General features: G+C 41.4%; 1 protein-coding gene across 1 annotated transcript; it reads left to right on the top strand.

Annotated features, from left to right (window-relative positions):
* The first annotated feature begins 17,617 nt into the window (after positions 1 to 17,617).
* On the top strand, positions 17,618 to 18,957 carry LOC140842087 (uncharacterized). Its single transcript, XM_073209904.1, has 2 exons — positions 17,618 to 18,434; positions 18,593 to 18,957. The coding sequence occupies exons 1-2, from the start codon at positions 17,618 to 17,620 to the stop codon at positions 18,955 to 18,957; spliced, it is 1,182 nt and encodes a 393-aa protein (XP_073066005.1).
* Positions 18,958 to 51,447: the final 32,490 nt, after the last annotated feature.

Here is a 51,447-nt window from a genome sequence, read left to right as displayed (position 1 = left end):
TGTTGGTTTTTCAACAAAAATACGAACGTTTTGACAACCCGGATAATAAATTCACAAATTTATTTAAACAAAAACCTTGTTAATATTTTATTAAATCCTAATTAAGATAATTGGGCCTAATTTGAGGGCTTAATAGGCCTAAGCCCTATTAGTAGAATAATTAACTATAAAATACATAAAACCATCCCCAAACCCCACTCAACCTCACGCCTCTTTTCTGAAAAATCCCTCCCCTAATTTCACACGACACACACTCAATAATTGGAAGAAGAAAATCGAGAAAGCCAAGGAAGAATTCAAAGCCAAAGTCTTGCTCCGTTCTTCGCCGTCGTCAACGAATAATCGTGCGCTAATTACGCAAAGGCACGCCTATTCTTTCCTTCTAAAACCATCATCACACCATATTATTCTTTTATGCATGAAAATTATGAAAAACAAGTGACAATTATGGTTATTTTCGTTTTAGCATCTAACATGAATTTTCAAGCATGTTTCTCAATCCAAATTGTTGTTTATTATGATGAGTAGGGGCTGCCATGACTAGGGATTGTAAGGGTATAGTTTTTACACGGTTTTAGAGTCATAAGACACCACAAAAACGCTGCACACGAAAAAAGAAACATGCTGGACCCAGCTTCACTTCTTGTGTCTAGGTGGTCGGCTTTTGGGAATTTAAGGCTGGGCTTGGCTTTGGCTAGGACCAAGGCTTAGCTAGGGTCCGTGAGGGGTCAAGGGAATAGTCCTAGCCATGCTAGGACTCGAAAACCAGGGGCTGGGAGGAGTCCTTACCAATAAGGACTCCACCCGAGAGAGTTATCAAAGGAGGCGCAGGTTCAGTTGCTGGTGCAGGAAGAAGGGGCTTGGCCAGGGGGTCTGGGTTGGGTTAGGTTAGGTCATTAGGGTCCTAGGAGGGTGCTCGAGGGGTGGTTCAAGGGTTGGCTCGGTTGTTAGGGGGGCCTAACAGCAAAACGTGGGAAACGTGAGTTTTGGCAGCAAGGTAGGCGAGGAAGTTGTGGTCTTGTTCAGGGGGTTTGCTGGTCACGTCTATGGTGTGGGCTAGTCTGGGTATGGCCTGAGCGTGGTCCAGGGAAGGTTAGGGTCAGGTGGGCTCGGTGGTGGCCTGGCTGGATGAGTCCTATGTTGGCTAGGAGTCCTAGAAGTACATATAGTCTCACGCACACACACATACAATTTTTGGGTGAATTTCCATATTGTTTCTGAGCGGGCCAGAGCCAGTTTTATTGGCTGGGCTTGGTCAAGAGGGTTCATAGAAGCGTTGGATAGGTTTTGGTTCAAGGTGGCTCAGGTAGAATAAATCATAAAAATGATATGTTTAAAATTTGGGATCAAAATAACGAGTTTTGGATTTATTTTGGATTTAATCGCCGCACGAAACGCTAATTAACGAGTTAATTGAAACACCTAGTTTTAAGCTTTATAAAATTATGAAAAATTATATTTAAGCTTAAATAATTTTTATAAGTCTAAGTTTATAATTTGGGAATTTTATATGAAAGTTTGGTTTAATTCTGGATTAAAACGCATTAATACGTCACATTTAAAGATTAATTTAAAAGTCCTCGATTTAAGCTAAATAAAAATATGAGAAAATTCATGTAGGCTTAAATAATTATTTGGGACATGTTAAAATCAATTAAATTAAGAAAATGTTGAAAACATGAAATTTTACGTCTAGGGATAAAACGGTCTTTTTACACCTAAAAATTAGTAAACGTCATGGCAGTGCCCTGAATACTGTATATGTGTTAATATGATTATTTTCGATGGTTATGATGTTTATGGGATTTTATATGTTAAAATGATTATATTAAATGTTGATGGAATTTTATATGCTTATTGATTTTTCTGACGAAAGATTTATTTTTAATGTTTATGACTTAAAATGCTAAAATGTTATGGTTATGATGTTAAAATGTTTATTTAAAATATTTATGAATTTTTATATGTTAAAATGTTATTTTTAAAACGTTTATGGATTTTATGGTTTAATTGTGGATTTTATGTTTAATTATTGAACATTTAAAAGATATGTTGCATGCTTGGTTTCAAAAATAAAACGATATGTATATGCACGATTTTATTAAGTGATGATAACATGTTGAAGGACGTGAAGGGATTGTGACTAAATATGTTGGAAATATCGTGAGGGTTATGGTCCCAGTGGGAGCCCGACGATCGTGTTTCCGTTGATACGAATACGAATACAAATATGTGATATGAATACGAATACGTGATACGAATACGAATATGTTGATACGTTGGCCAAGGCCCAGTTGACGGGTGAGAGTGTCGCTGGTGTTCCCGTCGCCCAGTACTGTGGTTACATGTAGATGGATCCATCGCCCCAATACGTTTAAGAATACGAGTCACAATCACGATCTGAATTCAACAAACACGAATATGAATATGAATATGAATATGATGGCATGAACATGTGGATATGAATATGGATACGAATACGAATATGTTTATTGTTTATATGAAAATGTTTATGATTAAAGTTGATGCATCATTATGAAAATATTTTTATTTAAAGTTTTATGCATCATGAAAATATTTAAGAAAATATTTATGTTTAAAGTTTATGCATCTTCATGAAAACGTTATTTTAAGTAAAAGTATTTTTCACTGTTGCGTGTGGTTTTATATGTATTACTCGTTATCAAGAATATTCGTGTTGAGTCTTTAGACACACTAGGTGTGTTGATGCAGGTGATTATGATAATGTTATGGGAGGTCTTGATGGTTGATCTGACTGGACTGAAGGTGCACATAACCCTAGGACCGACGCTAGTTTTCCGTACTAGCTATGATTTATGATTTTTAAGATTATGTTAAAGATATTTTACGACTTTTTATTTATGTTTGAGAGGTTTTTGAGAGATTATAGTATGGGATGTATTTATCAAATATGTAGTTGGTGGTTTTAATTTTTAAAATGGTTCTAAAATATTTTTATGCAATGTGTATGGTTCGGCCGATGCTTTGTAAGGTTTAAAAAAAATTAGTACTTTTTAAGAAAACGAATAAGCAGACGTTTCAATGATGATATGTTAATACGTAAGGCCAGGGCCCAGTTGACCGGTGAGAGTGTTGCTGGTGTCCCCCGCCGCCCAGTACTGTGGTTACATGTAGATGGATCCATCGCCTAACACGTATATGAAAGTCACAATCAACGATCTGAATTCAACAAACACGAACATTAATATGAATACGAATATGGATATGGATATGAATATGAATACGAATATGAATATGAAAATTTTTATGTTTATATGAAAACGTTTTTATGAAAAAATTTTATGCATCATGAAAATGTTTACAAAAATGTTATGTTTTAAGTTTATGCATCTTCACGAAAATGATATTTTAAGTACAAGTATTTTTCACTGTTATATGTTAACTGTATTACGTATTACTCATTATCAAGGATATGACGTGTTGAGTCTTTAGACTCACTAGGTGTGATTGATGCAGGTGATTATGATAATAATGTTTATGGAGGTCTTGATGGTTTATCTGACTGGACTGAAGGTGCACATAACCCGAGGACCGACACTAGTTTTCTGCACTAGTTATGATTTACGATTTTAAGTTATTTTAAAGATATTTTTACGACGTTTTATTTATGAGTGGTTTTTGAGAGGTTATAGTATGGGCTATATTTTTCAAATGTTAGTTGGTTGATTTATTTTAAAATGATATCAAAAATATTTTATGCATGTGTATGCAATTCGGCCGATGCTAAGTGAGGTTTAAAAAAAAATTCTAGTACTTTTTAAGAAAACGAATAAGCAGACGTTTCAGTTGGTATCAGAGCAAAGGTCATGTAATGGGTTGTGCCACCATCAGCGCCGGGAAGATCAGTCGTCAAGCCTCAATTTGTAAGTTTACATGCTTTATATGATTTTATGATGTTACCTGCATAAGTACATGAATTATATGTTTACGTCACATATTTAATAGCTTTATGATAATACATGATTTATGTGTTTTAGAATTTTTATACGTGATACGATATGAAATAAGAAATTATTTAATTTTAATGCATATTGGCTTCGTGGTGGAATTGGACTATGTTGATTTTGGGTTTTAGTATTGACGTTATACTTTTTGGGCTATAAGTTAATCGCGAGAATATTATGAATGCTTTTGGGACTCGTAGGTTTCCTAAGAAAATATTTATGATTCGTGGTTACTAGTTGAATTAAGTTTTGAGAATACTCATAAGTAATCATGATTCGAGGATTTGCAACGACTTTGTGAGTAAGAAAATGTATAAATTAGGTTTCCTAAAAAAATATTTATGATTCGTTGTTACTAGTTGAATTAAATTTTGAGAATTACTCATAAGTAATCATGATTCGAGGATTTGTTAGGACTTTGGGAGTAAGAAAATGTATAAATTGGGATTTTAAATTTTGATGAAAGGTAAGATTGGTTATAAGAATTGATTTTTGGGTGAATAAGTTTAAATTACCAAAATTATGTTATGGAAACCTATAGAAGGAAATTAAGAATGCCAAGAATTTATGGGTTAATCGTATGATTTTGAAATTAAGGATTAATAAGGATAATTTTAGAGGACATTAAGGATTTGTTTTGCAATTATTACGGAATTTGGGGACTAGTTTATCAATAAGTGAGGATTGAATGGGTTAATTGATAAGAGTTTTTGATGATTTAGACTTTTAAGAATATTCAGAACCTTGGGATATCTTGGTTTTAGTATTATAAGGAATTTGAATCAAAGGTTTTTAAGGATGAATCGATATTACGCTTGAAAAATCTAAGCGTTAGCAGATGCGTTTGGGATTTTAGGATTGAAATTAGATAAGTTGATGAATATTTTGGGTATAAAATAAGGAAAGTAATATACGATAAGTATGGTCATCCATCTTTATTGGGAATTGTAAGGAAAAAAATTGAAATTCGAGGTTATAATAGTAATAGCACTAAGTCATTATGGGTCTTATTAAGTTGCAAATCGCAAATAAGGAATTAGAAGGTAAGTTAATTGGGATCAAGGAGACGTAAGGACATTCTAGAGTTTAAGTTTTATCAGAGTAGTGCAGCGGAAGCGTGGATTTTTGGGATACTAGAACTAAGTCTAAACTTTGAGTTATTAAGGATAAGCAAATTTCGAGGACGAAATTCAATTTAAGGGGGCGGGGAGGGGAGGAGATTGTAACGCCCCGAAAATTTAAAGGTCCACGCGAACCACATGCATGCAATTATTAAATTCTCATGTATTTTAATTAAATGTTTTATTGCATAAATTAATTATGTTGTGTATATTTGCATGTTTAAATTATATTTTCTATATGGTTGCATTAAAACTGTATTTTTAAAAGATATTCAAGTTGCGATCGAGGAACGGAGACCGAGGACGAAAAAATAGAAAATGATTTTATTTAATAATTGTTGTTAATTATTTAAAATATGAGTGATGTTTTTATTATTTTTGAAAATAAATGGTTTTTAGGTGATTTTATACGCCGGGACGTAATTTTTTATCGGTGTTGGTTTTTCAACAAAAATACGAACTTTTTGGCAACCCGGCTATTAAATTCACAAATTTATTTTACTAAAACTATTTTAATATTTTAATTAAATTCTAATTAAGCATTTAATGGGCCTAAATTATTGTTAGTAGGCCTAAGCCTTAATTAGGGAATTAATTACTATATAATATGTTAAAAATCACCCCAAACCCTATTCAAAGTCACGTCACTTTCTGAAAACTCCTCCCAATACACACGACATCACACACAAATTATTTTGGAGAAAATTACGACGGAAGCTACAAAGGTTGTCAAGATTAGGCCATCTGTGTCATCGTTCTTCGTCGTCAACGATTTTTCGTGCGTATAAAACGCAAAGGCACGCCTATTTTTTCCTTCAAACCATCATCACATCATATTATATTTTTATGCATTAAAAGTTTTGAAATATGTAACACTTTGAATTATTTTCGTATGGATGGATTATGCCAATAATTTTGCATGAACTTTCCTTCAAAATCCATGTGTTTTTATTGCTTAAGGGCTGCCATGACTTAAGGTATCATCACACACGGTTTTACAAGAGAGTGGAAGCCTTAGAAACCAACAAAAACACCACACGCATTAGAACAAAAGCTGTGCAGCAACTTGCTGTCATGGAGCAAAGGGGTTCGGTTTTATTGTTGCAGTGGCTAGGGCTTGGTTGGCTGGTTCCAGGGGCTAGCCAAGGTCGTAGGTGAGTCAGGGAGAGAGTCATATCCATGCTAGGACTCGCGCTCAAGGGCTGGGAAGGAGTCCTACCGAGAATCAAGGGAAATCGCGTGCAGGGGCTGTGCTTGTTGCAGGCTCGTGCGCGCTGTCCAGGGGGCCTGGACTGGGTCAGGTCGAGTCCTAAGGGTCCTAGGCGAGTGTTGGAGAGGCTGGTTAGGGAGCCTAGTCATGGGCTAGATTCCTAGACACCAAAAACGTAAGGGTCATGCACATGCAATTCTCGGCCAGCTTAGGGTAGGTGTGTGAGGGCTTCGTTTTTCTTTTGGGGGTGTTTTCTGTGGGTTCTTATGGGTCAGTAAAGTACCTAAGTGTGTTGGTAAGGGTCTGGTTCGTTATGGTTCGAGGGTGGCTCGATAAAATCAAAAGATGGCTCGCGTTGAACCTTCAAGGGTCAATTAAGAGTTTTAATTACTAAATTAATTGAAACACGGCTCACGGGGGTCGAGTCATGGTTCATGGGGACTGAAATAATAAAAAAAGACTAAAATTATAATTTAGGAATTTTATATTGAAGTTTGGGATTTTTCGGATTTAAAACGCCTTCAAAACGACTAATTACGAATTAATTAAAAAGCCTAGATTTTAAGCTAAATAAAATTATGAGAATTTTAATTTAGACTTAAATAATTATTTGGGACATGTTAGAGTCAAGAAAATCAAGAAAACGTAAAACGTCACGTCCCAGGATAAAACGGTCTTTTTACACCAGAAAATTAGTAAATGTCATGGCAGTGCCCTATTTGCTGTTTTATATGCTAATATAATTATTTTTAATATTTATGAATGTTTACATGTTAAAATCATTATTTTATATGTTTATGGATTTTTATGACAAAATGTTTAAAATGTTAAAATGTTCATTTTAAATGTCTACGGATTTTTTAGGATGAAACGATAACGTTAAAAGACATGTTGCATGCTTATTTTAAAATGGAAAATTTTATATGCATGATTTTTATTAAGTGAAGATAACATGTTGAAGGAGGTGAGGGGATTGTGACTAACACGATGATATGTTGGAGATATCGTGAGGGTTATGGTCCCAGAGGGAGCCCGACGATCGTGTTTCCTTGGATACTGATATGTATATGTATATGATGACATGTTAATACGTAAGGCCAGGGCCCAGTTGACCGGTGAGAGTGTTGCTGGTGTCCCTCGCCGCCCAGTACTGTGGTTACATGTAGATGGATCCATCGCCTAACACGTATATGAAAGTCACAATCAACGATCTGAATTCAACAAACACGAACATGAATATGAATACGAATATGGATATGGATATGAATATGAATACGAATATGAAAATGAAAATGTTTATGTTTATATGAAAACGTTTTTATGAAAATGTTTTTATGCATCATAAAAATGTTTACGAAAATGTTATGTTTTAAGTTTATGCATCTTCACGAAAATGATATTTTAAGTACAAGTATTTTTCACTGTTATATGTTAATTGTATTACGTATTACTCGTTATCAAGGATATGACGTGTTGAGTCTTTAGACTCACTAGGTGTGATTGATGCAGGTGATTATGATAATAATGTTTATGGAGGTCTTGATGGTTTATCTGACTGGACTGAAGGTGCACATAACCCGAGGACCGACGCTAGTTTTCCGCAATAGTTGTGATTTACGATTTTAAGTTATGTTAAAGAAATTTTTACGACGTTTTATTTATGAGTGGTTTTTGAGAGGTTATAGTATGGGCTATACTTTTCAAATGTTAGTTGGTTGATTTATTTTAAAATGATATCAAAAATATTTTATGCTTGTATATGCAATTCGGCCGATGCTAAGTGAGGTTTAAAAAAAAATTCTACTACTTTTTAAGAAAACGAATAAGCAGACGTTTCAGTTGGTATCAGAGCAAAGGTCCTGTAAAGGGTTGTGCCACCATCAGCGCCAGGAAGATCAGTCGTCAAGCCTCAATTTGTAAGTTTACATGCTTTATATGATTTTATGATGTTACCTGCATAAGTACATGAATTATATGTTTAAGTCACATGTTTAATAGTTTTATGATAATACATGATTTATGTGTTTTAGAATTTTTATACGTGATACGATATGAAATAAGAAATTATTTAATTTTAATGCATGTTGGCTTCGTGGTGGAATTGGACTATGTTGATTTTGGGTTTTAGTATTGACGTTATACTTTTTGGGCTATAAGTTAATCGTGAATATTATGAATGCTCTTAGGACACGTAGGTTTCCTAAGAAAATATTTGTGATTCAAGGTTACTAGTTGAATTAAGTTTTGAGAATTACTCATAAGTAATCATTATTCGAGGATTTGCAACGACTTTGGGAGGAAGAAAATGTATAAATTGGCATTTTAAGTTTTGATGAAAGGTAAGATTGGTTATAGGAATTGATTTTTGGGTGAATAAGTTTAAATTACCAAAATTATGTTATAGAAACCTATAGAAGGAAATTAAGAAAGTCAAGAACTTATGGGTTAATCGTATGATTTTGAAATTAAGGACCAATTAGAATAATTTTTGAGGAAATTAAGGATTAGTTTTGCAATTATTACATAATTTGGGGACTAGTTTATCAATAAGTGAGGATTGAATGGGTTAATTGATAAGAGTTTTTGATGATTTAGAATTTTAAGAATATTTATACGCCGGGACGTAATTTTTTATCGGTGTTGGTTTTTCAACAAAAATACGAACTTTTTGGCAACCCGGCTATTAAATTCACAAATTTATTTTACCAAAACTATTTTAATATTTTAATTAAATTCTAATTAAGCATTTAATGGGCCTAAATTATTGTTAATAGGCCTAAGCCTTAATTAGGGAATTAATTACTATATAATATGATAAAAATCACCCCAAACCCTATTCAAAGTCACGAAACTTTCTGAAAACTCCTCCCAATACACACGACATCACACACAAATTATTTTGGAGAAAATTTCGACGGAAGCTACAAAGGTTGTCAAAATTAGGCCCTCTGTGTCATCGTTCTTCGTAGTCAACGGTTTTTCGTGCGTATAAAACGCAAAGGCACGCCTATTCTTTCCTTCAAACCATCATCACATCATATTATATTTTTATGCATTAAAAGTTTTGAAATATGTAACACTTTGAATTATTTTCGTATGGATGGCTTATGCCAATAATTTTGCATGAACTTTCCTTCAAAATCCATGTGTTTGTATTGCTTAAGGGCTGCCATGACTTAAGGTATCATCACACACGGTTTTACAAGAGAGTGAAAGCCTTAGAAACCAACAAAAACACCACACGCATTAGAACAAAAGTTGTGCAGCAACTTGCTGTCATGGAGCAAAGGGGTTCGGTTTTATTGTTGCAGGGGCTAGGGCTTGGTTAGCTGGTTCCAGGGGCTAGCCAAGGTCGTGGGTGAGTCAGGGAGAGAGTCCTATCCATGCTAGGACTCGCGCTCAAGGGTTGGGAAGGAGTCCTAGCAAGCTAGGACTCCCACCCGAGAATCAAGGGAAATCGTGTGCAGGGGCTGTGCTTGTTGCAGGCTCGTGGGCGCTGTTCAGGGGGCCTGGACTGGGTCAAGTCGAGTCCTTAGGGTCCTAGGCGAGTGTTGGAGAGGCTGGTTAGGGAGCCTAGTCATGGGCTAGAGTCTTAGACACCAAAAACGTAAGGGTCATGCACATGCAATTCTCGGCCAGCTTAGGGTAGGTGTGTGAGGGCTTCGTTTTTCTTTTGGGGGTAATTTCTGTGGGTTCTTATGGGTCAGTAAAGTACCTTAGGGTGTTGGTAAGGGTCTGGTTTGTTATGGTTCGAGGGTGGCTCGATAAAATCGAAAGATGGCTCGGGTTGAACCTTCAAGGGTCAATTAAGGGTTTTATTTACTAAATTAATTGAAGCACATCTCACGGGGGTCGAGTCATGGTTCATGGGGACTGAAACAATATAAAAAGACTAAAATTAGAATTTAGGAATTTTATATTGAAGTTTGGGATTTTTCGGAATTAAAACGCCTTCAAAACGACTAATTACGAATTAATTAAAAAGACTAGATTTTAAGCCAAATAAAATTATGGAATTTTAATTTAGGCTTAAATAATTATTTGGGACATGTTAGAGTCAAGAAAATAAAGAAAACGTCTAAAACGTAAAACGTCACGTCCCGGGGTAAACCGGTCTTTTTACACCAGAAAATTAGTAAATGTCATGACAGTGCCCTATTTGTTGTTTTATATGCTAATATGATTATTTTTAATGTTTATGAATGTTTACATGTTAAAATCATTATTTTATATGTTTATGGATTTTTATGACAAAATGTTTATGATTTAAAATGTTAAAATGTTCATTTTAAATGTTTGTGGATTTTTTAGTATGAAACGATAACGTTAAAAGACATGTTGCATGCTTGTTTTAAAATGGAAATTTTTATATGCATGATTTTTATTAAGTGATGATAACATGTTGAAGGAGGTGAGGGGATTGTGACTAACACGATGATATGTTGGAGATATCGTGAGGGTTATGGTCCCAGAGGGAGCGGGAGCTTGACGATCGTGATTCCTTGGATACGGATATGTATATGTATATGATGATATGTTAATACGTAAGGCTAGGGCCCAATTGACCGGTGAGAGTGTTGCTGGTGTCCCCCGCCGCCCAGTACTGTGGTTACATGTAGATGAATTCATCGCCTAACACGTATATGAAAGTCACAATCAACGATGTGAATTAAATAAACACGAACATGAATATGAATACGAATATGGATATGGATAATAATATGAATACGAATATGAATATGAAAATGTTTATGTTTATATGAAAACGTTTTTATGAAAATGTTTTTATGCATCATAAAAATGTTTACGAAAATGTTATGTTTTAAGTTTATGCATCTTCACGAAAATGATATTTTAAGTACAAGTATTTTTCACTGTTATATGTTAATTGTATTACGTATTACTCGTTATCAAGGATATGACATGTTGAGTCTTTAGACTCACTAGGTGTGATTGATGCAGATGATTATGATAATAATGTTTATGGAGGTCTTGATGATTGATCTGACTGGACTAAAGGTGCACATAACCCGAAGACCGACGCTAGTTTTCCGCAATTGTTATGATTTACGATTTTAAGTTATGTTAAATAAATTTTTACGACGTTTTATTTATGAGTGGTTTTTGAGAGGTTATAGTATGGGTTATACTTTTCAAATGTTAGTTGGTTGATTTATTTTAAAATGATATCAAAAATATTTTATGCTTGTGTATGCAATTCGGCCGATGCTAAGTGAGGTTTAAAAAAAAAATTCTACTACTTTTTAAGAAAACGAATAAGCAGACGTTTCAGTTGGTATCAGAGCAAAGGTCCTGTAAAGGGTTGTGCCACCATCAGCGCCAGGAAGATCAGTCGTCAAGCCTCAATTTGTAAGTTTACATGCTTTATATGATTTTATGATGTTACCTGCATAAGTACATGAATTATATGTTTAAGTCACATGTTTAATAGTTTTATGATAATACATGATTTATGTGTTTTAGAATTTTTATACGTGATACGATATGAAATAAGAAATTATTTAATTTTAATGCATGTTGGCTTCGTGGTGGAATTGGACTATGTTGATTTTGGGTTTTAGTATTGACGTTATACTTTTTGGGCTATAAGTTAATCGTGAATATTATGAATGCTCTTAGGACACGTAGGTTTCCTAAGAAAATATTTGTGATTCAAGGTTACTAGTTGAATTAAGTTTTGAGAATTACTCATAAGTAATCATTATTCGAGGATTTGCAACGACTTTGGGAGGAAGAAAATGTATAAATTGGCATTTTAAGTTTTGATGAAAGGTAAGATTGGTTATAGGAATTGATTTTTGGGTGAATAAGTTTAAATTACCAAAATTATGTTATGGAAACCTATAGAAGGAAATTAAGAAAGCCAAGAACTTATGGGTTAAATCGTATGATTTTGAAATTAAGGACCAATTAGGATAATTTTTGAGGAAATTAAGGATTAGTTTTGCAATTATTACGGAATTTGGGAACTAGTTTATCAATAAGTGAGGATTGAATGGGTTAATTGATAAGAGTTTTTGATGATTTAGACTTTTAAGAATATTCAGAACTTTGAGATATCTTGGTTTTAGTATTATAAGATATTTGAATAAAAGGTTTTAAAGGATGAATCGATCTTTGGGATTTTAGGATTGAAATTTGATAAGTTGATGAATATTGGGTATAAAATAAGGAAAGTAATATACGATAAGTATGGTCATCCATCTTTCGATATTGGAAATTGTAAGGAAAAAAATTGAAATTCGAGGTTATAATAGTAATAGCACTAAGTCATTATCGGTCTTATTAAATTGCAAATCGCAAATAAGGAATTTGAAGGTAAGTTAATTGGGATCAAGGAGACGTAAGGACATTCTAGAGTTTAAGTTTTATCAAAGTATTGCAGCGGAAGCGTGGATTTTTGGGATACTAGAACTAAGTCTAAACTTTGAGTTATTAAGAATAAGCAAATTTCGAGGACGAAATCAATTTAGGGGGGGAGGGGGAGATTGTAACGCCCCGAAAATTTAAAGGTCCACGCGAACCACATGCATGCAATTATTAAATTCTCATGTATTTTAATTAAATGATTTAATTGCATAAATTAATTATGTTGTGCATATTTGCATGTTTAAATCATATTTTCTATATGGTTGCATTAAAACTGTATTTTTAAAAGATATTCAAGTTGCGATCGAGGAACGGAGACCGAGGGCTGAAAAATAGAAAATGATTTTATTAAATAATTTTTGTTAATTATTTAAAATATGAGTGATGTTTTTATTATTTTTGAAAATAAATGGTTTTAGGTGATTTTATACGCCAGGACGTAATTTTTTTATCGGTGTTGGTTTTTCAACAAAAATACGAACTTTTTGGGAACCCGGCTATTAAATTCACAAATTTATTTTACCAAAACTATTTTAATATTTTAATTAAATTCTAATTAAGCATTTAATGGGCCTAAATTATTGTTAATAGGCCTAAGCCTTAATTAGGGAATTAATTACTATATAATATGTTAAAAATCACCCCAAACCCTATTCAAAGTCACGCTCACTTTCTGAAAACTCCTCCCAATACACACGACATCACACAAAAATTATTTTGGAGAAAATTTCGACGGAAGCTACAAAGGTTGTCAAGACTAGGCCCTCCGTGTCATCGTTCTTCGTTTTCAACGGTTTTTCGTGCGTATAAAACGCAAAGGCACGCCTATTCTTTCCTTCAAACCATCATCACATCATATTATATTTTTATGCATGAAAAGTTTTGAAATATGTAACACTTTGAATTATTTTCGTATGGATGGCTTATGCCAATATTTTTGCATGAACTTTCCTTCAAAATCCATGTGTTTGTATTGCTTAAGGGCTTCCATGACTTAAGGTATCATCACACACGGTTTTACATGAGACTGGAAGCCTTAGAAACCAACAAAACACCACACGCATTAGAACAAAAGTTGTGCAGCAACTTGCTGTCATGGAGCAAAATGGTTCGGTTTTATTGTTGCAGGGGCTAGGGCTTGGTTGGTTGGTTCCAGGGGCTAGCCAAGGTCGTGGGTGAGTCAGGGAGAGAGTACTATCCATGCTAGGACTCGCTCTCAAAGGCTGGGAAGGAGTCCTAGCAAGCTAGGACTCCCACCCGATCGAGAATCAAGGGAAATCGCGTGTAGGGGCTGTGCTTGTTGCAGGCTCGTGGGCGCTGTCCAGGGGGCCTGGGCTGGGTCAGGTCGAGTCCTAAGGATCCTAGGCGAGTGCTGGAGAGGCTGGTTAGGGAGCCCAGTCATGGGCTAGAGTCCTAGACACCAAAAACGTAAGGGTCATGCACATGCAATTCTCGGCCAGCTTAGGGTAGGTGTGTGAGGGCTTCGTTTTTCTTTTGGGGGTGTTTTCCATGGGTTCTTATCGGTCAGTAAAGTACCTAAGGGTGTTGGTAAGGGTCTGGTTCGTTATGGTTCGAGGGTGGCTCAATAAAATCGAAAGATGGCTCGGGTTGAACCTTCAAGGGTCAATTAAGGGTTTTAATTACTAAATTAATTGAAACACGGCTCACGGGGGTCGAGTCATGGTTCATGGGGACTGAAATAATATAAAAATACTAAATTTAGAATTTAGGAATTTTATATTGAAGTTTGGGATTTTTCGGAATTAAAACGCCTTCAAAACGACTAATTACGAATTAATTAAAAAACCTTGTTTTTAAGCTAAATAAAATTATGGAAATTTTAATTTAGGCTTAAATAATTATTTGGGACGTGTTAGAGTCAAGAAAGTCAAGAAAACGTCAAAAACGTAAAACGTCACGTCTAGGGGTAAAACAGTCTTTTTACACCGGAAAATTAGAAAAAGTCATGGCAGTTCCCTATTTGCTATTTTATATGCTAATATGATTATTTTTAATGTTTATGAATGTTTACATGTTAAAAGGATTATTTTATATGTTTATGGATTTTTATGACAAAATGTTTATTTTAAATGTTTATGATTTAAAATGTTAAAATGTTTATTTTAAATGTCTATGGATTTTTTAGGACGAAACGATAACGTTAAAAGATATGTTGCATGCTTGGTTTAAAATGGAAAATGTTATATGCATGATTTTTATTAAGTGATGATAACATGTTGAAGGAGGGAGGGGATTGTGACTAACACGATGATATGTTGCAGATATCGTGAGGGTTATGGTCCCAGTGGGAGTCCGACGATCGTGTTTCTTTGGATACAGATATGTATATGTATATGATGATATGTTAATATGTAAGGCCAGGGCCCAGTTGACCGGTGAGAGTATTGCTAGTGTCCCCCGTCGCCCAGTACTGTTGTTACATGTAGATGGATCTATCGCCTAACACGTATATGAAAGTCACAATCAACGATCTGAATTCAACAAACACGAACATGAATATGAATACGAATATGAATATGGATATGAATATGAATACGAATATGAATATGAAAATGTTTATGTTTATATGAAAACGTTTTTAGGAAAATGTTTTTATGCATCATGAAAATGTTTACGAAAATGTTATGTTTTAAGTTTATGCATCTTCACGAAATGATATTTTAAGTACAAGTATTTTTCACTGTTATATGTTAACTGTATTACGGATTACTCGTTATCAAGGATATGACATGTTGAGTCTTTAGACTCACTAGGTGTGATTGATGCAGGTGATTATGATAATAATGTTTATGGAGGTCTTGATGGTTGATCTGACTGGACTGAAGGTGCACATAACCCGAGGACTGACGCTAGTTTTCCGCACTAGTTATGATTTACGATTTTAAGTTATATTAAAGATATTTTTACGACGTTTTATTTATGAGTGGTTTTTGAGAGGTTATAGTATGTGCTATACTTTTCAAATGTTAGTTGGTTGATTTATTTTAAAATGATATCAAAAATATTTTATGCTTGTGTATACAATTCGGCCGATGCTAAGTGAGGTTTAAAAAAAAAATTCTAGTACTTTTTAAGAAAACGAATAAGCAGACGTTTCAAGTTTATTGCAGGTTCAAGTTTAAGTATGTACGCACTATTTTGAAGTTGCATGTGGTTTTATTACGTATTATTCGTTATTTTCATTTTATACGTGTTGAGTCTTTAGACTCACTAGAGTTGATCGATGCAGGTGAGGATGATTGTGAGGAGACTAGGGGTGGTGACCAAGGGGCAGGCTTGGACTGAGCAGGAGGCTAGACCCGAGGACCGCCCAAGTTTTTAGTTTTATGAAAATGTTCAAATATTTTTGTCAAACTTAAATTTTTAGATTTTTTTTTTGCAACAGATTTTGAGACGTACATTTTACTTTATCAAATATTGGATGTTCATGATTTATTTAAGAAAATTTTTAATTCCTCCGCAAAATTTTAAGTAGCAAAAGTACGGTACGTTACAGTTGGTATCGGAGCGGTGTTCTTGTAAAGGGTTATGCCTACCGCCAGTTGCAAGAAGCTCACGAAGTCACACCACAAGTCTGTAAGTTTTAAGGTTTTAAATTTATATCACGTAGTAAGCATGAAGTTCCGATTTTAGCATGTGCATATTTTTAAGTTCAAGTACGTGCATCTTATGTCATTGATATCATGTTCATGCATGTGGGGAACAGTATGCCTCCTAGACGCATTATTAACCGTGAAGCAAGGGAAGAGGGCCAAGAGCCTCTAGATGAGGAGAGGGCCAATCCCCCACCTCCACCGCAAGATATGCAGGCACAGATGCTTGCAGGAATGACTCAGTTCTTCGTACAGTTTGCGGGGAACCAGGCTGCAGTGGACGCTTGAGCGAGGCCCAGGCCAGAGGCAGTATATGACAGGTTCAGGAGGATGAACCCAAAAGAGTTTTCGGGGACTACTGACATTCATGTCAAAACGGGCTGACGGTGCGGGCCAGCCCGCCACCCGCCACCCGCCGCAACCCGCCATTAGGCGGGGCGGGGCGCCATTAGGCGGGGCGGGGTGGGCCTCTAAATGGCCAACCCAACCCAATCCACCTTGGGCCGCGGGTTAGGCGGGCCAACCCGTTTATTATTTTTTTTAAAAAAAATACTAAACTATATTAAAATAAACATAGAAGAAAAATATATTTCAGTCAAATAGTTTCATAAAAAACTTAAAAACATTGAAATAAGACATTGAAAGCATACAACAATCAACATAATCCATAAAAAAATAAAGTGCTTATTTTAATTCACACAAGATTTCATCGTACACATGTACTAAAAATTAATTCATGTAATATCATCAACCGTAAATACAATGAAACCTTTAAATGTGAATTCCAAATCTTTTTTAGTATAAACTTTCTCCAGTTTCTTAAGGGTTTGTCCTCACAAGAAAACAAAAATTAACGATCTTAAGATTTTTTCCGCACAAGGCACCTAGCTCTTACCATCCACATTTTCTTAAAAAGTGAGAAACATTGGAAGATAACAGAAAGTCGAGGAAACAGACGGTTGTAAATAGAAAATATTATGTGTTCAACAATACACATAATTACTTTATTTACTATATTATTTTGATAATTTTGGATTAGTTCGAGTTAAACATTAAAAAAGGGGAAGAGACTGGAGAGTATAACATCTTCAAAAAAAATAGAAGCATAGAGATTTTACCAGAGTGATTGAAGTTAGGCACATGAGAAAAAATAAGGAAGAAATATGAATTTTTATATAAAACTTAAAAATATAAAATTCTACCCTAATTTTATCAACCCAACCCGCTCAATTTTTATGGCGGGGCGGGCCGACCCGACGGGCTTGACCCAATTTGACAAGCCTAACTACTGACCCGATGGTGGCTGAAGGATGGATTAAGTCCATTGAAGTAATCTTCGAATTTATGGAGCTGCAAGACGCAAATAGGGTCAGATGTGCCACGTTCCTTCTGACAGGGGACGCCAGACTTTGGTGGGATAGTGCGTTGGTGTCAGTGAACTTGCAAACACTGACGTGGAACGACTTTAAGGAGGTTTTCTACTCCAAGTACTTCACTGAGGAAGTATGCTCCAGATTGACTAGGGAGTTCATGACGCTGCGACAGGGAGACAGCAGCGTGGCAGACTTTGTCCGGAAGTTCGAAAGGAGGTGTCACTTTGTACCCCTGGTAGCTAATGATGCCCAGGGGAAGCTGAGGCATTGCATGGATGGGCTGCGGCCGGTCTTGCTCCGTGATGTTCGAGTTGCTGGTCCTACTACCTACGCCATTGCCGTATCTAGAGCTTTGGCGGCAGAACAGGATCAGAGGGATATTGAGGCAGACAGGCAGGGCAAGATGCCCTATCAGGCTCCACCGCAGCCACAGGAACAACGACCTCAGTTTAAGAGGCCGTTCCAGGGGCAACCAGGGAAGAATCCATATCAGGGACCGCCAAAGGGAAAGGGTCCAATTCAGCAGCAGGGGGAGCCTCAAAAGCCAATTGTTTTCCCAGTGTGCCCAAAGTGCAACCGCCAGCACCCGGGACCATGCTTATACGGATCAGGCAAATGCTTTAAATGTGGAGCCAGTGACCACATGCTGAAGGAGTGCCCACAGTGGAGGCAGCCGACTCGGGGCAGAGTATTCGCCATGCATGCACAAGAGGCGAACCCAGACACGACACTGTTGACTGGTAACTTATTTAATTCAGTACAGTATTAAATTTTCGCCTTGCATGTTTATTTGAATTGAGATTATTAGGATGTTAGATAGAATTTTTGGTGCATGTTGTTGCGTAAGACTACTATTAGAACTTTGGGATATAAGTTGCGTGGTGCTAACGTCTCTCAGGAAATATTTTCATCAAGAGATTAGCCACGAAGGCTCTGATAGACTCGAGAGCCACCCACTCGTTTATATCAGAGACATTTGCTAGTCACCTAGACGTCAAGTCTATTGGAGTCGACGTGAGCTATTCATTAACAGTTCCATCAGGGGAAGAGTTGTCAGCTACTAGTGTTGTCCGAGATATTGATCTCGAGCTGCAGGGCCACCTAGTGTATGCAGATTTGATTGTGTTACCAATGCCGGAATTCGATATTATCTTGGGTATGAACTGGCTGACAAAGAATAGGGTCTTGATTGATTTCCAGAAAAGGTCAGTGTTAGTAAGGCCTTTGGGCATGGAGCAGTTTCTCTTCGAGCCAGCTAGATGAAGGAGTTTCCCTCGCGTGATTTCTTGAATGCAAGCGCGGAGATTTATGCACAAGGGTTGTCAGGCTTTCTTGGCCAGCGTTATTTCCTCACCTGACATGCCCACTCCGTCTATAACTGATGTACCAGTGGTCAGAGATTTTCCTGACGTCTTTCCAGATGACGTCACGGGCTTTCCACCCGAGAGAGAGGTGGAGTTTTAAATTGATCTTATGCCAGGCACCGTGCCAATCTCCAAGGCACCGTACCGATTAGCTCCAGCTGAGATGCTAGAACTCAAACAGCAGATTCAAGAGCTTCTAGACAAGGAGTTCATCCGCCCTAGTTTCTCACCATGGAGCGCACCAGTGCTATTTGTGAAGAAGAAAGACGGGAGCGTGAGGCTGTGCATCGATTACCGGGAGTTGAACAAGGTAACGATCAAGAATAAATACCCACTTCCAAGGATCGAGGACTTGTTCGATCAGTTGCAGGGAGCTACCGTGTTCTCTAAAATAGATCTTCGATCAGGGTATCACCAGTTGAAGGTAAGGGATGCAGATGTGCACAAGACAGTTTACAGAACCCGGTATGGGCATTACGAATTCTTAGTGATACCATTTGGACTGACGAATGCTCCAGCTATTTTCATGGACCTCATGAACCGAGTATTTCAACCTTACCTCGATCAATTCGTCATAGTATTCATTGACGATATTCTTATTTACTCGAAGAGCCATGAGGAGCACAACCAGCATTTGAGGACAGTTCTACAAACCTTGCAGAGTCGCAAGTTACTTGCGAAGTTCAGTAAGTGTGAATTTTGGTTGGAGAAGGTAGCATTTTTGGGTCATATAATTTCTAGCAGCGGCATTGAGGTCGATCCAGCGAAGGTAGCAGTCGTTAAGGAATGGGTTGAGCCGAAGAATGCATCAGAGATCCGCAGCTTTCTGGGTTTAGTCGGTTACTACCGTAAGTTTATTCAAGGGTTTTCGTCGATAGTAGTGCCACTCACTTCACTGACCAAGAAGAATGCTAAATTCATTTGGAGTGATGAATGTCAGAAGAGCTTCGATACTTTGAAGCAAGCTCTTATTTCAGCGCCGGTATTAGCCATGCCATCAGGGCAAGGAGATTTTGTATTATAAACCGATGCATCTAAGCTCGGGTTAGGCGCAGTGTTGATGCAGCATGGTCGGGTTATAGCTTATGCTACCAGGCAGTTGAAGGTGCATGAGAAGAACTACCCGACTCACGATCTGGAATTAACTGCTGTTGTCTTTGAAACGTCTGCTTATTCGTTTTCTTTAAAAGTACTAGAATTTTTTTTTAACCCTCAAACTTTCGGCCTATGCATATAAATATACATAAAAATACTTTGGCACCATTTAAAAATAAACCCTCCAAATAGTATTTGAAAATTTAAAAGGAGTAGTCAAAACCAGAAATCGTAACGCGTTTTACCAAACCCAAAAAGTAATAACTGTTGAAAAGTGTAGCCCATACTAAACATCTCAAAAACCTCACAAAAGCATAAATAAAATGTCGTAAAAATCTTTAATGTAAAATCATAAACTAAAATGCGGAAATAGAAGCGATGGTCCTCGGGTTATGTGCACCGACAGTCCAGCAAGTCACTCGTCAAGACCTCCAACATCATAGGTATTTATATCACCTGCATCAACACACCTAGTGAGTCTAAAGACTCAACACGTCCTATCTTTGATAACAAGTAATATGTAATACAGTTAACATATAACAGTGAAAAATATTTGTACTAAAAATATCATTTCTTAATATGCATAAACTTTAAACATAAATATTTTCCAAAACATAAACATATCAGATAACAATATTCATGTTCATATCCATATTCGTATCCATATTCATATTCATATTCATGTTCATGTTCGTTGAATTCAGATCATTGATTGTGACTTTCATATACGTGTTAGGCGATTGATCCATCTACATGTAACCACAGTACTGGGCGACGGGGGACACCAGCAACACTCTCACCGGTCAACTGGGCCCTAGCATTACGTATTAACATATCATCATATACATATACATATTCGTATCCAAAGAAATACGATCGTCGAGCTCCCATTGGGACCAGAACCCTCACGATATCTCCAACATATCATCTTGTTAGTCACTATCCCTTCACATCCTTCAACATGTTATCATCACTTAATAAAAATCATGCATATAACATTTTTTATTTTAAACCAAGCATGCAACATGTCTTTTAACGTTATCGTTTCATCATAAAAATCCATAGACATTTAAAATTCCATAAACATATAAAATAATCATTTTAACCTGTAAACATTCATAACCATCAAAAATAATCATATTAGCATATAAACCCGCAAATAGGGCACTGTCATGACGTTTACTAATTTTCCGGTGTAAAAAGACCGTTTTACCCCTGGACGTGACGTTTTATGTTTTTGACGTTTTCTTGATTTTCTTGACTCTAACATGTCCCAAATAATTATTTAAGCTTAAATTAAAATTCCCATAATTTTATTTTGCCTAAAAACTATGCTTTTTAATTAATTCGTAATTGGACGTTTTTGGAAACGTTTTAATTTCGAAAAATCCCAAACTTTAATATAAAATTCCTAAATTCTAAATTTAGTATTTTTATATTATTTTAGCCCCCATGAACCACGACTCGACCCCCGTGAGCCGTTTTCCAGTTTTTAAGCTTAGGAAACCCTAATATGACACATAAACTTCGACCCCGAGCCATCTCTTGATTTTATCTAGTAACCCCTAGCCATGTTGGTCCAAACCCTGGCCAACACCCTAGAGTACCCTACTGGACCTAAGGAACTCTCGGAAACCACCCCAAACAGAAAATCGAAGCCCTCACACAACTACTCTATACTGGCCGAGATGTGCACCTTGACAAGGACTCTTGTTCTAGCTTCCAGGACCCTACCAACGAACCCAACCACTGAACCAACATGTTGTGCACCCCCTAAAGACCCTACGGACTTGACCTGACCCAGCCCTGGCCCCCTGGACCGAGCCCACAAGCCTGCACACAACACATAACTTGAGTGCCCTTCCTTAGCTCCTCTCGGGTAGGAGTCCTTGCTGTCAAGAACTCCTCCCAGCCCCTTGGCTCGAGTACTAGCATGGCTAGGACTCTTCCCCTGACTCCCTTGTGATCTTAGCTAACCCCTGGAACCAACCGAACCAAGCCCAGGCCTGTACCTCCCAAAACCGTGAACCAACAAGACGTGAAAGCCAAGTGTGGTTCCAGCTTGCTTCTATTCGTGTTGCAGCATTTTTGTGTGTGATTATAAGCCCTTAAACTTGTGTAAAACAATCCCATATTACCTCCTAATCATGGCAGCCCCTTTATGCACATAAAGAACACAATTTGGATCAAAATCCTACTTGGAAATCTCATGTCACATGCAAAAACGAAAAGTAAATGAAGTGTCACTTGTTTTGTAAACTTTTCATGCATAAAAAATACTATGGTGTGATGATGGTTTTGAAAGAAAGAATAGGCGTGCCTTTGCATATTTTAACGCACGATTTTACGTTGACGACGTTGAAGAACGGGTAAGACCTTTGGCTTGAAACTTCCTTGGAAAATTCTCGAAAATTGCCTCAATCTTTATGCATGTGTGTGCCGTGTAGTTTAGGAGGAGATTTTCAGAATTGTGGCCGTGTGTTTGTGTAGGAGTTGTAGGGTTTTAGGAGGTTTAAACATATATTATATAGTTAATTAAGTCCTAACAAGGCTTTAGGCCTATTAAGCCAACAATTAGGCCCATTAGTCTTAATTAGGATTTAAATAAAATGTTAAAATAGTTTAGGAAAATAACTTTGTAAATTAAATAGCCGGGTTGCTAAAAAGTTCATATTTTTGTTGAAAAACCAACACCGATAAAATTTACGTCCCGGCGTAAAAAATCACCTCAAAACCCTTTATTTTTCAAAAATAAGAAAAACCCACAATCGTATTTTAAAAATAATTATTTTATAAAACATTTTACATTTTTCAGCCCTCAGTCTCCGTTCTTCGATCGCAACTTGAATAATCCTTAAAATATAGTTTTATGCAAAATGACAATTAAATCATATTCAATATGAAATCATGCGTGTCACAAAAATAATTTAGCAACTAAATCAATTAATTACTTATTTTCATATTTTCTAGATTTGCATGCAGTTGGATTACGTCGTCTAAATTTTGAACCTTACAATTCCTCCCCCCTTAAATAAAATTTCGTCCTCGAAATTAGAACTTACCGAATAGATCAGGATAGCAACTTTTCAAGTCCCTCTCGGTTTCCCGAGTAGCTTCCTCCTCCGAGTGATTCAGCCACTTGACCTTGACCATTGGAATGACTTTGTTTCGCAATCATCTTTCTTGTCTTGCTAAGATCTGGATAGGTCTTTCCTCATATGTCATATTTGGAGTTAATTGGAGAGGTTCATAATTAAGCACATGTGACGGATTAGACATGTACTTCCGCAGCATTGAAATGTGGAACACATTGTGAACTCCTGCAGGCGCTGGTGGCAATGCCACTCTATAAGCTAGTGTCCCAATCCTCTCCAAAATCTCGAATGGACCAATAAATCTTGGACTAAGCTTGTCTTTCTTGCCAAAGCGCATAACACCCTACATAGGTGCTATTTTCATAAATACATGGTCGCCCACTGCAAACTCTAAGTCCCTTCGTCTTTTGCCCGCATAACTCTGTTGTCGGCTTTGTGCGGTCTTCATTCTCTCACGAATTTTGACTACAAGAGCGGCAATCTCTTCAATCACATTCGGACCAATATCTCTTCTTTCCCCAACCTCGTCCCAATGAATAGGAGATCTGCACTTCCTTCCATAAAGTGCCTCAAAAGGAGCCATCTCGATTGATGATTGGAAACTATTATTGTAGGTGAACTCCACTAGAGGTAGTTTTTGTTCCCAACTGCCTTGGAAATCAATAACACATGCTCGCAGTAGATCTTCCAAAATCTGTATAACTCTTTCTGACTGACCATCGGTTTGAGGATGGAACGCTGTACTGAACAATAACTTGGTCCCCATCGCTTCATACAGACTTTTCCAAAAAGATGACGTGAATCTCGGATCCCTGTCAGAAACGATGGATACAGGAATCCCTTGATGAATTTGCGATAATAGCAAGCTAGTCCCAAGAAACTGCGAATCTCGGTAACACTCTTCGGTACTGGCCACTCTTTCACTGCCTCAACTTTACTTGGATCGACATCCACTCCACTACTAGAAATGATGTGGCCTAAGAATGGCACTTTATCAAGCCAAAACTCGCACTTGATGAATTTCGCATAAAGCTTTCTATCTTGTAGAACTTGCAATGCTGTCCTCAAATGGCGACTATGCTCCTCTCTGCTCTTGGAATAGATCAATATGTCATCAATGAAGACAATAATAAACTAATCCAGATACGGCTGAAATACGCGATTCATGAGATCCATGAAGATCGCTGGCGCATTGGTCAACCCGAATTGCATGACCATAAACTCATAGTGCTCATATCTCGTGCGAAACGCTGTCTTGTGAACATCAGATTCTTTGACTTTCAATTGATGGTATCCAGATCGCAGGTCAATCTTAGAAATATCGATGCTCCTTGCAACTGATAGAATAAATCTTCAATTCTTGGCAATGGATACTTATTTTTGATAGTGACCCTATTAAGCTCTCGATAATCAATGCAAAGACGCATGCTACCATTTTTCTTTTTCACAAATAAAACCGGAGCGCCCCATGGAGAGTAACTAGGGCGAATGAAACCCTTGTCAAGAAATTCTTGGATTTGATCTTTTAGTTCTTTCATTTCAGCGGGTGCCAGACGATAAGATGCTTTAGATATGGGAACAGTGCCCGGCATAAGATCAATAGAGAATTCCACTTCACGATCGGGCGAAATGCCAAAAACGTCCTCGGGAAAAACATTAGGAAATAATTCTCTCACAATATCCACTTCTTCCAACTTCCGACAAGTAGATGCATGTGCCGTAGTGACACATACTAGATAAGCTCGACATCCACGCTTAATAAGCTTCCTCGCACATAGACAAGAGATAATGTGCGGCATTTGTTTATTTCTCGCCGCCTCAAAGACAAAAGATTTTCCACTAGGTGGTCTAATAGATACTGATCGCTGACGAAAATCAATCGAAGCTCCATTTGCTGACAACCAGTCCATGCCGAGTATAATATCAAATTCGGGCATATGAAGCACCATAAGGTCTGCCCGAACCACATCCCTGACTAAACGAAACTCCAGATTCTTGACAATCTTGGACGTGACCATTAGATCACCGGAAGGAATAGTAACTTTGAAACCCAAACCCATATCTTGAGGAGTAATATTCAGTCTTTTGATGAAGGATTCAGATATGAAAGAATGTGTAGTTCCTGAATCTAGCAATGCATAAGTAGCTACACCTAGAATGATGATTCTCCCTGCGGTGAGAATTGTATTTAAAATCTTTTTGTGTTGAAGCTTAACGATTTACTATCATTAATTCCCAAAGTTATATGAAGATTGCATGTTGAACTTAAGCATTTCAGTCCTTCAAACTTGCGAATTTTTCATTTGAGTCCTTGAATTTCTCTTAAATTACCTTTATGGCCCTTAAAATTTTGGTAATTGCAATTTGGTCCCTTTAATTATCGAAAATTGCATTTTAGACCCCAAATTTCAAAATTTGCCCCTTTAACCCCCAATAATTCGAATTCCTCAAAAAAATCCCTTAGTTATGATTTTCTTTTAATTTTTTTTTTGCCCTAAAACTTTTTATTTGGAATTAACCCATCCTTTGCATAAAATAAGGCACAAAATCAACATCATTTCCTATGGCTTCTAAAATCATAACTTGAATTCAACTAAGTAGAACATGCAACCTAATTTCTTCTAGGTTAAATCTTGTTCACAAATCAATTCTAATAACCAATTTAACTTTTCATGCAATAATAAGCAATATAAAAATGTTAAATGACTAGGTTACCCGTGATGAGCGTAGTGTCTGTCTCTTCCTCAGTTTCCTCGGCATTCATCACATATGCTCTTCCAACAGTAGGTGCTTTCTTCTTCGGGCAATCGGAAGCCTTGTGCCCTTTTTCCTTGTAGATGAAGCATTTATAAGTTCCCCACATGCACTTGCCAAAATGAAAACGGTTACACTCCTCGCAAGGTTGCTTATCGACAGGCTTTGGCGCTGCAGGTGGTGGCTTTGGTGGTGCTGGCTTCTTGACTTGACCTTGGGGCTTTTGAGGCCCTTGAGGTCTAGGAGGACCCTTATATGGCTTCTTGTTGGGTTGGTTATTATTCTGATATTGTTTCCTCTTACGCTGTAACTCAAAGTCAATGTCCTTCAAGGATTGGTCAGTCTGATATGCATAGGTAACTGCTGTAGCATAATCCCCAGGACGCATCATCATGACCTTATCCCGAATTGTGGGTCGTAGGCCATCCTTGAAGTGTCTAAGTTTTTCTTCCGCATCCCTGGCAATAAGGGGTACAAAGTGACAACACCTATCAAACTTCTTCACAAAATCAGCAACTGTAGCGTCTCCCTGACGGAGAGTCATAAATTCCCTTTTTAGTCTACTTCTTACATCAGCGGTAAAATATTTCTCATTGAATTTTGTCTTGAATTGAGCCCAAGTGAGTGTAGCAAGGTCAACACCATACTCGGCTCCTTCCCACTATAATGAAGCGTCATCCCTAAATAGATAAGTGGTACACCTCACACGGTCAGCATCTTCCATATCCAGATAGTGAAAGTGTACCTCAAGTGAACGAATCCATCTCTCAGCAGCAAAAGGATCGGTAGTGCCAGAAAATTCCTTCGACCCTAGCCTTCGGAACTGATCATAAATGTCGTGTTGTGGCCTAGGCGTCTGCTGCAACTGCTGTTGTTGCATATGCTGTAACTGCTGCTGTAGTTGCTGTTGTTGTATCTGTTGCTCGAAGAGGCGAGCCATCCCTTCTAATGCACGAGTAGCAGGATCCCCTGGAGGAGGGGGTGGTGGTGCATTCCCTTGATGATTCACATTGTTCTCCGCTTGGTTCTCATTAACATGGGCACGTCTAGGAGGCATTTTATCTGAACGTTTTCCAAATTCTAACATAATCAACATGCATTTAAATCTATGTTCTCTAATCATGCGACATATCCTAACTCATTTAGCAATTTAAGCATGTACAACATAAATATTCAAAGAGCTACTAAACATGTAACGTAAACAAATTATTCATGTTATCATGCAGGTAACAACATATTAAATCACATAAAGCATGTAAAACTTACAAATTGAGGCTTGACGACTTAACTTCCCGGCGCTGATGGTGGCACAACCCTTTACAGGACCTTTGCTCTGATACCAACTCAAACGTCTGCTTATTAGTTTTCTTAAAAAGTACTAGAATTTTTTTTTTTACCCTCAAACTTTCGGCCTATGCATATAAATATACATAAAAATACTTTGGCACCATTTAAAAATAAACCCTCCGACTAGTATTTGAAAATTTAAAAGGAATAGTCAAAACCAGAAATCATAACCTGTTTTACCAAACCCAAAAAGCAATAACTGTTGAAAAGTGTAGCACATATTAAACCTCTCAAAAACTTTTCAAAAGCATAAATAAAATGTCGTAAAAATCTTTAATGTAAAATCATAAACTAAAATGCGGAAATAAAAGCGATGGTCCTCGGGTTATGTGCACCGATAGTCCAGCAAGACACTCGTCAAGACCTCCAACATCATAGGTATTTATATCACCTGCATCAACACACCTAGTGAGTCTAAAGACTCAACACATCCTATCTTTGATAACAAGTAATACGTAATACAATTAACATATGACAGTGAAAAATACTTGTACTAAAAATATCATTTTCTTAATATGCATAAACTTTAAACATAAATATTTTCCAAAACATAAACATATCACATAAACATATTCATGTTCATATCCATATTCATATTCATATTCATGTTAATGCTCGTTGAATTCAGATCGTTGATTGTGACTTTCATATACGTGTTAGGCGATTGATCCATCTACATGTAACCACAGTACTGGGCGGCGGGGGACACCAGCAACACTCTCACCGGTCAACTGGGCCCTGGCCTTACGTATTAACATATCATCATATACATATACATATCCGTATCCAAGGAAATACGATCGTCGGGCTCCCACTTGGACCATAACCCTCACGATATCTCCAACATATCATCTTGTTAGTCACAATCCCTTCACATCCTTCAACATGTTATCATCACTTAATAAAAATCATGCATATAACATTTTCGTTTTAAACCAAGCATGCAACATGTCTTTTAACGTTATCGTTTCATCATAAAAATCCTTAGACATTTAAAATTCCATAAACATATAAAATAATCATTTTAACCTGTAAACATTCATAACCATTAAAAATAATCATATTAGCATATAAAACCGCAAATAGGGCACTGCCATGACATTTACTAATTTTCCAGTGTAAAAAGACCGTTTTACCCCTGGACGTGACGTTTTACGTTTTTGACATTTTCTTGATTTTCTTGACTCTAACATGTCCCAAATAATTATTTAAGCTTAAATTAAAATTCTCATAATTTTATTTAGCTTAAAAACGAGGCTTTTAATTCATTCGTAATTGGACGTTTTTGGAAACGTTTTAATTTCGAAAAATCCCAAACTTTAATATAAAATTCTTAAATTCTAAATTTAGTCTTTTTATATTATTTTAGCCCCCATGAACCACGACTCGACCCCCGTGAGCCGTTGTTCAAGTTTTTAAGCTTAGGAAACCCTAATATGACACATAAAATTTGACCCCGAGCCATCTCTTGATTTTATTGAGTCACCCCCAAGCCATGTTGGTCCAAACCCTGACTAACACCCTAGAGTACCCTACTGGATCTAAGGAACTCACGGAAACCACCCCAAACAGAAAATCAAAGCCCTCACACAACTACTCTAAGCTGGCCGAGAGTTGCACCTTGACAAGGACTCTTGTTCTAGTTTCCAGGACCCTACCAACGAACCCAACCACTGAACCAACATGTTGTGCACCCCCTAAGGACCCTAAGGACTCGACCTGACCCAGCCCTGGCCCCCTGGACCGAGCCCAGAATCCTGCACACAACACAAAACTTTAGTGCCCCTCCTTAGCTCCTCTCGGGTAGGAGTCCTTGCTGTCAAGGACTCCTCCCAGCCCCTTGGATCTGCTAGGACTCTTCCCCTGACTCCCTTGTGACCTTGGCTAACCCTTGGAACCAAGCCCAGGCCTGTACCTCCCAAAATCGTGAACCAACAAGACGTGCAGGCCAAGTGTGGTTCCAGCTTGCTTCTATTCGTGTTGCAGCGTTTTTGTGTGTGATTCTAAGCCCTTAAATTTGTGTAAAACAATCTCATATTACCTCCTAATCATGGCAGCCCCTTTATGCACATAAACAACACAATTTGGATCAAAATCCTACTTGGAAATCTCATGTCACATGCAAAAAAAAAAGTACATGAAGTGTCATTGTTTTGTAAACTTTTCATGCATAAAAAAATAATATGGTGTGATGATGGTTTTGAAGGAAAGAATAGGCGTGCCTTTGCGTATTTTAACGAACGATTTACGTTGACGACGTTGAAGAACGGGCAAGACCTTTGTCTTGAAACTTCCTTGGAAAATTCTCGAAAATTGCCTCAATCTTTATGCATGTGTGTGCTGTGTAGTTTATGAGGAGATTTTCAGAATTGTGGTCGTGTGTTTGTGTAGGAGTTGTAGGGTTTTAGGAGGTTTAAACATATATTATATAGTTAATTAAGTCCTAACAAGACTTTAGGCCTATTAAGCCAACAATTAGGCCCATTAGTTTTAATTAGGATTTAAATAAAATGTTAAAATAGTTTTGGTAAAATAAGTTTGTAAATTAAATAGCCGGGTTGCTAAACAGTTCATATTTTTGTTGAAAAACCAACACCGATAAAATTTACGTCCCGGCGTATAAAATCACCTCAAAACCCTTTATTTTTCAAAAATAAGAAAAACCCACAATCGTATTTTAAAAATAATTATTTAAGAAAACATTTTACGTTTTTCAGCCCTCGATCTTTGTTCTTCGATTGCAACTTGAATATTCCTTAAAATATAGTTTTATGCAAAATGACAATTAAATCATATTCAATATGAAATCATGCATGTCACACAAATAATTTAGCAACTAAATTACTTATTTTCATATTTTCTAAATTTTCATGCAGTTGGATTACGTCGTCTAAATTTTGGACCTTACAGTCTTTGCGTTGAAGATTTGGAGACACTACTTGTATGGCAAGAAGTGTCAGATATTCACTGATCACAAGAGTCTCAAGTATTTCTTCACGCATAAAGAACTGAATATGAGACAGAGACGGTGGCTGGAGTTAGTGAAAGACTACGACTGCGAAATTAGCTACCACCCGAGGAAAGCCAATGTTGTCGCAGACGCTTTGAGCAGAAAAGTCGCCGTTGTAGCACAATTTTCAGTGCATAGACCCCTTCAGTCTGAGATTCATAGGTTTGATTTAGAAGTTTATCGCAAGGACAGAGCTCCAAGGCTGTCTAATCTGACAGTCTAATCTTCCTTGCTAGACCGTATTCGTGCGGGACAGCCTTCAGACGAGCAGTTGTAGAAATGGAGGCTGAAGGATGGAGCCAAGGGCAGTGTACTCTACACAGTGTCAGATAGTTTGGTGAGATACAGAGATAGAATGTGGGTTCCTAGTGTTGATTCGATCAGAGAGGATATTCTGACAGAGGCACATGCATCTCCGTATTCCATTCACCCAGGAGGGACCAAAATGTACAAAGACTTGAAGGTTTTGTATTGGTGGCCGGGGATGAAGAGAGACATCCGCAGATTTGTGTCTGAATGCCTCACTTGTCAGCAGGTGAAGGTAGAGCATCAGAGGCCAGCAGGAATGCTTAGGCCACTCCCCATCCCAGAGTGAAAATGGGAGAATATTACAATGGACTTTGTGGTTGGTTTGCCGAGGTCAGTCAGAGGATCAAATTCTATTTGGGATATAGTGGATCGACAAACTAAGTCACCGCACTTTTTGCAATAAGGACGACTTTCTCCATGACGCAGTATGCGGAGCTCTATATCAGGGAGATCGTTTGATTGCATGGGATCCCAGTTTCTATTGTGTCCGACAGGGACCCAAGGTTTACATCGTCCTTTTGGAAGAGCTTACATGCAGCCATGGGGACAAAGTTGCTTTTCAGTACAGCTTTTCACCCGCAGACAGATGGCCAGTCTGAGCGAGTGATTCAGATCTTGGAGGATCTACTGCAAGCCTGTATAATATATTTCCATGCGACTTGTGAATCTAAGCTACCTCTGGTGGAGTTTACCTACAACAACAGTTTTCAATCATCCATTGGTATTGCTCCCTACGAGGCATTGTATGGGTGGAAGTGCAGATCGCCAATTCATTGGGATGAAGTTGGTGAGAGAGCAGAACTTGGTCCAGAGATAGTTCAGCAAACTGCAGATGTGGTGCTCAAGATCCGAGACAGGATGAAGACTGCCCAGAGTCGTCAGAAAAGTTATGCTGACAAGAGGAGAAGAGATCTAGAGTTTGCCATGGGTGATCACATTTTTGTAAAGATAGCACCTATGAAGGGTGTCATGAGATTTGGGAAGAGAGGCAAACTCAGTCCGAGGTTTATTGGACCGTTTGAGATTTTTGACAGAGTTGAGACACTAGCTTATCGTGTTGCCCTTCCGCCGAATCTGGCCGGGGTACACAATGTGTTCCATGTCCCGATGTTGAGGAAGTACTTAGCTAATCCTTCGCATGTTCTGAGCTACGAGCCGTTGCAGATGGCTCCAGATCTGTCATATGAGGAAAGACTCGTCCAAATCCTAGACAGACAGGAGTGCAGACTTCGGAACAAGGTGACGAAGCTAGTCAAAGTATGGTGGCTAAACCAATTAGTGCAAGAGGCCACTTGGGAGACTGAAGCAGATATGAGAAGTCGCTATCCAGAGTTGTTTGGTAAGGTTTAATTTCGAGGACGAAATTTATATAAGTGGGGGAGGAACTGTAGTGCCTAAATTCAGTATACGTACAACCCATGCATTTATTTAATTATTATTAAAGAATTTATTTAATTTTAAAATGAGTCTTAGTGATGCATGATTTATTTAAATACATTATTTTAAATTATTTACGTTTATATGATGCACGTTAAAAATATTTTCTTGAGTTTCATGTTTCAGGTGATTATTCAAGGTGGGATCGAGGAAAAGAGACCGGTGATGATTTTGGCAATTTTTAAAATGTGGTATTTTATTTTTGAGTTGAGTTTGGGGCATTTTAAAGGGTTTATTTAATTTTTTGCATTTTAAAAGCCAAATTTAATTATTAGGTGATTTTATGACTTTAAAGTTTTTAGGGTTTGTCACTTGTACATTTTATTTTAAATCAAGAGTCATTATTTCAAGTTAGGGGAAGGTTGGTATTTTAATTAGTTGTTAATTATTGATTAAGCAATATTTTAGTCCCCTAATTTAATTAAACACACACACACATTACACACACAACTACATGCACACACACTTTTACACACACTAGAATTCTCCTAACACACACACACTAACACTATTCAGATTTTTATTATTTTTTAGAAGAACAAAACCTAGGATTCTTGAAAGAAAAGACAGCCGCCCCTCCCCTCTCTTTTCCAGCAAATTTTCGTGTGCTTTAGTGCAAGAAAAATCGAGCCACAATCGTCCCGGATCAAGCCTCGCACCATCTCCGTTTCGGTATAACCAGCAATTATGGTTAGATCACTTTTCAAACCATTTTCAGATCTAAAATCCATTTTTTCCTGTATTTTTAAATACTGCGATTTTTCGGTCATGAGTTTGAGAAACTTTTCAACACAAATATTGTAGAACTTTTTGATACCTTCGATATGACAGTAAATTCGAAAAATTTGGATAACAATTGAGTGAGTTATGGTGTTTTTTGTGAGACTGCTCAAACTGCGTTTTTCAGAAAAATTATGTATTGATGCGTTCTTGAAATTTTATTGTTGCAGACTTCGTTGGGGATCCATGGGTGATCGTTGCTGCGTATAAGTATGCTTAGTATGATGTTGGGTTTGTATTTGGTATGCCGGGTAGTGTCGATAGGCACTTGAACTCATTAGAAGACGTAGGAAACAATTTGGTGTCAAATTCCATGTTTTGAGTGGTATTGTGTCGTAGGTTGGATATCGTTGTTTAGAGGTGTTTGTACAGGCGGTGTCAGTGTAGTAGCAATATAGGATGGGTCCCGAGGTGTCGGTTCATAATCCGTGCAATCGAGTCTAGAACGTTAAGCAGCACATGTACATAAATTTTCATGGATTTTCTCCTACCGCGGCTACACGGACCCCCACACGGACCCTTACACAGGGTCCGTGCCTTTGTTTCAATCAAGATGTAGTTTCACATAGTCTACACGGACCCCTAGACGGAACATAGCACGGGGTCTGTGTCCTCACTTCTTTTCGGTGTGCTTTTACAGTATCTACACGGACCTAGGCACGGGGTCCGTGCCTTCCCTTTTCTGCACACATCTTTTACAGTACCTACACGGACTCGGAGCCGGACCTGGGCACGGGGTCCGTGTACTTTACTTTTTGGGAAAAAATTATTGAATGCTTCGAGATTCGGTGTCTTGGTTCAGTGTAATGGTTAACAAGGTCGAGTCACGGGAATTTTAGAAGTCTTAAGGAAAATGAATGAACTTGGGTTTAAGCACAAGTACCTACGTCTAAGTTATGCAAGTTAAGTATTTAAATTTCGTGTTTGTATGTGCAGCAGCGGCCCCAAGCGAGATCCAACGAATCCCTCAACGCCAAGTAAGTATTTTGACGTTCAAAAGAAAATATTTTAAGTTTTTGAGGTATGCTAAATGTCTTGTGACCAAATTATGAATGGGTTTGGAAGTCGGTGAACGTGGTCGAGGACCTCTCCACCCCGTTAAATTTTGAACGGATTTAGATAAGGATTGAAAAACGTTAAATTATGAACGGGGACCAATCCACCCGTTAAATTATGAACGAGGATCTCATGTATGTGGCAGTGGATCTTCTCTGTCTGCCCAGTACTGTGGTTTAGTCTGATCAGGCGAAATATGTTATGGGTCACTTGCTTTGAAACATCCTCTACGCAAAATGATGAAGTTATGTAAGTACAAGTGTGCAAGCATGTTTATGAAAGTTTCACGTTATGGCACGTCTATGATATGTATGTATGTTCAAGTTTATTGCAAGTTCAAGTTTAAGTATGTATGCTCTATTTTGAAGTTGCATGTGATTTTATTACGTATTATTCGTTACTTCCAGTTTATACGTGTTGAGTCTTTAGACTCACTAGACTTTATCGATGCAGGTGAGGATTATTATGAAGAGACTAGGGGTGGTGACCAAGGGGCAGGCTTGGACTGAGCAGGAGGCTAGACCCGAGGACCGCCCAAGTTTTTAGTTTTATGAAAACGTTCGAATACTTTTGTCATACTTAAATTTTTATATCTTTTGTTGCAACAGATTTTGAGACGTACAGTGTAATGCCCGAGATTTTATTAACGTAATCTGAGACTGTTTGATTTATTGATAATTGATGTGATTATAGACAGAAAGGATCAGACCAAGAAAGACGAAAGAAGACACGAAGTATGTACGAGGACTGACCCCCTCGAGCATATGCGCGATCGAGCAATGCGCATATGCGCGAGACAGACAGAGGATATGCGCGGGTATGGCAGAGTACCTCGCGCATATGCGCGGAAATGGTGTTCACATATGTTCTTCACGTCTTGCGCATATGCGCGACCCTCCTCGGCGCATATGCGCGAGACATTCTATCTCAGCGCATGTGTTCTCGGCATATATATATATCAAACACTTGTATTCCTTCAGATTGCTAAGGAAGAACCGAGAATTGCTCTGGAAGAATACTTATACTCTTCAATCGTAGATTTGTGATTTGCGAAAGATCCACCCGTCAGAATTTTGATCTGAATATATTTCTGTGATCCTCGTGTTAGCGTTTCACACGGACGTAAGTTTTATTACGTTTTAATATGATTTGAAAATATGCTATTGAAGGAATCAGATATGATTCATATATGGTGTTCTTGATATAGTAGACATCGTATAATCGAAATCGGATTGAAGAACAGATACCGTATGAAATTGTTATGATTTTCAGAATGGATTTGACTGAGATTTGATATCAGATTTGTATTGTTATCGATTATGATTTGTGGGAATTGATATATGTTGATTTGTATTGCTGGGTATATTGAGATTATGCAGTTATGCCATTGAAACAGAATTAGATTGAGTTCTGATTATATCCAGTATTGATTTTAGTGGTGTATTGATATTGTACTCCTCGATATTGTCATTTCCAGATTGTGTATTGACATGCTTTGAATTCAAGACTTCGACAGAGCCAGAAACCGAAAAAAAAAGGTATAAATCAATATTGAACCAGGGGATACGGTTCGAGTCAGATTGGACTGGAGTTTCCCTAAACCACATGTTTGTTATTGTTTTAATATTGTTGTATTATTGAATGTATATGTCTATTCTATTGACTTATAGAATAGCAGAGAATAGAAGATAGATTACGAGAAAGAGTCATAGGCAGAGGTGCCATGTCTTAGGCAGAGGTGCCTAGACATTGGATGTTTGGTTTATATCGATGTTTCTTAGAAGTAGATCGACTTCTATTGCTGAGATTCGATGTGATATGCCAACGTCCGGGAACCGGGATCCCTAGAATATTCTAGATCAGAGTCGAGTCAGAGATATGAGTTTGATTTACCGTTTTATATCATTTCATGTTTTCAGATTTGATACATGTTATGAATGATTGTTATATGCTTTTGTATATGTCTATATGATTGCATGTATACATTGTTTATACTGGGAATGTATTTTTCACCGGAGTTATCCGGCTGTTGTTGTGTTTGTATGTGTGCATGACAACAGGTGGGACAAGATCAGGGTCAAGAAGAGGATGAGAGATCGATATTAGCGTGGAGATTCGGACCCAGAAGTAGAATAGGTTTCAGCACTTGATGTATAGTAGTTGAACCCTAGTTTGTCTTTAATGTAATTGTACAAGATTTGTACTTTTATGTTGACGTTTGTATCAGAATGATTTTATTATGTTCCACACTTGTATTTTTAAAAAAAAATTAGACTCGTTTATTTAATTGATCCAAATATTCCCAAAAATTATTAATAAATGAATTAGTGTCCGGGTCCCCACATACGGTTTAGGGTTTGGGGTTTGGGGTTTGGGGTTTGGGGTTTCGGGTTTCGGGTTTCGGGTTTAGGGTTTAGGGTTTAGGGTTTAGGGTTTTTTTTTTTTTTTTTTTTTTTTTAATAAAAACACCGCCGGAAGCGGGGGGGTTAGGCAGACCCCTACCTGTATATATCATCAAAACAGTGATACAACATAAAACCTAACGAGAGGGGGACTATACCAAGACCTCTCGAAAAGCTACTACACAACACACAAAAACAAAAATCTAGGGTGGCAAATAAGTAAGCCAAGAGCTAATCCCTAGGTAAAGCACATAATACATATGAAGATCAAGAAGCAACGCTAAATACATGGAAGTAAAACAAAATCTATCTAAGCAGTAGAGATCCGGCTCAGAAATAGGTGCAAAAGACCACCGATGGTACCCATCTCTGAGCCATCTGTCAGTGTAATACCAAACTGAAGAATATAACCTACACCGAGATCGATCTGCTGTACCCGATCTGGCAGTCAAAATAGTAAGCAGCTGGATAGTCACTGTGCAAAAACGGTCGAAACACAAAAGGAGGACCATAATCCAGCTCAAGTCAGTAAAGCTCGAAGACCTAAGGAGAGGGAGAGAGCTGACGGAGCACATAAAATCAGAAATCCAAACATGACTGTAGCTCTGAAATAAGAAGCAACCAAAACAGATCATCCAGAGCCACCAATGCATGGAACGATAGTAGAAACTATGTAAATCCCGACATGAATGAGGCTCCGGGCCAGAGAAACCACTGAAATAGAACATCCAGAACCACCATAAATGTCGACCAGAGAACATAAAAGTAAGAAAGCGGCGGGCAAGGAGAAGCCTGCAGAGAGCGCCAGCCGGAAAACAGAAATAATCCAAAGAAATGCACCAACGGAGACAGTACTGGGACCCATCCAAATCCGAAGGAACAAAACACGGAAAGTGCAAGTGTCTGGGCCAACTTGCACTGCTCAAAAGTGAGATAAAGAACAACCACCAAGGACAGAAGACCTGCAAGAAAAATAAATACATATATATAGATACAGAAAGAGAGCCAAAAGGAAGAAGGGGCTGCAAATGGCTAAGAATATCTGGATCTGAGGTAAGGGAGCCCTGAACGATCAGAACGGGCAAGGATGGAGATGTGGCTGGGTAAGGAAGGACCTAACTCTAAGGTAAACTGCCTAAGTTCATGGGCCCTGGCCGCCAAAGCATCCGCCACCGAATTACCCTCCCGGTATATATGCGAGATATGAACCATACGCCCCCTCAAGAAAACCAAAATCCTCGACACAATGTGATCTAACCCCCAACGACACTGACGAGAACGGAGGATCTGAATAGATATCTGTGAATCAACCTCGATCCAAAGAGGGAAAAGAGAAAGATCAGAACAAAGGATAAGACCCCTCCAGACCGCCCAGAGTTCCGCCCGGATAGTAGACCCAGCTCCAATGAACTCACTGAACGAAAGCAAGACCCGCCCAGAATGATCACGAACGACGCCACCAACCGAGGAATCCCCAAGATTCCCTCTCGAACTCCTATCCACATTCAGCTTAAAACAACCAGACGGCGGCCGAAGCCAACGAACAATCACCGTCCGATGATATCTGTATAAGCAAACTGAAATCCCCAGCGATCGCGCCACCTGGAAAAAACCCACCCAATGCTTGGGTTTGACAGTACGCGCAGAATGGGCGAGGCGCAGGTAAGACAAGATCTGGAACTTCACCGTCTCTCCAGAAATGGAGAGCTGGCGGTGCTTCGCATCATTCCGAGCAGTCCAGAGAAACCACAAAATAATGAAAGGGAGAAACTCCCTCACATGGCCCCCTGGAGCCCAGACCAGATCTCTCTTCCACGCACTAAGGAAAAACCTGAAATCCTCAGTGTCAGGGATACGAACCCCAAAGACAGCGCCAAAAAAATGCCAAACATGGCGGGCCACCGGGCTGCGAATAAACACATGTGTGAATGTCTCAGACATATCACAACACTGACAGCGAGACGCTAACGCAAAGCCACGGCGCTGAAGCACATCATCAACTGGGAGCCACTGATGCCAAAATCTCCAAAGAAAGAATGACATCGTAGGCCTCAACCAACTACCCCAACATGGCCGATTAATATCAGAGATCGGGGCGCGCAAACGGATCAACTCCCAAGCGGACTTGACAGAAAAATCACCATCGGAGCTATGGATCCATCGAGCCGAATCCAACTCTCCCGAAAGAATCGGGACCAACACAATCTGCTCCGCAAAGGAAGGAGCAACAACAGAACAAAGAAGGTCAAAATCCCAGGTTCCCTCCGAAAGAAAATGGGAAACCCGGGCACCACGATCCCCACAGACCTCAGTCTGACTGGACAGGGGAACATCCCTGAACCAACAATCATCCCAAAAAGAAACATCTCCATGGCCAACACGCCAGCGAATACCACTCTCCGCACGAGGCCTGATCTGGAGCAAACGCCGCCAAGTGGGAGAGATAAAACCACGAGAAGAAACACAAGCTGGGTGCGCCAAGAGACAATATTTCCTCATCAAAAATTTAGCCCAGAGGGAAGATCCCTGCCTGAACCGAAACCACAGTTTTATGGAGAAGCTATCCACGAGATCTTTCAATCTCCGGAAGCCAAGACCCCCCTCTTCCACGGGGAGGCAAGCCCGAGACCAGCGAGCCCAGTGCCATTTCTTCTCCAAGGGCCTTGACCCCCAAAGGAAGGCATTAAAGGCTCTCTCGAGTTTCTCCAAGACAGCCAACGGAGGCTGAACAACCTGAAACAAATATATGGGCATCGAGAGGAGCACGCTACGAATGAGAGTCATGCGGCTCCCCGGTGAAAGAGTACGAATCTCCCAACCCTCCAGCCGCCTCCTAACAGACTGTAAGAGGGGCTCAAAAAGAGAACACGACCTATTGCCTCGAAATAAGGGAACTCCGAGGTACTTGATCGGCAGATGACCCTCCGCAAAGCCAGTGATACGCAAAAGTCTAGAGCGAAGGCGCTCAGAGCATCGCGGAGGTAAAATCAGGGAACTCTTGAAAGCATTCACTAGCTGTCCCGAACAATTCTCGTAGTGATGCAGAAAGTCTAAAAGACGCTGCATCCCACGAGACCCACCATTGGCAAAAATAATGATATCATCAGCATAGGCCAGGTGGGAAACCAAAAGATCACAACTAGAACGGTACCTAATAGCAGGATGACGCAAGTAGAGCCGGTCAAGGCCACGCGAAAGATACTCCGCCCCTAAAATGAAGAGAAGGGGAGACAATGGATCTCCCTGCCGGAGGCCCCTGGTAGAGCCGAAGAACCCCGAGAGAGAGCCATTGATATTAACGGAGAAATGGCAATGAGAAATACAGGCCGAGACCAAAGCCACAACCTGCTCAGAGAAACCAAAATGACGCAAAACATCAAAAAGGAAAGGCCATTGGACCCGATCATAGGCCTTAGCCATATCCAACTTCAAAATAACATTACCACCACGATTGGGGAGAGTGAGACTATGAGTGAGCTCCTGAGCAAGGAGGATGTTATCAGAAATCATCCGTCCGGGAACAAAACCACTCTGATTCAAAGAAATGAGTCTCTCCGCCACAGCCCGCAACCGAGAGTACAACAACTTAGAAATGATTTTGTTCGTGACATTACACAGGCTGATCGGACGGAAATCCGACCAAGCCCGAGCACCCTCGACTTTTGGGATCAAAGTAATCGTGGTGGCAGTAAAGCTCTGGGGCAGGGGAGAGCCTCGGAAAAAATCCAAAACTGCATCCAACACATCCTGATGAACGATCTCCCAGCAATGCTGGAAAAACGCCGAAGAGAAGCCATCAGGGCCTGCCACACTATCAGGAGAAATGGAGAAAACCGTCGCACGCACCTCCTCAAGGGAGGGGGTGGTAGTAATCCCAGAATTATCCTCATCAGAAATCACCGAAGGAAACCCCGAAAAATCTGGACAATCAAGCACAAAGGGATCCCCAGTGAGTAAGTGCTGAAAAAACGAGGCACCCGACTGCTGAATCATCTCAGGAGACGTCAGGCAAACCCCATCATCCCATATGCGGAAAATCTTATTAGCCACACGCTTCTTCTTAACCATGTTATGAAAGAGTTTGGTGTTCCGCTCACCATCCTCAAGCCAGTTACATGCAGCTTTTTGTTTCCAAAAATCCGCCTCCATGGCGGTGACACGAGCCAGATCCGCATTCCGATCGGACAGGGCAGTCCAATTCGAATCTGAAGGATCGGCCTCACAAACAAGCTCAGCAGAACGAACTGCACTCTCAGCCTCGGTGATTTTATCAAAGATGTTACCAAAAACATCCCGATTCCACCACTTGAGGTGATTCTTAAGCCGCTTCAACTTGACAAAAAGGCGCGACATACCGCTCTGACTGCAAGGCAAATACCAATTGAGCCTAACGGTCTGCAAAAAACCATGATTCCGAAGCCACATACGCTGGAAGCGAAACGAGCTCGGCCCACGGGCAAAAATCGGAGCGGTGACCAAAAGCGGACAGTGGTCAGAAACAGTACGGGGAAGATGTTCAACTCGAATGGAGCTGAAATGATCACCCCAATCAACGGAGACCATAACCCTGTCCAACCGCTTCCAAATGGTCTTATTCGTCCAAGTGAACGAAGACCCCTCAAAACCAGCATCAAACAAACCAGAATCCATAATGAAAGTGTTGAACTCCTCCATGGGTAGCAACCTACCACCACGGGTGCCCAAACACTCAGACGCATCACGAACAACATTGAAATCCCCGCCCACCAGCCAAGGACCCAGAACAGGCTTGACGTGAAGCAGGGAAGACCAGAGATCACGACGCTCAATATAATCACATCTGGCATAAACAAAAGAACAAACAACAGATGTGGGCAAAAAAGGAGCAGAAATCTTAATGTGAAGGAACTGAGCATGATCAAAAACACACTCAGCCTGCACATCAGCAGCAAAAAACACCCAAATGTGACCAGAAAGATTCGAAATGACCCGAGAAAAACCAAGACGACGAGTCATAAATCTCTGATCTAAATCGATCATCGGCTCCAAAACAGTCAAAACCTTAATCTGTTTCTCCTTAACAAAAGCATGAAGCCTCTGTTGGGACTCCGAACCCCGGAGTCCCCGGATATTCCAGATTAGGAAATTCATGATGAACGGGCAGCAGAAATGCCCGATCGCTTCCTGAGCGACCCAGGGAGATCATCCCTCCCCCTCTTTTTCTTAACATCTGGCATATCTGAATCCAGGATGCCGTCCTCAGACGCACGACCATCACCCGGTTCAGAATGTCTATCAAAACCCTGGTCAAGATCCTCAACAAGCCTCTCACAGACAACCCTCTCAGCAACAGGAGAACCCTGCCTATCAACCAACTGAGTGAACAAAGAAGAAGCATCGGCAGGGGACGGAGGGCCAGAAGGTATCGACTGACAACTATGATTCTCCAAACAGATCACGGGTTCAGAAAATACCGTGTCAATACCAGCATGCGGAGACCCCAAAACCTCCGCACAATCCACAAAAGGAGTAACATCCTCCTCCTCCAAAACTTTAGCCCCAGACTGGGCTGACACACCACCTAAAGCCAACGGGGAAACAACAACGGTGGGTGAACACAAACCAACAGAGCCCATACCCCCGGATGGATCAAGCTCCAAAGGAGGACCACCGGTGATATCAACACCCACCTCCCCCAAATGGGGCCCACTCACAGAAGTGGAACCAACTAACACAGTAGAATCAAAAGTCTGCGCCTCCTGCTGCCAAGGAGAAAGGACATCAAAAGTATTCGAAGTACTTTTCAACAGTGAAGGACCCTGCCCTGTAGGGGGAACAGCAGTAGGTGGAGCACGACGCGCAGGCCGTCTCCTTCTACGACGCTTAAGACCAACAAAAGTCTCAGAATTGGGGTCCTGAGGACCCTGGACATCACCAGGAATGACACCCTCCTGGGGTGACTGACCCGAAGCAGCCGTCTGAGACGGAGGGACTGGACCAAAAGGCTTAGGCCGGGTCGGCCGAGGATTCTTGCCATGTGAGTAACAAACACTCGTCGCATGTCCCAGCATTTTGCAATCAGTGCAGTAGGCCGGGATCCTCTCATACACAACCTCGATCTCTTGAGTGTGATCACCCCACCCCACCCAAATGTGCTTAACAGGAGGCTCCAACACATTAATTTCCACACACACACGAGCAAAGGCCCCACGAGACACCTCAGCTGTGTGGTCATCAACTTTGATAGGCTTACCCAAGAGCTTGGCAATAGCACAAAGACTTTTTTTCTCATATAAATGCAAGGGCAATTCCGGAAGTCGGGCCCAAACTGGGGCAACAGGCGACTCCGCCTGAAACTTGAATTCTGGTGTCCATTTAGAAAAACGGATACCAAGTGAGCCAACCATCATATTACCCCTCGCCCAAAGGCGGGCGTAATCCTCTTCACAAGAGAGAGTAATGACCATAAAACCACGGGGTAAAAATTTCAAATTGAACGGTCTGACCAAACCCACTTTGCCAAAGGCAACAGAAATCATCGAATTGGGGACCACAGACCGATTCCCAGAAATTTTACCCACCAATGCAAATTTAAATGGCTCAATAAGGGAGGAAATTACCTTATCCGGGAATAGGATACCCGGTTTGCCATCCAAAAAAGAAGGCTCTAGTATCTCCTCCATCGAATTGAGAACATCATCAAAGCTATTCTTCACCGTACGAGGAGACGGGGGAGCCAAAACATCCTTAAAAGACACAGAAGGCGTAACAACAACTTTCGGGCCAACTTTGACCGCAGAATCACCATGGTTGACTGTCGAGTTGACACACTGCACTCGGCTGTGAGACTCGTCCGAGTTGACTCGGACGTTACCAAGCGGGGTACCACCGTGGGCCGGCGACGATGCGGTGAACATGAAACCGGAATCCAAACCAGCAGAACCGGGCGGCGGAGGGGTGAACTCGGGGAAAACAGTAGCCGGAAAAGGGGAGGAAATCGGAAATTGGGCATTTCCGTTTTCCGGCGAGATTGGTGAAATTGAAGGAAGGGGAACATTACCCATAACATGAGGAGTGAACGCTGCAGAGGAATTGAAAATCGAAGCCAAACCACCGGAGTAATTGACTGAAGAAGAAATCGCAGAAGGTGAACAGTGACCGTGAAACGTAGATCTGAAATTCCCACCGCTAGTGAACGGCGTTGGGGCTCCAATCTGAGGCATTATCATCGTCTGGCCAAGGGGAGTCCAGATCGGGGTTCCGTTTGAAACGAGGTTGCCGGAGATGGCCGGAATCGGGCAAAAACCAGTGGAGGGGACGATGAACAGTGGAGGCGACTGGTTTTTCGCGATTTCCGGCGAAATGGGAGCACAAGACGTCAGGGCAAGGGTCGGAAAAGAGAGGGGAGGAGGTTGCGAACAAAGTGGAGGGTGGTCGTCGCCGGAAGAAGGACAAATCGACGACGACGAGATTTTGGTCGGAATTGCAGAAATTTCGATCGGCGAAATGACGGGGTAAACGGACTCCGATTGACCTGAAAATTTAGTATGTTGTTCAGCAGAGAAAGGCGATTCAGATGAGGGTGGTGGCCGGCCGGGATCCGGCGGCGGAGGCATGGCGGCAGTTTGGGCGTGAATAGTGACGGTTTTAGTGTGTTTTTTCTCACCTTTTACTGTGTGTTTTTTCAGAGAAAAATTTTTGGGGGCAAAATGGTCCGGGTTTAGGGTTTAGGGTTTAGGGTTTAGGGTTTAGGGTTTAGGGTTTTTTTTTTTTTTTTTTTTTTTTTTTATAAACGCCGCCAGAGTGGCGGGGGGTTTGGCAGACCCCTACCTGTAAATAACAGAAACAAATAAATGTCGTCCGTACAGAGAAAAGAAAACCTAGGTGAGAAGGGGGACTAGACCGAGACCTCCTCATAAGGATAAAAGCATATGAAAACAAAAATACGTGAATCAAAAAACAGAAAATATAGGGGTCAATCTAAAGGGAGCAGAGTAGCCAAAGGCAATGATGACACAAGGGAGGCGTGTGATCCAGCCAGAACTCCCTGGTAAGTGGAAAGCTACAGTGCGCTGAAAACAAGCATCCAAATCTGCAGCATATATGGGTCCAAGAGGGTGGCCCTCCTAAACCCTGTAAAGGAGCCACTGGGCGTCTGGACCCACCCGAGCAATAATAAAAGGCCTGAGACGGCTGACCCGCCCAAAAGGCTAAAGGGGCAAATATAAACCGATCGATAATGGGCGTCTGGTCCCGCCCTAGAGGCAAAGCGGGCCTCCACAACGAGTGCGTCGGCGTCTGAGCTCCGCCAAGATGAGACGCACAAAATCACGCAGCAAGAAAAAGCCTGATATGGCTGACCCGCCCAAAGACTAATGGGCAAGTAAAAACTGAGTGACAAACACACACAAAGCTCACGCACGCACACACACTAAAGCACGCACACGGGCACAAACGCACACAAGCTAACTCACGCACGCAGACGCACGCACCCACGGATGCACACACACGAACACCAACGCACGCACACAGACGCACGCGCTCATACCCAAATGAGCGCACACACACAAACGCACGCACGCGAAAAAAGCCACACACGCACCCACAGACGAAAAAACAAAGGAAACTAAAGAGCAAAGGAAATAACTATTTTTTTTTTTTTTTTTTTTTTTTTGGCCGATTTTTTTTTTTTTTTTTTTTTTTTTTGTTTTTTTTTTTTGGCCGATTTTTTTTTTTTTTTTTTTTTTTTTTTTTTTAAGAAAGCCTGGAACGCAAGTACGGCAGCCCAGAATGATCTGAGCGAGCAAGAATCGAGATATGTCTGGGGAGAGCCGGCCCTGGCGTGAAAGTGTACCGCCGAGAAGAATGGGCCTCGGTCGCTAAAGCATCCGCCACTGAGTTACCCTCCCGGTAAATATGAGAAATATGAACAGCATGCCCCCGCATAAGACATCGAATCCTAGAGACAATAAGGTCAAGAGCCCACTGACATCTACGAGAACGGAGGATCTGGATGGAAATCTGGGAATCGGTCTCAATCCAAAGGGGAAAAAGGCTAAGGTCAGAACAATGAAGAAGTCCTCTCCAAACAGCCCACAACTCCGCCCTGATGTTGGTCCCGACTCCGATGAACTCGCTGAACGAAAAAAGAACCTGGCCAGAAGCATCACGAGCAACCCCTCCAACAGTAGACTCCCCGGGGTTACCTCTCGAGCTGCCGTCTATGTTGAGCTTGAAGACCCCAGGAGGGGGGCTGATCCACCTAACAATGGTCATCTTCAACAAGCGCCGAATACTGACCGAGATACCTATTTGTCTCGCCACATGAAGAGAACCCAGCCAATGCTTGGGCTTAACAATGGAGGCCGAGTGGGCAAGACGAAGATAGGCTAGAACCTGATGCTTGACCGTCTCCCCGGAGATGGGTAAGTGACGGTGCTTCGCATCGTTACGAGCTGTCCAGAGGAACCAAATGACGATGAAGGGCAGGAATTCCTTCACGTGGCCCCCCGGAGACCAGTCGAGATTCCTCTTCCAAGAGCAGAGGAACAGATTGAGATCCCCAGTCGAGGGGATTTGAAAGCGGAAAACGGCACCGAAAAAATGCCAAACATGACGGGCAACGGGGCTGACAAGGAAGATGTGCGTGAAGGTCTCCGACGAATCACAACACTGACACTTGGAAGCAAGGGCAACCCCGCGCCGCTGGAGGACCTCGTCGATCGGTAACCACCGATGCCATAGTCTCCAGAAGAAGAAGGACATGGTGGGTCTCATCCACCTACCCCAGCAGGGGATAAAGATATCAGACGGAGGGCCACGATGACGAACCAGCTCCCAGGCTGATTTCGTCGAGAAAACCCCGTCCGAGCTATGAATCCAACAGGCAGAATCAGGCTCACCCACAAGAATGGGGACCAAAGTGATGGCCTCCGCAACAGAGGGGGCAACAACAGAGCAAAGACTATCGTAGTCCCAGGCCCCCTCTACTAAGAAACTAGAGACTCGGGCCTCACGGTTCCCTCTAACCTCCCTCTGATCTGACAGAGGGGTATCACCAAACCAGATATCATCCCAGAATGATATGTCTCCGTGACCAATTCTCCAGCGAATGCCAGGCTCAGCGCGGGGTCGAATCTGTAAGAGGCGACGCCAAGAAGGGGAGATGATCCCACGACAGGGGACACAGGCTGGGTGCAGAGTCTTGCAGTACTTCTGCAGCAGGAACTTCGCCCAGAGGGAAGATCCCTGTCTGAATCTGTACCACAACTTAATAGAAAAGCTGTCCACAAGGTCTTTCAACCTGCGGAAACCCAGACCTCCCTCTAAGGGCGGGAGGCACGCACGGGACCACCGGGCCCAGTGCCATTTCTTCTCCTGCGGGCGAGAGCCCCACAGGAAGCCATTGAAGATCAGCTCAATCCTCTCCATGATAGCCAGAGGTGGTTGGACCACCTGAAACAGATAAATCGGGATCGAGAGGAGGACGCTTCTGAGAAGAGTCATGCGACTCCCTGGCGAGAGTGTACGAGTCTCCCATCCCTCGAGTTTTTTCCTAATCTGAAGAAGGAGGGGCTCGAAAAGCGCGCATTTTCTGTGCCCCCGGAATAACGGTGCGCCCAGGTACTTCATAGGGAGGAGCCCCTCAGCAAACCCGGTGATGCGCAGGATGCGGGAGCGGAGGCGCTCCGGGCATCTCGGGGGCAGAATGACGGCACTCTTAACCACATTGACCAGCTGGCCAGAGCAGTTCTCGAAGTGCCACAAGAAATTTTTGATGCGCTTCATCCCGCGGGTGCCACCATTTGCGAAAATGATGACATCGTCAGCATATGCAAGGTGGGAGATCAAGAGGTCACATCCCGAACGGAAGCGGAGCTCAGGGTGCTGAGAGAACAGGCGGTTCAGACCCCGCGAGAGATATTCGGCCCCAAGAACAAAGAGGAGAGGGGACAGGGGGTCGCCCTGGCGAAGCCCCCTAGTCGAGCTAAAGAAACCAGCAGGGGTCCCATTGATGTTGACGGAGAACTTGCAAAGGGAAATGCAAGTCGACACCATCGCCACCACCTGCTCAGAGAAACCGAACTTCCGGAGAACATCCAGGAGGAACGGCCACTGGACTCTATCGTAGGCCTTGGCCATGTCCAGTTTTAGGATAACATTACCTCCCCGGGTGGGGAGGTTCAGACTATGAGTAAGCTCCTGGGCCAGGAGAATGTTATCCGAAATCAGTCTGCCCGGGACAAAACCACTCTGATTATGAGAGATGAGGTTTCCGGCAACGGACTTCAACCTCGAATACAAGAGCTTAGAGATGATTTTATTCGAGACATTGCACAAGCTAATGGGGCGGAAGTCCGTCCACGCGTGTGCGCCCGCCACTTTGGGAATCAAGGAGATAGTGGTGGCGGTGAAACTCTGGGGGATCGGGGAGCCATGAAAAAAATCAAGGACGGCATCAAAGACGTCCTGATGGACTATATCCCAACAGTGCTGATAGAAAAGCGAGGAGTACCCGTCGGGGCCAGCCACACTGTCTCTAGAGATGGAGAAAACCACAGCGCGCACCTCCTCCAATGTGGGGGTGGCGACCAGACTGTGGTTCTCAGATTGCGAGATGATTGTCGGGAAGTCAGAGAAGTCTGGGCGGTCAAGCACAAAGGGGTCCCCTGTGAGGAGATTTTCAAAGAAAGCGGCCCCAGAATGCCGGATAAGCTCTGGAGACGTGAGACAAGTCCCGTTGTCCCAGATCCTGAAGATTTTGTTGGCCACGTGCTTTTTCTTAACCATATTGTGGAAGAGCTTAGTGTTCCTCTCCCCATCTTCCAGCCAATTGCACGCGGCTTTTTGCTTCCAAAAATCGGCCTCCATCGCCGTGGCATTAGCTAAATCCGCGTTACACTTGGATAGGCTTTGCCAAGAGAGCTCGCTGGGGTCATTCTCGCAGGCCACCTCTGCGAGTCGCACCAACTTCTCTGCCTCATTGATTTTGTCAAAGATGTTGCCAAAGACATCTCGATTCCACCATTTCAGGTGGTTTTTAAGTCTTTTCAGCTTGGCAAAGAGGCGGAGCATACCAGTCATGTGGCACGGCAAGTGCCAATTAAGCCTGACAGTTTGGAGAAAGCCATGGTGCCGGACCCACATGCTTTGGAACCTAAAAGAGCTAGGTCCACGAGCGAAGATCGGAGCAGAGGCCAGGAGAGGACAGTGATCAGAGACTGTACGGGGGAGGTGCTGGATACGGATGGAATTGAAGTGATCTCCCCAGTCAACTGATACGAAGACTCTGTCGAGTCTTTTCCAAATGGTTTTATTGGTCCAAGTGAACGAGGACCCTTCAAACCCGGCATCGACTAATCCTGACTGGAGGATGAAGTCGTTGAATTCCTCCATAGGGAGGGATCGGCCTCCAGAGGTGCCAAGGCACTCGGAAGCATCCCTCACAACATTGAAGTCGCCACCCACGAGCCAGGGGCCACTGGCTGGCTTAACCTGGATGAGGGAATCCCAAAGGAGACGGCGCTCTATGTGGTCACACTTGGCATAGACAAAGGAGTAGAAGACGTCAGTCGGAAGAAAGGCAGCGGAGACGCGGATGTGGAGGAACTGGTCGTGATCAAGCAGGCGCTCGACCTTGACGTCCTCCGACGAGAAGACCCAGATCTTATTATTGGGGTTGGAAATGACCTGGTGGAACCCTAACTGCGAGGTCATGAAACGATGATCCAAGACAGTCATGGGTTCGAAGATGGCCAGAATGTTGAGACGGTGGCGATCCACTAAGTGGTGGAGCCTCTGAAGGGACTTAGTGTTACCTAGTCCCCTGATATTCCATAGGAGGCAATTCATGAGGAGCGAGCAGAAGGGGATCTCGATCTGTGTCGAGGGGACCTAGCTCTGCGCCTATTCTTCTTCGGTTGAAAGTCTCCCGATTCCGTTAGGCGTTTATTGACTTGGTTGGACATATCAGTGTCATGGATGTCCCTATCAAAATCTCGTCCATCACAGGACTCAGCACGACGCCCGTGGAGGTCAGGGTCTTCCCCAACAGAGGAGGTGGCAACGAGAGTTAAATCGGAGTGTGGGGGACCTTGATGGTGGACGATCTCCTCGAGAGAGTAGGAGGAGATTTCGGGCGGAGAATTAGGATTAAAGAGAGCTCGAGATGACAGGAGAGAGACAGTCGGGATCGAGTGGCTACTGTGGTTAACCACACAGAGAGAAGTGTCAAGCACGGGGTCAGTCACAGGGTCAACAATGAGAGGGTGCGGGGATCCAAGGTCCTCCGCGCAGTCAAGAAACTGAGCAGCATCCTCCTCCTCCACCTCCTTGGCCCAGGTACGAGCTAGAGGGGCACATTTGATCGAGAGGGATGCCTGCGACGGACTTGGAAGGGCAGACTCACTAGGAGGAGTGAGTGGGATAGCAGGGGAAGGGTGCGAGGCCACGAGAGGAGGGTCGGGACCACAGCCCGTATCTTCAGACAGGTGCTGAAGGACCTCGAAGGGGTTAGAGGTGGATGGATCATTTCTAGTGTGAGTTGGTCTCACATTGCGTCTCCTCCTGCGTTTAGCAGCTCTAGATTGGGGAGGGATCTGGGCATGCGGCTCCGACGAGAAGGTGTGTGGGACCTCCTCAGTGGGTGGATGAGTCGAGGGTGGTGGGGTAGGGGTGGGGTAGGGCGCCTTCCCCTGGGCTCTAGGGCGAGGGGGGCGAGGGTTTTTGCCGTGGGAATAACAGATCTCATTAGAATGCCCCAACATTTTGCAGTCCAGGCAGTAAGAGGGGATTTTTTCATAGATGACAGCGATGTCCTGAGAGAAGTCGCCCCAACCCACCCAGATTTGGTCCCTACGGGGTTCTAAGACATTAATCTCAACACAAACCCTAGCAAAAGCGCCACGAGATGCATCAGCCGTGAAATCATCTATCTTAATAGGGTTCCCCACAAGTTTAGCGATGGCAAAAAGGCTTTTTTTGTCGTATAAGTGTAGCGGCAATTCTGGAAATCTAACCCATACTGGAGCTATGGGCGATTCCGCTTGAAGTTTGAACTCCGGAGTCCATTTGGAAAAACGGATTCCAAGAGGGCCCACAAACATGACACTCTTGGACCAGAGGAGAGCATAGTCAGATTCACAAGATAGAATTATAACGAGAAAACCTTTGGGGAGGAATTTCAGGCTGTAAGAACGAGTGAAACCAGCTTTAGAGAAAGAAGCAGCTATTAAATTGTTAGGAACGATGGATCGGTTCCCCGAAATTTTCCCAACCAGGGCATACCTAAAAGGTTCAACTAGAGTAGAAATCATCTTGTCGGGAAATCGGATACCTAATTTCCCATCGACAGTGCATGGCTCCGGGATATCCTCCATCGAATTACGGATATCATCAAAACTTTTTTAATCGAACGAGGTGAGGGAGGGGCTAAAACATCACGAAAAGACACGGCAGGAAGAGACGTACCTGGGAGAAAAGCTGCCGAGTTCGCAGAAGTGTTGACCCGCAAGGGTTGACCCGGGCGAGTTGCTGAGTTGACTCGGGCGGAGGGAGGCGGCGCACCGCCGAGGGCCGGCGAGGGGGCGGAGGGCCTGGAACCGGACACGAAATCAGTGGACTCGGTCAAAAGAGTGGCGTCGTGGAGGAAACTCGGTGGAGGACTCGGTTGGGGGGAAAGAATTTGGGCGTTTTGGATCGGGGACGGAGATCCCAAAATTGACGATGGAATTGGCTTGCCCATGATTGGAACAACATTCTGTGAAAAGGAATTAGGAATCGGAGAAGAATAGCTAGGGCAATTTGATGAGATGAAGCTCGCCTGATGTGTTTGGGGCGCAGAAATCGTAGATCCGAAATCCCGGCCGCTGGAGAACACGAAAGGGGAAATTGGTTGAGGGCTAATGATCGTCTGTGGATGGCGATTCCAGATCGAGGCTGGGCTCCCGGAGGCGACGTCGGAGCCGGCCGGAAATGACCCAAACGTGGCCGGAAATCGCGGGAGGGGCGGCGGCGTAACTTTGGGGGTAAAATCGGAGGGGCAAATGAACTCCGATTGGCTTGAAATTTTGACAGTGGGCTCGTCTCGAAAAGACGAATCCAACGGTATGTCATTTGTTGGTAGA

Source organism: Primulina eburnea, chromosome 9, assembly GCF_022965805.1.
Source record: "Primulina eburnea isolate SZY01 chromosome 9, ASM2296580v1, whole genome shotgun sequence".
In the NCBI taxonomy this organism is placed as follows: Eukaryota; Viridiplantae; Streptophyta; class Magnoliopsida; order Lamiales; family Gesneriaceae; genus Primulina; species Primulina eburnea.
This window is presented reverse-complemented; position numbering and strand designations above follow the sequence as displayed.

Bases quoted from the DNA above. Each gene is read 5' to 3' on its own strand.
- LOC140842087 (XM_073209904.1), top strand. From the start codon at position 17,618: ATGGTGGCTGAAGGATGGATTAAGTCCATTGAAGTAATCTTCGAATTT. The intron at 18,435-18,592 runs GTAACTTATTTA...AACGTCTCTCAG, and splicing joins AGACACGACACTGTTGACTG to GAAATATTTTCATCAAGAGA.